General features: G+C 34.9%; 1 protein-coding gene across 1 annotated transcript; it reads right to left on the bottom strand.

The window, feature by feature from the left end:
- Positions 1 to 14,107: 14,107 nt before the first annotated feature.
- On the bottom strand, positions 14,108 to 48,871 carry LOC145252680 (ketimine reductase mu-crystallin-like). Its single transcript, XM_080112501.1, has 9 exons — positions 48,500 to 48,871; positions 43,871 to 44,015; positions 39,443 to 39,505; positions 38,831 to 38,932; positions 37,056 to 37,233; positions 33,439 to 33,560; positions 25,793 to 25,877; positions 20,672 to 20,761; positions 14,108 to 14,735 (listed from the first exon to the last, which is right to left on the bottom strand). Exons 1-8 carry the CDS (start codon positions 48,661 to 48,663, stop codon positions 20,703 to 20,705), a joined length of 918 nt encoding a protein of 305 aa, XP_079968627.1. The 5' UTR covers positions 48,664 to 48,871; the 3' UTR covers positions 14,108 to 14,735; positions 20,672 to 20,702.
- Positions 48,872 to 72,089: the final 23,218 nt, after the last annotated feature.

Here is a 72,089-nt window from a genome sequence, read left to right as displayed (position 1 = left end):
GCTTACACCAAACTTAAATAGCGCGGAATCAGTGCAACTTTCCATTTTTCCAGACAGTGGTGCCAATATTTGTCTTGCTGGGCCACGGCATATCTCTGCTCTAAAGATTCAACTATCACAGTTACGCCCATGCTACAAGAAGATCAGAGCAGTTGGTGGAGGCATGCTAGTCAGTCGGGGGTGGCTGCCGATCACTTTCACTCTCAGGAGTCGGTCTACAACACAGCCTCTCTACATTGCTGACAATATTGCAAAATTGTTCTTCAGCAAACAAGGTTGCATGGACTTGGGAATACTCCCACAGTGCTACCCGCAACCTATGAAAACTCCTGCACCTCCAGAGCCTGCCGTCCTTGTCACCTCAGCAAACACAGCACGAAGTCGACCACCAAAACGTCCAGAAAAACTACCGTACTCTCCCACTGAAGACAACATTCCGAAACTGGAAAACTATATCAAGGAAAAGTTTTCCCTAAGTACATTTAATACTTCTGCTCCATTTCAAGCCCTTTCAATGCCACTAGCCTCTATCCACCTTAAAGACAATGCTAAACCAAAGGCCAGACACATTCCAATCCCAGTTGCGCATCATTGGAAGAAAGAAGTGAAAGCGGGGCTGGATAGAGATATTGCACGCGGTATAATCAAACCAGTCCCTATTGGCACTCCTGTGACTTGGTGCAGCCCAATGGTCATAGTAACAAAACCAGATGGATCACCTCAACGCACTTCCGCCATCTCAATAGTCAAGCATTGCGGGAAACACACCACACGCCATCCCCATTTCACATTGCGTCTCAAGTGCCAGCAAACACGAGGAAAACTGTGATCGACGCCGTCGATGGCTACCATTCTGTGCTCCTCGATGACCAAAGTCAACCCTTGACCACATTCATTACAGAATGGGGCCAATATATGTACCGACGCATGCCTCAGGGTTTTTTTGCTGCTGGCGACGCATATACCCGTCGATATGATGAATTATTATCTGACATACCACGACAGTTCAAAACCATTGATGACGTTTTGCTTTATGATGCGTGTATCGAGGATCACTTTTATCATGTTTGGGATTTCCTCACATTCTTATACACGAACGGTATTGTCACTAATATCGAGAAGTTTCAGTTTGGACACCGCACTGTCGATTTTGCTGGCCTATCAATTACTCCAGATGGCGTTGCCCCGGCAGCAAAGACGTTATCTGCAATCAAAAATTTTCCGACCCCAACTGACATTACTGGGGCTTGATCTTGGTTTGGTTTTATTAACCAGGTAGCGTGGGCATTCTCCATCAGCAACGTTTTACAACCATTTCGGGATTTAATAAAACCACACCAAACATTCTATTGGGATGACAACCTTTCACAATTGTTTGAAAAGTCGAAGTACACCCGTGTGCCCGATACACCCAATCAATATGCAAGCATCTTAGACCTTTTTCTCTCAACTTCCCCTGAGCTATGTTCATGTACCATTCATTCTCCTCTAGGATCCTCCGACCACTCCGTCGTATCAGTTAAGATAAAAACGAAATGTAAGAAGCCCCCAGACGTACCCCTCCACCTTACTGTATACCGATACTCTATGGCTGACTAGGATAGCTTCCGTACATTCATATCTGATTTACCTCTGCATTCCATGTTTAAAAAGGAAGTGTCCTCTATAGTATCAGATCTGACCGAATGGTTAATTGTAGGCATAGACCAATTCATACCATCTAAAAAATTCCAACAAAAACCTAACAGCCAGCCATGGTTCTCCCCAGAATGTGCTGCTGCTATCGCGCACAGAAATCACTTTTTCCATAGCTACCAGCGTAATAGATGCACTGAGACTAAAGCTGCTTTCAGGTCTGCCAGCAACCACTGTAAAAGAGTAATAAAAATGCAAGAGAGCTATATGCCCAGTCTGTTAAATCTAAGGTAGCTGATCAGCGGCTTGGATCCCACCAGTTTTGGCAAATAACAAATAGGATCCTGAACAGAAGTGTGCGTTCTATCCCAACCATTATCAATGGACCAGAGGTCATCTCGTCAGCGTCAGACAAGGCCAAACTGTTTGCAAAGAACTTTGCATCTAATTCTACCCTATGCGACGAAGGCCATCAACTCCCCATATTTCCTCCTATAACACAGAACAAGCTAGGTAACATACAAATATCCGTGCATGAGGTCGCCAAGCTAATAAAAAACCTAGATTCCAGTAAAGCAACTGGCCCTGATGGCATCCCAATTATAGTGTTAAAAAAGCTTCAACCAGAACTTGCTCCCATACTTACGAAACTATTTAAGCGCTGCCTTAAGGAGAAGTGCTTTCCGCCCCCTGGAAGACCTCATCAGTTTGCCCTGTATTTAAGAATTCAGGTGATAAGTCCTCTCCCTCTCAGTACAGACCAATAAGTCTCCTGTGTGTTATGAGTAAGTTGCTGGAATCCATATTAAATAGAGAAATAGTCAACCACCTCAGCAGGAATAACCTTCTTAGTGACACACAATATGGTTTCCGTTCTGCAAGATCTACCGCAGATGTGGTGACGGTTATATCCCACAGGATTAGTGAATCTCTTGACAAAGGCTTCCTTTCTAGGGCAATTGCTCTTGACATATCAAAGGCCTTCGACAAGGTATGGCATAAGGGTCTACTTCACAAGATTTCCAGCTACGATATAACTGGAAATGTTTTCTCAATTATTAAATCATTTCTCTCCGATAGGCTCATAAGAGTAGTGGTAGATGGACAAAAATCGGAGGCCTGCAATATAAATGCTGGAGTCCCTCAGGGGTCAATCCTGGGCCCAACTCTCTTCCTGATCTACATCAATGACCTCCCTAAACACATACTTAAATCATTCGTTGACATCTATGCTGATGACACGACCATTACGGCAACACATCAAAGGCTGTAAATGACAATGTTCTCTCTGATTCTCTCTCCTCTGATCTCGAGCGCGTGGTTCAGTGGGGGAAGATGTGGCTGGTTACCTTTAATGCATCCAAAACCAAACTCCTATCCTTACATCATCAACGCTCTGATCCCCAGCTGGCATCAATTGTGATGGATGGCTCTCGTCTGGGTGAGGCCCCGTGTTTTGACAAGCTTCTGGGTTTGACCTTTACTCCTGATCTGAAATGGAACACGTACATTAAGTCTGTTGCCAAGGTCGCTGGAAAGATGGTGGGATCCTTCTACCGCTCCAGAAGATATCTCACTACTGATGCAATTCTCTATCTATATAAAAGCCAAGTACGTCGAAGGATGGAATACTGTTGCCATATCTGGGCAGGAGCTGCCAAAAACAGCCTATCATGCCTTGACAGAGTACAAAATAGACTTCGTGGTTTAGTCGGGGATGCCCTTTTCTCTACCCTGTAACCCCTCTCCCACAGAAGAGACGTTGCGAGCCTATCCTTGTTTTATCGTTATTTTCATGGCAGGTGCTCGTCTGAACACCATCCCTGGTCCCCCCTCGCCAATTTTTCACGAAAAACACCTGTCTAGCTGAATCCACTGTGAAAAATTTCCCCCACTCTATATCTGTGCCTAAATCAAAACGTGGATTCCATGAACAAAGCTTCTTTCTTAGAACTGCACGCCTGTGGAACTCTGTTCCGTCTGCCTGCTTCCCTCCGGACTACAACTTGGATGTCTTCAAGTCCAATGTTAACAAATTCCTAATGAACCGCCCCCTTAAGTAAACACTTCATCAAATCTCCACACTAACGTAATGTACTTGCAATAACCCTTATCCCCGAGTGGCTTCCGGGCCTTGATAAGTGGTGATCACTGTGTAAAAAAAAAAAAAAGTACAAAATTATTCAACTTGTTAAAGAAGGTGTACGTTCATTTGACGTTTCACAAAAACATCAGATTGGAGCAAGACTGGGATCGGATACATATTATTGCAGAAATACTGCACATGCGAGACAATGTCTCCTGTCTGCTGTAACGACGGCTGGAGGATAGCTTTTTGCTGGATCAAGCTTTACCACACCGGCAGAATCGCGTTATGCCCCAATAGAAGATGAAGCATTGGCCCTTTCCCGGAGCCTCTCACACTCCAGAATGTTTACGCTGGGATACAAGGAATTGACAGTAAGTGTTGACCACAAACCATTACTTGGAATCTTCAAGGACAGGGAACTTTCAAGCATCTTAAACCCACGACTTCAATCATTAAAAGAATTGACCCTCTCATCGAGATTCAATATGATACATTCTCCTGGCAAATGGAATCGCGCACTTTCTTGTTTTCCTTCCGAACATTCCACAGTGTCATCAATTTTCATGGGACAGCCTACCAATCGAGAAATCAGCGCATCATCACATTTGCAAAGCGTGGCAAAGTCTATGACAGTTATGGCTGTTGAGAACCTGCCACATGTCACCGTGGAACAAGTCAGCATTTTGGTACGAAATGACCCACAATACAAAGATCTCATCGACATTATTCAGCAGGGTTTTCCCAGGAAACGGACATTAGTTGAACCTTCTCACCTTCGTGAATATTGGGACATCCGTGATAAATTGTCTATCATAGATGACCTTGTTCTTTTTGAAGACTGTGTCGTTATTCCTTGCGCTCTTCGCAACAGAGTTTTGACGAATCTTCATTCTGCAAATCAGGGGGTCAGTGCCATGCAGAATCGTGCAAAAGCCTCTGTTTATTGGCCAGGAATCACCAAAAATATTCAGCACCACCGTGACTATTGCAAGAATTGCACAGAAAATGCGCCTACTCAACCGTCAGAACCACTGTCCCTCTATGATCGAAAAAATTTGCAGCGACTACTTTGAAATCGGGGATTTCAACTACCTCGTTGTTGTGGACAGATTCAGTTGCTGGCCGTGTATCTACCATTGCAGAAAATCAGAAATGAATTCGGCTCATCTCATCAAGATTTTCAGAGAACTTTTTATAGCCTATGGTGCAGCAAAAGAACTCAGTACTGATGGAGGACCTCAATTCCAATCTGCTACTTTTAATGATTTCTTGCTGCTATGGGGCGTTCAACACAAAATATCATCTGCTGCATACCCACAGTCAAATGGACGAGCTGAATTGGCAGTCAAGGCCGCAAAACGTATCATTCACAACAATATATCGATCAACGGCAGTCTTAATAATGACAAAGCGGCTCGTGCCATCCTTCAATACGGAAACACATCTATACCGGAGATAGGATTAAGTTCTGCACAGATTCTGTTTCATCGAAAATTGCGGGACAGTATCCCTTCAAACCCCCAACATTACCAGGTCCATCGCAATTGGATAATTTCTGCTGAACAACATGAGAAGAAATTCGCTGTCCGTGATCAGGCCTTGAGAAAGCAATACAATACTAATGTAAAAACTTTGCTGCCCTTGTGGGTTCAAGAGCGCAAGAAGAAGGCCAAGTGGCTCAAAGCAGGCACTATCGTCGAGGTTCTACCACATCGACAATACCGAATCCGAATACACCACTCCGGGAGAGTTTCTTTGCAGAATAGACGATTCTTGAAAAGATGCTTAATCCCTATACCAACTGCAATAACTCATGACAAAAGCCAGCATCCAATGAGGAACAACAATGTTTTGCCACAACACTTGCCTCTGACTGGTCTGACAAACACATCAATACCAAACTCACTCTCAGACAGCAATGCCCCCAACACGGCTGATGTACCTGGTGGCAGACCCAAGATGCCGAGGGCATTGAAAAATTTACAGCCGTACAATAAACCTGGCTTAAAGGAACTTTAGTGCCAGGGGGAGATGTAGGAATACATCATCTCCTTTCTATTTTCAGATTGACTGATTGGCTTTTGCGTGACTAACTTATTCTAGTCAATATCATATTAACAAAAATAAATAAATTTAATGGTTAAAATTTTGAGACGTGAAGGAATCAAAACAATTAAGCAAACCAATCTGTCATCATGACGACGATAGCAACAGCGAAAAAAAAAAAATGCTGATATATTTAAAATTCAGAAAAATGTAATCAGCGTTTCCTTCAAAGAAAGTTAACTGTCAAGAATTTGAAATGCGAGTTAGTTGCAGAAAAAATTTCAAGAAGGAAAGACTTCTATACAACTCTGCTGATAAAAAAACCACAACGAGAAATATGAAAAGAAAAACATTTGTTGTCAACGAACATAAACTAAAAGTCGGTCTATCTTTTACTCTTCTCATTTGTCAGTCATAAACCAATGTCAGAGAACTATTAAATATCAAAAACTCAGAAATCTCGCTAGAGTTTGATAAAAAAAAGAACATCGTCCGAAAGAAAAAAGAAAAATAATAAAAGGGAAAAAGGAGAAATATAAACAAAGAAATAAAACAAAAGAGAATATTGATGTAAGGGGCGCAACCCTGTAAATTATTTCTGTTATAAATTTGTCTTCCAAGCGACATAAAGGGGAGCAACTCTGCAAGTTATGTCTGTTGTGAATTTGTCTTGTTCTTTTCATTATTGGGAGCTCAAAAAAAAAAAAAAAAAAAAAAAGAGAAAGAAAAAGGAAAAAGAGAAGAAAGACTTATGAACTTTATATATATATTATCATCTTTTGAAATTTGTATATATTACCCATTCGTTCTTTTGATTCTGTTCATTAAAATAAAAAGGAATATATATATATATATATATATATATATATATATATATATATATATATATATATATATATATGTTGAATTGATTATCTTTTCATGTTAAAAATATGCTGAAACTTCTTTGACCTACCATTTCTTACAGAAATAGAACAGTCGATTGCTAAATAAATCTATCTATTCATCTGATATCTATTTTATACAACACACACACACTATAGTTCGTCTTTAAGTCAAGAAGAGCAGATAATTGTTACCCCCATTTAAAATGCTCTTTTTGATAGAGGAAGTCAATTAAATACTGGCTGGCATGTAGCTCTTCGCGTTTTTCCATGCAACCTGAGGAAATTCTTTCTTTTTTTTTTTTAATTAATTATTACAATTGGATAACAAAGCTAACCTCAGAAAGGGCACATCACACTTATCGCATGATTTTACCAATCTAGATTCTTTGCAATTTCCTAGATGTGTAATCAGCAAAGATGGCCTTGCTGATCTTTATATATTTTGTGATGTCTCAAAAGGGGCTTATGGGTTTGCAGTGTATAGCATACAGTATAGCAAGTTCCATCCGTTATTTTCAAAAGCATAAGTGGCTCTTATGAAGCCTAAAAGCTTACCCACACTTGAATTGTTGGCTGTGTCTTTAGCTATTAAGTGCTTACGGCCCTTGTCGAAAGCTTACTCCCGAATCAAGATTGGAGATGTAGTAATATCAATAGATGCACAAGTTGTGTTGTCATGGCTTTTGTCTGACAACATTAAAGCTAAGAATCAATTTGTGAGAAATAGATTAAAGGACACCCAACAAATGATAGAGGAACTGAAAGGAAAAAAATTGTATATTTGTAAAATTCAGATATGTTTCTACTGATCAGAACCCTGTCGACTTGCTCACAACCTTTGAAAAATTTCAACAGACTCTAAGCTGATGGACTTTGGGACCTGATTGACCCAGCAAAAATCCCGTAGAATGGCCATCAAGTGAACTTCAGTGCCTAAGTTAAAAAAATAAATCTATTGTACAATCTACATCACTAAATTACACTGTAGCTAATGTTGAACCTCAACCACTGATACCCTTTAACAAATACTCAGATTTCAATAAATTGATCAATGTTACTACTAACATATTTAAGGTCCGAAATAAAATAAAACATGTAGATCTAGATCCTAGTAGTTGTGCTAAAATGCAGCAACAAAGCTTTCCTACAGAACTTGCTTACCCGCAATCTCCTCAAGGTAAAGAATTACCTGAATTAGTAAAAATTTTTAATTTATTCATAGATGAAAGGGGAATAATCAGGGCTAGAATAGGTAAAATCACTACTTATAATTATGAAGTTATCAATCCTGTTTTATTAGCTAAGGATCATGATTTAACTGAACTTATTATCATAGAATATCATAAAAGATGTAAACATCTGGGAATTCAGTCAACCTTAAATAAAATCAGCCTTTCTAGATTTAGGATACCCAGGGCTAGACAAGCCATCAAAAAAGTGATATCCAGGTGCATTTTGTGTCAAAAATTTAATAGCCTTGAATTCAAATATCCTAAGGTTACCAATCTTCCAAAACACCGAGTGAATCTTGTTAAACCTATTTGACACACTGAGATTGACTATACTGGACATTACGTTTCTGAATTTTTTAGATGAGGATTGGTTGTATGTATTATTATTCATCAGTCTACTGTTCTCATCTTGAGTGTGAATTTCACAACGTTTCGGTCGATATAACCTCTGACCTTCTTCAGGTATATCTTGTCGAACTCGGGAATGTTTCTGTTGAACTCTGGAACTTGGACGAAATTTCGAACGGAACCCTTTATTTACTTCATGGGGGTAGCGTTTTCTTATTCCATCAGCCATTCCGACTGGATAGAGGTCCTAAGTAATTTGCAAATGTATATTTCAGTCGCCCACACTGATGATTGAACCTTCAATCTTCTGGAGAATATCACTTTTATAATTGATTTTTCCCAGTACTCTAACCACTGCGCCATGGGCCCTTGTGCAAGGACCCATGGCGCAGTGGTAAAAGTTATCGAAAGAGTGGCAGGCAGCATCAGTACAGAAAAAGTTTGCATCAATGAAATGCAATTTGGTATCATGCTTGGAAAAGGCATGACTGATATCATATTTATCTTTCATCAGATGCAGGATAAACATATTGGTGTGGATCTGGAGAAAGCTTATGACAGATTTTCCATGGATGCACTGTGGTGGGAAAAGTAGAAACTCAATGTAGAGTAATAGTTTATCCAACTAGTTCAATATATATCCACCAATGCTAGGAAGAGTGGACAAGTAGATAATGATTTTAGTGCAAAAGTCAGCATTCATTATGGCTCAGTCTTCAGCCTCCTCCTATTTCATCAATATTGTTGAGCCCCTTTCCAGACAGGATGCCCATTGTTGCATATAAATGACTTGGCAGATATATTGGATGAATGATTTGAAAGATTGTAAATGGGGAAAAGTGACATGGAAGCCAGAAGACTCTTTCAAAGTCAAAGTAATGGTCAATGGCCCATAACTAAAAAGGTTAAAAGAGTTCAGTGAAAATGTGATGTGTGTAGGAAAAGAGTGCAATCGAATGTCATACAATGCAGGCTATGCACATTATGAGCTCACAAAAAGTGTAATAGCTCATCTGGAAAACTGGCACCAAACCCCAGCTATAAAAGTATTAGGTTTCCATGGGCATACTTGCTCATTTAACTTCTGACTTTCTGTGCTAAAGTGGACATGGACCAATCTCTGACTACTCTCATGAGATACCACACAACCCACCTGGGCCTTTGGGCCCCGGGGTCTGACTAAGATGAGAAGACAAAGAATCCATTATGGCTATCACCAAACGATAACTTCAACCACACATATATGAACTCTCCTTCTTGTACCAGACTCTCTAATCTTTTGTCCCTCTCGGTGCATTGAGACACATTTCTATTAACTTCCACACATATCAATGAACTATCTCTTTCAACAGGTCTGTCTAATCTTTTATCAACGTCTCTACACAGGAACTCTTCCCAATACTAACTCTTTTCATAAAAGTCAAAGATAATCAATAAAGTTAGGAAGAGACACTTGTCATTCATTTTTACATTTTTGAGACTTCTGATGTGATACAAACATGCAACCTTCTGACGGACGTTTGTCGTCACTTATTCCACATTTAATGATTCCGGAATATGCAACCTTTGACAGCTTTGTGAATATCTTTATTTTTCTTCATGCCCTTAAAAAAAAGAAAACTTTTAGTACGGTTAACACTTCATATTGCCATAATATTTTTCCTTTCATAAAGTACAAAAAATAAAAACCAAAAAGCAGTACATTTTAAACAAATACTTGTCACTAAAAGAAAGAAACACTTTTCAACAGCCAAACACACTTTTTTTCAGAAAAGCAAAAACATTTTCAAATGGACATTTTTTACACACAAAAATAAGCCGAAAAACATTTTAAACTGAACACATTTTCACTGAAAATTATGAAACACGCTTAACCGGATACGTTTTGCTAAAATAAATGAAACAAAGAAAGTACATCTTTTCTTTCACCGGACGTTTTTTAACTGAAAAAACAACAGCTCCAAATATTGATAAGAATCAAAAATTAGCTTTAAAAAATGCATTTTCGTGTACGAAAATAGTTTAATATCTGGACTTTCACTGTTTTCAAGCTGCCTTTTTCTGTTACAACCTTCCCCCTAAGAATATTTAAAAATAATATGAAACGCATATAGCATGCATATTCCGTGACAAGAAGCATCTCCCTTGTCAACTGACCGACATTAAAAAAATTTTTTTTCCTGAAAAGCAACAATTATTTTTTTCCACAGAAAACATAAATAACTGTGACAAGCCATTCCATATAACTTTCATGGAAAGGTAACTAGAAACATTTATTTTTCACACAAAAACCTCACCAGAATTATTCCTGAAGTAACATTGTCAACAAACAATTTGTCACCGACACTCAACGAGGAACGGCAACTTAATGACTTCAAATTCCACTGGAAGAGTTCAAATTTAAAGAAATTGTATACAACAACTCTACAAAAGCAAATTTGAACACGATCATAGCAACAAGCCTCGTGTTGAAATTAAAGCAGATTTTTACAAAACTGCTCTCACAGACAGACAAATTGAAAATCCTTGCCGCTTCAAATTTTGGTCAACCAACAAAATACTAATTCTGATATACAAACTTACCGTCACCAAAGGACATACACTCACACAAAAGAATTGTTCTTTTATTTGGAAAAACTTTTTTTTATTTTCTACCAAAATCCAATCCAAACAGGGAGGTATCTGTAGCAGCAGCAGATATACTTGTAGCTTAAGATTTTGAATATGTTTGCTTTATAATATCATTACTGATTGGTTATAGCTGTCAACTTCCTTTCTGGCTTATCTAATCAAACACCATCACTCAAGTGAGTTGACCATATTACTGAGTTTATAAAAGGTTAAGCACACAGCAATTCTCTCTTTAATGTGGTGGGAACAACATTGAGATTGGTGCAGAGTCCTTGTCACTTTGTCTCCAGCCAATTTAAGAGTATCAGCTAATAAAACTATAATATGCACAAAGGAAAAGGCAGCATGCATACCGCAGATTTAACCGACATAAGTCCAGTTCAAACAGACAGAAGTATATAGAAGCTAGAAGTAACGTTAAGAAGGAAATAGCGACAGCTAAGAGAGAATTTACTGAAACCACTAAAAAACGCATCGAAGCACAAAAATTAGGAAATCGTGACTTCTGGAAAATCTACAGCAGTGTAGTAAATAATGGGCAATCAACAATTCCCCCACTAACCAACAATCACAAGGCTCAGCAACCGACAAGGCTAATATGCTTGCCAGCCGGTTTGCCTCCAACTCCACACTGGACCCTTCCAACCACCCCCTGCCTGACTTTCCTTTGCAGACAGACGCCACGTTAGACGATCTAAAAATCACCCCTGCTCAGGTGCATGCTATCATAAAAAACCTTGACAACTCAAAAGCATGTGGACCTGATCTCATCCCAGCTGAGCTATTAAAAAGTGCTCAGCTGAAGTAGCTCCAGTTCTCTCCAAACTCTACAACAAAGGCCTTAATGAATCATGCTTTCCTGGCTGTTGGAAAACTGCTTCTGTTGTACCAGTATTCAAGAATTCTGGCGAAAGAACTGATCCATGAAATTATCGCCCCATTAGCCTCCTCCCACTTTTCGCCAAAATATTTGAGACCATAATTAACCATGCTCTAGTCCGTCACCTTACAGATGCTAAACTTCTGACTGACAAGCAATATGGATTTAGACAAGCCCGTTCCACCGCAGATATCCTCACTGTAGTCTCTGAACGTATATACCATTCATTGGACAAAGCGGGGGAAGGCAGAGCGGTAGCTCTAGATATATCTAAGGCTTTTGACAGGGTATGGCATGAGGGTCTCCTCAGGAAAATTAAATCATACGGTATCACTGGTAGAATACTTAACATAATTAAATCCTTCTTAGATAAGAGAAAAATCCAGGTTGTCCTCGACGGTTGTACATCTAAACAATATGATATAAATGCGGGAGTGCCTCAGGAGTCTATCCTTGGACCTCTATTGTTCCTAATATTTATTAATGACCTCCCCGACAAAACTACCTCTGAGATGGGTATATAAGCTGATGACACCACACTCAAAACAGGCATGACAGGAAAACAAATGAACACATAACTAAAAAAATGGCAAAAACACTAGAGGATGACCTCCGATCTGTAGTAGAATGGGGACAAAAATGGATGGTCACATTCAATGCTGCCAAGACTAAACTGGTTTCCTTCAATAATTACAAGAAACCTTCTCTGCCACCAATAGCAATGGCCAGTGACTCCCTATCTGAGAGCACATCTTTCAAATTGCTTGGCCTAACGTTCACAGGAAACATGAGTTGGAACAATTACATTGAAAACATTGCCAGGGCCGCTGCGAAGAAGGTAGGTTCTCTCTACTGTGCTAGAAAACTACTAACACCTGAAAGTATCCTGTACCTCTATATGGCCACCATTCGCCCATGTATGGAGTATTGCTGTCACATTTGGGCTGGGGCATTTGCTGCTAGTCTCTCGCTCCTAGACAAGGTTCAAAAGAGAGTCGCCAATCTGATAGGCCCTGAACTGGCATCTAAGCTTCAGTCTCTGTCCCATCGACGAAATGTTGCATCCCTCTGCCTGTTCTACAAGTATTTTAATGGTGAATGCTCTGACGAACTACACACACTTGTGCTCCCATGACGTAAATACCCCCGACAAACCCGACAAGCAGCTAAATCCCACCCCTTCACAGTAGAGATCCCTAGATGCAAGAGAGCCTTTTACTCCAGTAGTTTCTTCCCCAGAACCGCTAAACTCTGGAATTCTATTCCAGGTTCCTGCTTCCCCAACTGTACTGACATGCAGAAGTTCAAGTGTAACGTGAACCGACATCTTGCTGCCCAAATCCCTACATAGTGCCCCAGTAGTTGCTGCCCCTGATAGTAGCCCCCTACACTAAAGTGGCAATGTGCCTTGTTTGGGGTGAAAATGAAAAAAAAAAGGAAACATCCATCCTTGAGTGGATATGATCTGACCATAAAAACAAACAAAAAAAGGTAATTTCAAATTTATGCAATTACTAGCTGTATGTACCCAGCATTGCCAGGTTAAATTATATTGGTGGTTAGTCACATACTATTTAAGATACACCGAATATCCTAACTTGTTATGATTTAGTGGACCATATGTTGGATTTATGGAAGCATAAACACATCCATTTTCGCCTATGAAGATTAAACAATAAATAGACTTACATTTTTAAAGGCAACTGGTGTCGGCTAATAATAATTGAAAATAGATTAAATATAATTAAATTGAAAGTAAATCAAATAAATCAACTTTAAATAATATTTCTAAATAGAACAACCAAAACAATTCTATTACAATAAACAATTAATAACATGGAGCTAATTATTAAAATAGATTTTCTTAAATGTAATATGCAAATAAGGTTACTTTTTGAATGTAGATTTCATTTGACAAAACAGTATATATAGAAATCATGATGGAATGAAAGTGTGTGAACGTCCATTTTTGGTATAAAAATTAATTTATGAAACAGTGTACCTATTGTACATATTAATCAAACTGAAAAAACTGACAGGAATATGACTTTATTATAATATATTATTTCTAGTAAAATCTAAGTTTCATATTTTATTTATGATTAACGGTTTATAATTCCAAACCTTATTATTAATATGATAATTATCTATTCATTTTTTACGATATTGATTCAAAAACATGACTTTACTTTCATATAACTGAGTAGAATGCAGAAGATTAAGATCAAGAGATAATACATGCATTTCATAAACTTTTATTCTTCATATTTTCATTTTCAGCACAAAAAATTCTTCATCAATTCGTTGTTGGCAAAACTAATGATGGAATTTTTAAATGATCATAACACATAAAACAAAATTAACCAACAAAATAAAAAAAGTTTATTTATGTTTTATGGCAGGGTATAAAATATATATTTATTATACATACAAAATACAGATTTACAAAGAACTGCAAGTTTATAAAAATAGTTCTATCAAATATCATATTTAGATAAAAGATGGTTAATTTCTTCTGTAAAAAAATAATTTTCAACTTTTCAATACTTATAGCTGGAGAAACAACAAGGAAAACATTTTTATATTGCAAAATATTCATCCAATGATTTTCAAAAATAGCTGTGATTAAATGCAGTTTGGACTAGAAAACACCAGTGGAACTCTCTAAAATCAGGAGAAATATTTTTGCAGCATGATTATAAAATGTTGACTTTATCATAAATTTTGTATTTCATTATATATGGGCTCTGTTAGTTTTTAAGTCCTAATCATTGAGCTAAATCTCACTTGCAGTATTCATTTGTATCCTAGAAATTTAGAATGTTTACACTTTTCAGGGTTTTACTGTTTATGCATGACTAAATTAGTCACGATTAATGTACCATTAATTTCTGCTGATGATGATAATAATGATGATTTGCTATTCAAGTAATTTCGTCTGAGAAAATCTCCTGAGTCCATCAGTGCAAAATATCATAGGTCCATACCTAAAAAGATATTTACAAAAAATAAACTCAATTAAAAAGAATTTTCTTAAAAAAAATACAATAATGGACAAGTGATCTTTGTCTTTACAATTTGAATTTTTTAACACCCTAACAAATGTACATAACAGTAGAAAATCTTTGTAAGTAAAGTAAATAGAAATACATGTATTTATATATATAGAAATCATTAAAAACCGAGGCAATTATTTTTTTTTCCAATCCAGTGTGCCACTTTCGTGAGAACTGGATTTTCCTCACATTTAGAACTGACCCTGTGTATAACTTTAACCTGGTGGGGAGGTAAGTAAATAACTATTCTCTTTCTAATTAATTTATGTTTGGCAAAATCTAAAAAATAAATTTTCAATTTTTTTTAAATCTGAAAAAATTAAAAAGAAAAGTACAATGAAATAAACTAAATACAATAATAAATCTACATAAAATAAAATTAGATTCAGTTTTCTTGGATTTTGTGTCAAAAACAAGAAGCAATCGATTTTAATTTAGTTGGACTGGCATGATGTTTTTTTTGTTAATCTTTGTAAAAAAATTAAACAGATTTTCTTTAGACTAAGGGAAAATATTAAAAAAATATGAGTCGAAAGTAAAAAGAAAGAACATTCTGGTCTACCAAAAATGCCTGGGCTACCCTGTCAGTATTTACTGATAGGGGCACCTCAGGTGATTAAGAGTTAGCTGTTCCCTTTTAAAGTTTTCTAAAAAATCTTGTGATTTAATCACGGTATTCAGCTATTAAAATTATAGGAAACTGAGAATCTAATTTTTTCAATATCTTAATACTTTTATAATAAAAAAATCTCAATCAGACTTAAAAATAAAAAAAAACTGCCCCTTAAAGTTTGAAGAAAAATATTTGTTTACTTTTACTTTTTTTAATAGAAATGACAATTACAATTAATTATTAGTACCCCACCCCCCCAAAAAACACAAGCAGTATGATCAACTCCTGCTAATTAAGTTGTCTGAATCAGCAAGAGTTGATCATACATTTTAATCAGCCTACATTTAGTCGTACATAAGGCATGACCACATCATGACTAATTTAGTCGTACATAAATATTAAAACTGTTCTTTTTATATTTATATAATCGAATCATTGTTTTTTTTTTATGAAATAAAGTTATAATCTTTAAACTTAGCTTTTTTTAATACTAATAAACATAAGAGCACAAACACAACATGAATATATTTTAATGAATTCATATAACCTTAAGAATTTGGTGTAAATAAATGTTACTGGCCCAACATTCCCTAATGAAAAAAATATACGAACAAAATAGGGCTATCAAGTTGAACTTGCTTGTTTCACAGGATTTCTAATAATGATTATTATAATATGCAAAATACCATTGCCACCATGATATGAAATTAAGATGTCTCATTGAATTCTGTCTTAGTGTTGTGAGTTGCATTTCAGTGAAAAGAGAAAAGGAACTGGAACAAGATTTGAAAGAGGACACAGACACTAGGGCAGGTCGATTTTGGAACCCCGGTGAGGCAATGGTGATGATAGTTGGGGTTTGACATAGAAAAGACCTACACAAAATATTTTTCTCAAAATCAAAAAGTTGAAAAATTGAAGCGATTAAAAGTTTTTCGTCCCGTCATCAAAACAATCCATACTGTTAAGAAAATGGAATCATTATTTAGAATATGTTTGAAACTAAATTTTTAAATAAAATGAGTGAGGATAATGAATTAATAAAATAAATATTAACTGTAAAGGCAAAATTATGTTTTTTAAATAATAGCGACCAAAGATTGCTTTTTCATTTCAGGAACTTTTTTGGGGTGGAAACATTTTAGATTTCACCGTCGCAAAACACGCTCGTTATTGATATTGAAAATTAACGTTTGTTTATTATTTGATTTGAAAACATTACGATTTAGGCTTAATTATTTCGAAAGGAAAAACGAAAAAGACTTGTTTAAAATATATATTATAATATTTCAAGTGTCTGCAGTGAATTTAAACATATTTGTTTTATCTTTTTCAATTTGTTTTTCTATTACGTTGGTGAAAAAATAATGGCATTTTTTGACGTTCAAATGAACGTCAAAAACATTTTTGCACCAACCTAATATTTCACATCAAATTCTATTTGAAATTTTTATTAAAATATGGTAATACTTCAGTTTTATATTAAAACAAACAAAAAATATATATTCCATACAATTTTATTCTACACATTCTTTACGAAACATAACCACGTAAATTTTCAAGTTTTTCTACTTATTAAAAAAATACTTTGCAGAAAATTTGTGTCAAATTTTAATTTCTTTTATTTTTAGGGAGTAATTATTTTTAAGCAGTGTTTTTCTTCTAAAATTATAGTTTTAAAATCAGATAACCCACAAAGATTAATACGAGTAAATAAGGAAACTCCTTTAAAGGTTTTTCGTTATTTGTGCATCTATGTTATTGTGCTAAAATAACTTTGCTATTTAGAAAGCCATTCTTAATATGTGAAGGAGGTTGTATTGTAACTATTCTGTACTTTTACCTAAAAATTTAATAAACAAAAATTTCATAAAAATTAAATTTAATTTGAAAATACTATTAAAAATAGCATATTAACAGATGCACAAGCACTGATTTTTCAAACTCTAAACACTCGTTTAAAATGGCACAGCTACAGCAAGAACGAATCTCATTATTGGTAAATTCATGTTATCGAAAGAGGAGCTAACATCTGCTAAAAATGTCTAAACTAAACACTACTATGCCTCTGATTTGGTTTGGTCCTCTCTCTTCAATACATTTAATGCAACTCTACAAAGTTTTTCATTATTTCTTAGCACTTACTTTTTTACGTATGAAACTGGAAAATAGCCTAATACAGTTTCCTTCAGTTATTATCCATTTATTTATTTTACTTTTCAGATTAGAATGTCAGTAAAAGCACAACATTCAGTTTTAACCCGTGGTTCACAAAATTTGCTGGTCCACTTTGTCATTTGGATGAAACAGCACCCCAACTTCACAACAAGTCATCCAGTTTAGTTATTTCCTCGAAAACAGTTATCCCCACTTAAAAAATAGTGAGATTTCTAAGTTAATTGCCAAGGAAATAATTATTATTCAGCAAGCAGTCAATCCACAATTGCACTTGTTAAGGTAACATTATATAGGAGAGAAGGTCAATATATTTTGCTATAAGAGGGCCAAACAGATTGACAGGAAATCTCTTGCAGCAATCAAAGTGAAAAGAATGAAGGAACAGCTAGACAGACTGTTTGATATATCTTCTTGTAGCTGTAAACTTTCTGTCTTGAGATATGATGACTTTGCAGTAAAGTGCAAGACAGAAAATTGTCAAACAAGGCACATAATCTGCACTTGTCCTCCTATTAAGGAGGTATAATTAATTCTATAGATTCACCTGCAATTATGTTCCTTTTTTTTTTTTTTTTGTGTGGAAAATAAAATAATATATTGGTATTTATTATGTAATCTGGCTCTATTATTAAACATGCAAATTTTCCAATTTTCAGGTTCCACTAGAAGAACTGCCATTTACAGCAATTTTTAAATTAATTGATGGAACAACAAAAAGCATAATAACATTTACTGGTCCTTTGGGGAAACTTTGTATCAATAATTGTGAAGATTTGCCTCAAGTAGAATTCTAAAAAATTAGTGTCCCTCCTGATCATCATTATCTGACAGCAGAAGAAACAAATAATTTAAGTGTGAAGACCAGAGGCTACTTTTTGAGTATGCTGTTGGCATTTCTTGTGGAGAAGTTAACTTAGAAAATTGGGCCCTTGAATCAAGGAAGATTGCTAACATAAGCCACAAGATTAATGCTTATGGATTAGAGTTGTCTATCCTCAAACACTGATAAATTAAACATTTTGGTCAAATTTATCATTCAAGTGTATGCAGTTAGTTGGTTTGAGATCAAAACCGATATTTTTTTTTAACCAACAACAGTATATTTTTAATGATTCAGAACAAAACAGTTAACTGAAATCCAAATTAATGTTTTAAACTGTTCAAAATATAGTGCTTTTGCACTACTTCTGGAAAATATAATATCGATGATAACTCAAATGAATTGGATGTGAGAGAAGAGGGCATTCAAACGATTTTGTCCATTAGGTAAATAAATATTTATCCATTAAATTTTATTAGTTTTCTTAATTTACCCAAATAATAGTTAGTTTTATTCATATTACATCGCAAAAATATAAAAAATAAGTGTTTTCAAATAATTGTTTTTTTTTTTTTTGTATGTGTGTGTTTTTTCCAGAAATACTGAACAACTAAAAAAAAAAAAAAAAAAAAAGAAAATGAAAAATATTACTGCTATCAATTTTGCAGCCACATACTGGTCAAATTTGATTGATTTTTCTCAAAAAGTTGTATATGGGTAGGAAGCAAGACATAGACACATAATACAAAGTCATTGTGCCAGCAAATTAGACTTTCATTTTCCTCAAAAGGAAATTATACAGAACAATTTAGTTCTATTATAAGTTTATATTATTGCCTCTAATAAAAAATTAAAATACATGGTTCTGTAACTTGTATCAAGTAGTTATATTTTGTAATACATCTCCACATATCTTTTTGAATTGTGAAATTTAAAAGACTTAGTTGCTAATCAGCTTTTTTACAATTTTTATTTAATCAATGCAGTAAAAGTTTAGATATTTTGCGAGTTGTGATTCATTATAATTCATGTATTTATTTTCTTTCAATGTATTTCATATAAATATATCAATTTTAATTGAATATTTTATAAAAATAGTGAAATTTCAAAGTCAGTGTTGTGAAAAATGCTATGAAAATGAAGGATTTTTCAGCATTTTTCTACATGATTTTTAAAATTAAATGCTCAATTTTCTGTTCAAGATGAGAATCTAATTTTTGGTATATGTTCTTATCACATCAAATCCTAACTATCATCACCAGTGCCATGTTGATTTTCTGAAAAAGTTGCAAATCGACCTACCCTAATGAACACGTGTGTGACGGGTATAAAGAGAAGTATATTTTATTTGAGACAGGAAGAGGAAGTGGTGAGTGAAAAAAGGCATTATGGGATTACAACGTAAAAGGGAGGTAATAATAAAAGGGTCTATGATAAAAGTTATCGTACTTACTTTCAACACTTACTTCATGATCCCACAATAATATACCTTAAAAACCTAAATTATTTTTAATATCTTTGACATCACAACTAAAAAAAATCCTTGTGGAACATAATTTTGTAAAATTTGATAATGGTTGAATTCAACTGTTGTCCAAATGTTTTTTATTTTTTTATCCTAACACTTTTTATTGCCTCCTCCTACTCTTCTTTAAATTATTTATTGTTTAGAGTGAGTCTTTCACCTAAGTTTGAGAAAGCGGATAGTCATCATTAATTATTTACTTTAAAATGACTTCTGTAAAAAGTTGCACATTCGATTTTATACATCACTAGCTGTATCTATCTAGGATGTTGTAAAGTCCTGGAAGCTTTTAATTTTTTGTTTGCACATGTGTTAAACTTATGCAGAAAAAGAAATAAAAAAATTATTTGTAAGAGAGACAAACTATTTTCATATTCTTCAATAAAAAAACGAGCTATGCACCTTGATGATTTTTATTTTTTCTGGTTGTAATTGAAAAATATTTCCATTTTTCCAGTTGTCTAGGTGGGACTACATATATTTTTAAAATAAACTTTAGTTTATTTTAGTACTATTAACATGGCACAACAACAAACATGAACATTGGCTAGTCAAAATCAAAGTTCGATTCATCAGCTTAAATGCCACTTAGGCCCAACTTCTAAAATATCTATATATAACTTTATATATTAAATATGTTAGAAGATAAAAAATAAAAATTGTGATTTAATTAAAAAATAGAAACCAACTTACAAAAATATGTTAAAAATACCAATTTAATAATTCTTTACCTTATATAAAACATTATTCAATTTGGATTATTTAATTGAAAATTTTCTGGTAGACTAATTTCGCAGAGACACTGTCTTCTATGGCCATTCCTGAAAAAAGAAGAAAAATAATCATATGTTAGAAGGTCATGTTCTTGCTATTTATTGAATTAGTCTTAGAGTTAACATTTTTAATTTCTTTTCCAATTGGATCATTATCAAAAATGAATGTGTTGAAGTTATCAATTTTAATAATAATGGATAAAGTTACTATTAATAAAACAATATTCATATGAAATGCTTTGTGGTAAATTCAATAAGTATGGCCTTATAGGTAAAACCTAAAATACAAAAATAGAAATATATGGTTATACTTTTCAGAATTTTTTTGACATACAAAAATGTACATTTTGTATCTAATGTCAGATTTTCAAAATTCAGATCAGCGCGAGTTTTTTCTTTTGTTATTTGTAAAATTTAAATATGGGAGAGTGTTATATAGAAGTCTTATAGGAGGGAAATGTTGTGCATTTCACTCCTAATAATTACTTAAATAAACACAAGGCCAAACGACATTGCTTTTAATAAAACAATAATAAAGGGTTTATTTAAAAAAGGCGAGATTATATCTCAGACTGGAGAGAAAGAAAGAAAGTGTAAATGTCTGTTTAAAGGTGTCGTCTGCCATCAGACTGCAGTCGTCAACAAGTAGCAGTGAGAGGGGTGAGTGAGAGAGGTCTGTATAGGTCGCTTACTGGCGTCTCTCTAGCGATTGCAGCTGAGATCCCAAGAAAAGACTGGAGCAATTATACTCCATTGGCCTTGGAGATAAGGTGTATACACAGGGTTAAAACACAAATAATACCGGTCGTAGTTGGTACACTAGGAGTAGTATCAAATCGTCTGGAAGGACAATTGAAAAAACTCCAAATCCCCGATGTTTTAGGTGGCCTTCAGACCTCTGCAATTGTAGGTACCACCAACATTCTTAGGAAAACCCTTGATCTTTGAAGCTCCTGGTTTGAAGCCGGGATTAAGGGAAATCCTCTGGAAATGAATCCCATCCCTTTCCAGAGAGATGTTGATAAACGAGATCAGAATTATTATAATTATTATTACTATTGCTATTATTATTATTAATAAAACTATCGGTGGTGGTGTAACCTTAAATTCACTAACCCCATTTATGGGAGAATGTCAAATCAAAATATTGAAAATAACGACGTAAATGAGGTTGGAACATCTTGTGATGGTCTCACGTCCGGTAGGTGTCCCACTGGTCAACAGGGTGGATCCTGCCGTCATCATACAACTGTTCGAAATTCTGAGGATGTGGCTGGATATAGGGGGAGTGAGAATTGCCAGAGAGGGTCCCAAGACATAAAGGGAGTTGGAACAGGAAATGTCAAAAAAACATGGACGGATGAGGAAAGAAGAGTACTGTGGGAATGCTTTGTAAGAAGTGGAAATACCAAATCTGGTGGATATATCTGAAAAGTGAAGGAAGAATGGGAATCGAGAGGAGGAGGAGCTAGAAGTGTCACGAGATTGATATCCTAGTTAAAAGAAATTAAAAATAACAACCTACTTTCAGTGATTGCAAGAGAAGTGATTGAATTGATGGTTAGAAATGAAATGAATAACGAAAGTAAAATTGATGAAACTAGCTCTGATGAAAGCACTGAGAGAGTGGAAGTGCAGAAGGGAAATGTAAACGATGATGGGTGGCGGACAACTGAGGACGTATGGAATCCTATGGTTAGGGGAAATAATGAGAAAGAGTTTGAAGGATCTAAGACAGATGAGATCATTGACTCTGAGACAATGGAACCAGTGGAAAGAGCAGATGTATGCAGAAGTGGTGATGAAGTTCGAACTTTGACTTCTGTAGAAAAAGAAGTACTTCAGAAGTTAAGAGAGGTTCTTCTTAGAGACGAGATAATAGTTATTCCAAGCATGAAGAGTAGTGATAGGTGGAAGGTGAAAAGCGAGGTAAAAATAATTCAAGGAGTAATTCACAACATAAGAAAGAACATATTGATTATGGAACTTAACAGATTTCTGTATGCAGCGTCATACGTTATTGCAAATTGTTTTAATTTAATACAGAAGAAAAAGAGAGAAATGAAGGATAGAAGGCCACACTGGCAGAGGCGGCTTGAAGAAAGTATTAAACAGTGGCAGAAAGACATTGGTAGAATTGAAGAAATAAGAAAAGGAGTTAAACTAGAACAGAAAGCCAAGGACGAGCTTGAAAGGAGGTAGAGATTGCTGGAAAAGGGAATGAAGAGCATTCTAACAAGGTTGAAAGAAAAGATTCACACTGGTGGTATGAAAATTCGGAACTTTGTTGGAAAAAGTGTTGTGTTTTGGAAGAACAACCTTTTTTGGAACAATCAGTCTCAGCTGTATAAAGAATTAAATGGTAGTAAAGAACACTTCAAATGCAAAAAATGCCAGGAAGTTCTAGAGTAGGATTTGGTCTGTCGAAGGGCGATATAATAAGAAAGCTAGCTGGTTGGGAGAGGTCAGAGCAAGGCTATCAGGAATGCAGCAGATGAAGAACATTGAGATAACCGTTGATGATGTGAAGGCTGGCATATGAAGGATGACAAACTGGAAGGCACCTGGTCCAGATGGAGTGATCGGCTTCTGGTTCAAACAGTTTGAATGCTTTTATCCACCTATAGCTGCTGCCATGCAAAGGGTCGTAGAGTCGGGAGATGTCCCTGATTGGCTTGTAAAGGGAAGAACAACACTGATTAGGAAAGATCCTGCAAAAGGAACAGATGCCAATAATTATAGACCAATGACATGTTTACCATTAATGTGGAAACTATTAACTAGAATATTTGCAGAAAACATTTATGAACATCTTGTGAGTAATGGTGTTTTTCCTGATGAACAGAAGCGGTGCCAGAAAGGCTTCAGAAGTACCAAATAGCAACTACTGATTGATAAAGCATTAATGCAGGATGCGAAGAAGAAGAAGAGGACTCTAAGTGTAACATGGATCGATTACAGAAAGGCTTATGACATAGTTCCTCATTCATGGATAGTGAAACACTATTGATGATGAAGGTTGCTGAGAATGTGGGAAGGCTTTTGGAGACAAGTATGGTTCAATGGAAAATGGTGTTGACAGCAAACAGAGAGGAGATGGGGCAGATTGGCATTAAACGTGGAATATTTCAAGGAGATTCATTATCTCCACTTTTTTTGTGATGATAATGATGCCACTGAGCATCCTCTTGAAGAGAGAAAAACTGGGGTATAACTTTGGATCTGGTGGAAGACGCCTCAACCATCTACTGTTTATGGATAATTTGAAAATATTCGGTAGAAATGAAAAGGAAATGGAGAGACTGGTACAACTTGTGGAGACATACTCAGAAGACATTGGGATGGAGTTTGAGATTAGTAAATGAGTGGTGCTGGTGATGAAAAGAAGAGTAAAAGTCCATTTGAATGGAATCGTGCTGCCAAATGGAGAAATCATGAAAGAAATAGAAGATATAGGATATAAGTATTTGGGAGTGTTGGAGGGTGTAGGCATCATGAACAGAGAAATGAAAGAGAAAGTCAGGAAGGAGTATCTTAGAAGAGTAAAACTAATTGCAAAGTTGAAACTGTATGGAGGAAACCTAAGGAAAGTAGTGAATGCATGGGCAGTCAGTGTTTTGAGATACAGTGCGGAAATTTTAGAATGTTCTGACAAGGATTTGCATGCCATGGATATCAAAACAAGAGAGTTTTAGCAATGTTTGGTATATTTCACATTCGAAGTAGTGTAGCAAGGCTGTATCAAAAGAGGAAAGACGGTGGGAGAGGATTGAAAAGTGTAAAAGCTTGTGTTAGAACTGAGGAGATGTTGTTGAAGGAGCATGTGGTTAGAAGTGAGGAGTGGATGCTTAAGGTTGTGGCCAATGAAATGGAGGTATGTGAGATCAAGTCTGGTTATGTGAAACACATGGGTAGAGAAAGGGCAGCAAGGTGTAGTGGACTGGCCCAGAGAGAGTACTGCAAAAGACATGATCGCATAGGACCCCGGATATATTGGGAAGTATGTAAGAAGGTTGGGGTGAAGTGTGCTGGAAAATGGTTTGAGGAGGTGCTTGATGAAGTGAGAACAAGTGAAGATGGCAAGGTAGAGGTATGGTGGGACAAAAGTGTCATAACGACCAAGCAATTGGAACATAATCGTCCAGATTTGACAAAGTCTCAAAAAACTGGCAGATTATAGACTTTTCAATACCCTGGGACAAGAATGTGTGAGAGAAAGAAAATGAGAACTGGAGCAATTATACTCCATTGGCCTTGGATGTAAGGTGTATGCACAGGGTTAAAACACAAATAATACTGATCGTAGTTGGTACACTAGGAGTAGTATCAAATCGTCTGGAAGGACAATTGAAAAAAACTACAAATCCCCGATGTTTTAGGTGGCCTTCAGACCTCTGCAATTGTAGGTACCACCAACATCCTTAGAAAAACCCTTGATCTTTGAAGCTCCTAGTTTGGAGCTGGGATTGAAGGAAATCCTCTGGAAATGAATCCCATCCCTTTCCAGAGAGACATTGATAAACGAAATCAGAATTATTGTTAATTTTATTGTTATTATTATTATTTACTTACTAGGAGTAGTCACACAGTCCACCATCAAAATTTTTCTTTGAGTACAATTTTTGGTGTTCTCTGGAGTTTGAGTGACAACAAATCTCCCTAAATTTCCAGTACTCTCCACCTCTTTTGATAACCTTTATAGATGAACTTGCGTTATCGCAACAGCCGCTTACCATTGATTTCTCGTTGGCAGTGACCATTCACTAGAATTTAGGTGGCAATAAACCTCTCCAAGGTCCCTGTCCTTTTTGCACTTATCTAGCAGGTGATCATCATTATTATTATCATTATTTTTATTTATGATTTTTTAGTTTACTTACACAAATTGACTGTATGACAGTTTCTGCAATCATTTACTTGATAACACTGGTCAACAACAAATTTGTTGTCTGCATTTTCTTATCTTGATAAGTTTTGCAAGGTTAAAGATTTACTCTTTGATAACATAATTATTTTATATCACATGTATAAATAAAATTCATATGCATAAGTTTTATTTAATTATTCATATCTACTTACCAAGACTTTTAAAAACAGTTGTTTGACACCTCAAACCATCTTTCGTTCCTTGAATGACTTCACCAATTTCTGCATAAATTTCAGCCTAGAAAATAAATAATTCTGAATTGATATTCAATTTGATTTGAGTAAGAATTTCATAACTTTTAATGATTTTTTTCTTGTAATGACAACAAAAGGTGTAAATAACAAGTTTTATAAAATTTACTGAATTCAAATCTTTTACAAATGAATACAATTGGAAAATCGTATTAATCTGTATGGTTGTTATGCTGTAAAACTATTGTAGATATAAATATAATGGCCTTAATATAAGAAAAGAGAATGTCAAAATATGAGTATTATCAAATAAATCCTATTTTGAAAGGGATGCTCAATATTCCAGATAAAGCATGAATAACTGTTGGTGGATAAAAAATTATATTATTTATTAAATCATCAAATGTTCATAGATAAAATACACAATAGAAGTTATTCCTTAGTCGATGGAGTTTCAAAGATGCATAGTTTTCTCATCAAAGGAAATAAAATACTTTAGTAGTGTAAAAGAAACATTTCTGGAAGAATAAAAAAATTAAAAACTTAGAAATTGAGGTTGTGGAATCTTATGGCAAGAATGGGAAAGAAGGTAGAATTCCTAATGAACAAATGACAATCCAATGGTAAATCTGTTCTAAAATTTTGTGAACAGTATAAAAATTGGAAACTTACAAACTGCAATCATTAAACCTGATTGCAGTTTGTACTGGAGTAGCAAAAGAAGTATAATCCGTAATAAACACATATACTCTAAAGGTAAATCCAGTTATATATATATATATATATATATATATATATATATATATATATATATATATATATATATATATATAGTAAGATGATTGATAATTTATAATTAAAATTAAAAATTAAAAATTGGTTTCACAAGGAAGAACAAACAAAATCAATAAATTGTACGATAATTTCAGAAACGATGTTCTTATTGAGATAGACAATAAGTCTTGGACAATAATTTTATCATATAGTTTTTTTAAAACAAAGTCTCCTCATTGGCAAAAATATTGGGTGGGGTTTACATTACAATGAGCACTGTTTTCTTTTATTTTAATTGTATTAATGAATTTACTAATACATTATAATATACTCTGCTCTTTAGACTGTTGTCCTAATCCTCTTAATATATATATATATATATATATATATATATATATATATATATATATATATATATATATTATTCCATGTTCACTACCTATTTAATTGTGAATAAAACAGTTTTGAAGACGTTGTTATTATTCCAAGTTTTATGCAAATATGTCTTTGCAGTATTCCTACTGTTATGACCCAAATATATTGGTAATGAACATAAAACAAATATATGTGCTATGGTTATGTATGGACAAATTGAAGCATTCTATCGTGGTGAGGAGTAAACACAATATATACAATGACTGGAATTTTCTTAATTACTGATGCCATCACAGGTATTAGAAAGCCGGTTTATAAGATGGCTGGAGTGTTCCATTATGCTCAGATGGGCAAATCAATTCTTTAAGTTCTGATTGGCTGCTAGTCAATGAGTAGATAATCTATTGAGAAAATTCTTGCTTGAATATGGATATTTATACCGGAAAATGTCGATTTGATTCTATAGCAGTAAAGAAGAATGCCAGTAGGTGGAAAACTGATTTACTTTAAGTGTAATTGGCAATAAAATATATAATAGCACCAGCAGGTTGTTTGTTTGTTAAAGAAACATTTTCACAAATAACATGTTCAATATGCACACTCAAAACAGCAATGATTTTAAATAGTTATCATATCATTATGATGAACCAAGCCCTGATAAATATGAACAAAGCATTAATAATATACTACAAGATCATTTAGTGGTGAGGATAAACCCTGATAAATATGTACTTAAAGTTGCTGTCAGAATCAAGATTGTTTTTAAAAAAGGTCTTTAAAATAGCACAAGCAATTGGGAAAACATGTGTCAAACCAAATGATGAAAGAGTGTTTATATATATATATAAAGTGTTTATATATATATATATATATATATATATATATATATATATATATATATATATATATATATATATATATATATATATATATATATACACCCAGGTATGTGAAGAAAAGCAGAGATAATGTTGAATAGTTTTTCATACCAATACCAATTGTTACCATTGTCATGCCAACTATAAAGCTGAGATACATGTATAAAAACAGCAAATGTGTAATAAAGTAGACCTCATTGTGACGTATGGCAGAAGTAAACTGGCAGCATTACAGATTTCTTAATAAAACAGAAACAATCACATTATGTGTCAATAAATCAGATAAAGTCAACATATCACATGACTGCAGACAGAAATAGATCAAGAAAAATCGGACGTATACTCCATATTTAAAGTCGCAGATAAAAGAAACATTAAAAAAAACCCATAAAAACTTAGTCTTATTTTTAACAACATGGTGCCAATGGAAATTGACATATGTGCCACTATATTGACTATCAGTGAGGAAATGAACAAAAACAAAAAAAACTAAATTACTTTTACATGTCCTATCTCAGAAAAATCATGAACATGAAATGGTAAGACAAGATCCCTGACACTAATGTTTTCTAAAGGGTCAAACTATCATCTATCTTCATATTACTTCAGAAGTCCCTTGGGCTAGACATGCTGTGCATATGTCAGATGAGTGCCTTTGAAAGCAGCTCTTGTATAGTGAACTTTGAGTGGAAAAAGGCATGTAGGTGGCCAGAAAAAAACGCTCCAAAGACAATATAAAGGTATTCTTCACAGACTTAAGTATGTGTACCAAATTGTGTGAGGTGCTAGCAAAGAACAGATGTAAGTAGCGTGGTTCAATCAACAGAGGCTCTATGGAGGCAAAGACAAACTATTTGGATGAAAAGAGGAGGAAACACACACTCTGCAAGTCAAGGGCAGCAAGCACCTCAACAACAGCTACTGACCATAGGTATACATATTCGTACGCTTTTATTCCATTTCTTTCATGTTCCCATTTTTCTGATTTCATTGTAATTGTTACAATCGTTACACTATAAGTCCTAGCAAAATGAATTTCATTACCGATGCTATTTTTAGCACAAACAAGGTGTTTTCTTTTTTGTAATATTTACTACATTACTTTAGGAATTTACTAATTATCTTTGAATTATACCAAGAAAACTTAGATTTATCTCTAACTGGATTTTTACATTGGATTTAGTGGACTTCTACATCAAACTGCATTGGTAAGCTCGCCGTAAATTGCCTAGACAAATTATAATTTTAAAACAAGAATTTTGTTATGCGAGCGACATCGGATTTTTATAAAATACCTTTTTCTTTCTTTTTATTGCAACTAATTTTTTGGATACGTTTTTTTTTTATTAAAGCAAATCGGAAAGGTCGACAGCAATTATATTTAACTGAGTGGGTTGTTTCTTCATTTATTTATTCTTTGTTTTAACTGCAATCGTTCTCCAGTTAATACTTAAAAAATTTTTTTTACTTCATTCTTCGGCCATAACTTTTTTCTTGGCCCCACGTGTACACACACTTTCTTCCACTTACGGGAAATTTGGTCCTTAATCTTTCAATTCCTATTTCAGTCACCTAAATTACTTAGTGTGACAGGAGTTTAGGAATTTAATGCCAAACTTAATTATTACTTATAATTAAATATTATGAACATTATTAAACTATATTAGGCAACATTTGCATAGAATGAAATGCTTTACATTTTTGGTAAAAATGTAACAGAAATCGACTTTTCCTTCCTTTTTAAATTCGGTACATTATTACATTACGTCAAACTCATCATTCACATTACACATGTGAACTTCATTAGGTTTTTGGGTACGCTGACAAGATTAGGGGTGTCTATTCTGAAACCCGTTCTTAACATGGGGAAGTTTGTAGTGTCTATTCCGAGACCCGTTTCATTGGAAAAAATGACATGACATATTCATATTGGTTTAAACTGGGCAAGCGCCATTTGACAACCAAATAAAAGCAACATTGGATTTTTATAAAATAGTTTTCTTTTTTTTTTTGTGTGTTTTTTTTTTTTTTTTTCGAACAATTAAATATTTGGAAATGTTAATTTGAATTAAAGCAACTTTGAAAGGTCAACAACAAATTAATTAAAATGATTGTTGTTTTCTTTTTTTAACGGGGAAGTGGGTTGTTTTTTTTTATTTATTTATTTTTTGTTTTAACGCCAATCGTTCTACAGTTTAAATTTAACCAGGATTTGCACAGAAGGTGTGTCAAATAAAATAGCGTCTCCAATTTCGGCAATAAAGTGTAGAAGCACCGTTATTCTTTGCATTGTATTCGTTGGGGGGGGGGCATAATTTAAAAAAAAACTTTCCTCTACTTTCACCTAACTATTTACAGTGTTCATATAAAGCATTCATCTTTTCTTTTTATAATAAAAATTCCGTTTGCAAGGAAACTGCCAATTTTCTTTTAAAAAAAGTGCAGCTTTTCCTGAAAAAGAAAACAAAAACGTTCCCCTAACAATTTATGGCAAAAAAGGAATCTTTTTTTGGAAGAAAAAAAATTGCAGAAAATATTAAAAGTAAGTAAACAATAAAAAATGCTATTTTTCTTGAGGAATGTGTTCCATTTTAACAAACTGAGCAACAGCAACGCATGGCTGGGTACAGCTAGTTAACAAATAAAAATACAAAACCATTTTTATGATGTACATATCCGATGTATGTAATGCAAATGTCATATTCCAAAACTATAAATTGATCAAGTAGATTTTTTTTAAACTGAAAAAAATAAATAAATCTTATGAGTAAGCAAAAGTTTGTATTTTGAAATAAAGGGAGACAACTCAATTCAAACTACTGGGAAAAATAAACCTTGAATGGATAGAATTTAGTATTAAAATTGCTAAAAAATTAAAAAAAAAAAATGATTTTGTATGTATATATAAAAAAAAAATACTTGATCAATTCATGTGATTTTTGGAATATGACATTTTCGTTCCATGACGGGTACGTATATTAAATTGTTTTTTTTTAATTTTTGTTTTTTAATCATGCTGAATTCTGAACAACATATGTATATGACATTACCCTATGGGATGTCCTCAAACCGAGAAATATTTCAACTTGGTGTTAAATTATACTTGCAATATATTCTGAGTTACCTCCCTTGAAGCACTGGAATTATCTTGGATTTTTGTAGTATGTTCATCACAGTTACCTCCCTTGAAACATTTTCTGGAAATTATCTTTTGCAAGTATGTTTAGAGTTACATCCCTTGAATCATCTTTAATTATACCGGAAATTATGCAGTATGCTTAGAGTTACTTCCCTTGAAATATTCTGAACTTATCTCGAATAATATTGAAAACCAAATTGAATTCCATCTCACATAGGAAATTTAGAAATCGGATTTAATCTCTTTCTTGTGTATACTTTGAGCTAAGTAGACATGTTCCACTTACTTTACAGTTTTATATAAATCTAATATTTACAGTCAGATGTCCTATTTATGGCTTGTTGTTCACAGGTAGATATTCAACTATGGTCCTTTTAGCCATTTCTACACGACCCTTTTTCTACTCGTCGCAGAATTTGCATTGAAAATAACTCCCAAGTTATACCAAAGTAAGCCATATTTATTTCATATATCCTATGTATTCTCTACAATGTGCATACCTTGGCAACACTTGTTTATTTTGATTATGTGTAGGGAATTTTGCCATGGACTCTTACATTGTTAATTATGTTTGTAACTTTTATCCCCGTTATATATCTTATGTTTGTCTTTGACACACCTTCTCTATGAGAAAATCAGGTATGTATATGTAAGCAAGTTCACCTGTCTCTTTAACACATTTAACACATTCTATTGAATGTATTTCTTTTCTGTTGTGTTGGCACCTACATATAGAGTATGAGCTCCAATAAGTGTGTCCTTTAGATAGGCTGTTGGTTTTCTGTATTTGGGAAGTTGGGACCATCGGTAAAAAGTTAAAGTTACTGTACAACTTATAATTAATGAAAGCTTATATAATATAATGCAATTTGGTATGCTAACTAGGAGAGGTTTTGCTTAAATCTGTCTTGGATGAGTTAATGACCATGAATGATATACCATATTTAAAATATTAATTTCTCCATAACTGGCCAGGTTTTAGGTTACTTCATAAGTTTTTATCATTTTCATTATTAGTATCTATCCAGTTGGACGAGGAAATCATCACATGCCCATCACATCTTGCCAACTATTATATCTGTTAAATATTTAGTCTGGGTTAAGGTTAGGGTTGAATGATCATTTGACATAAGTAGATCACTTGGCATTGAAAATAACAACATAACATGATTTATTGTGAAAAATTTAAATAATCAGTCATTAAAATCGTGCAGATGGTTGGGAAAAACAAATATGATGGATTGCCAAAAATAAAATAATTCTTGATTGTTAGTGAAAAAAAAAAAGTTAGTGGCAGAAGAAAACACCCTGTCATAAACCAAAAGTCCTTGGGCACGTGGCTACATTGACAGTGAAGTTTGACGGTGGGCATTTACAGGGATCAGAAATTGTAAACTTGGAGAATAAAGAAAGAAAAAGAAACAATGTTGAAGAAAGAAAATAAAGCAACAAACAAACAAACAAACAAAAATCTAAAGAAGTAGTAATCAAATCATGAAAACGGAAGAAGAAGACAACGAAAAAGAAAATGGAAATATTAAGAAAAAGAAACAAGATAATAAAAAATACAAAAGGATAATAAATGAGACAGAAATATGAAAGAAAAAATTAAAAAAGAAAATGAAAAGGGAACAAATAGAAAACATACAGACAATGAAAAAAACAGTAAAAAGCAAAAATGAAGAAGAAAAACAGATGAAACAATTAGGAATAAATGAAAATGTAAAGTAACATGAAAAAACTCCTAAAACGAAAATACAACAATCTATAAAGTAAGATGAAATAAAAAATGGACAAAAGAAAATGGAGAAAGAAAAAAAAGGAGTGTGTTTGAAGAAGAATGAGTAAAAAATGAAAGCTGAAAAAAATAAAAAATAAAAGAAAAATGGAAAATGAAGGCAAAAAGAGAAAAATAAACGAAAAAGAAAAAATAAATAAAATAAGACGTAAAATAAAGATTAAAATTTTTTAAAAAATCTAAAAATGGAAATGTTTAATTAAAGGATGAATGCATAATTAATTATTGATATCGGTAGTTGATTGGCATTTTGATACTAAGAAAATCCACTGTGTGTGCATCTTCCCTCCTCATTAAAACACACCCCTTCATTGCCACAAAGATTCTTTCAAGCACAGCAGAAATACAACATAACAGACTATTACTGACTCCCTCTCTCTATCTTATATATATTATGATATTATTGCACCAATCACAACTTTTTATCTCTCAGCTATGTATTAGCTATTTGATTAATTTCCAGCTTCTTTATCTGTGGACTAAAAAAAAAATTAATTTGTAATTTTTTTCATTAAATAACATGAAGCAATTTCTGATGGAAATCAGATGTTAATAATAATTTTTAATGTAAAGATGGAATTTCTAGATTTTATCAGAGAGAAGATATGAAATAAGATTCTGGAGGAATAAATTGCAAACAGACCTTGGAAAGGATGATATCACCACTTCCTTTTTTCGCCATATCAATGTCTTCAACATAAACTCTAGAAGATTGCATTAATACTGGGTCTAACTCTTGCCAGTTTGGTTTGCAGGCACCAACAGCTAAAAATGAAAAACGATTATACAATATATATTTACGAGTACATAAAAAATGATGAAAAATTAGAAAGATTAAAAAAGAAATTAAAAAAAAAACATGTCAATCAGCATGGAAAAAGAAAGATAATGTCTCCTTATGGAAATAGTGTGAAGGATTTTTTTCTGAATTCATTTTAGATTGCGGTGTCTGACTTGCTATTTCATTTCTCCCTTCCTCCTAAACACTAGGTATGGTTTCATCTGGCAGTTTTCACTTGCCAACTTTTGTTTGAAATGAAGATATATAAATACCAAATAAATACATATTGGTCTTTGTTATATAGTAGACAATACTAGATGATTATAATTCCAATCTTAAAAAACTTTTTTCCTTTTTAATGATCTTTACGAAACTTTTCTTTTCCTTCTTCTTTATCTTCTTCTTCATCCATCTAACATTTACTATCTATGAATTCAATTGTAGTAAAGACTAGACTTTCAAGCTAATACATATGATAAAGAAAACTTCCAAATAATGAGTCATTCTTTATTCTACAAATAGGTGAGCTTGGATGAGGTCGACACATCATACCTAAGGGTAACATTGTACCAATGCCTCCAAGATGGCTAACATTTTGTGCAACAATCCATTTTTACTGTTCGAGGACACCTTCCTACCATATCATTTCCAGGTGGCCTGTATATGCAGTATGGTTGCAATCAGGAATGTCATTTATTTATCAACTGTCTGAATTGTTAACTGCAGAAGGTTGTGTCATTATCAATCAAAACCTCAGCTCAAGGGGGGGGGGTCATGTTAAAAAAAACACTGACCAAATCACGTGTGGATCTTGCCACAGTTATGGCTACCAGATTTAATACTGTGCGTGGCTACAATCAGTAAATGTTAAAAAATGGCAACCATTTTTAGTTCCATACTTCATATTCACTGAAACATCTTTGTAATGACAGACATTTTTCATAGTTCCAGACAACCACTTTTTCTGGCACTTTCAACATGGATAAGTCGATTCTATGCACAAACCATAATGTTTGGCTGACTCTATTATTCCAACTATGTTGATGAACTTTAGTCAGCTGTATAATGCCCAAGTTTCTTGTGGCAAAAGCACACAATGATCACATGGAGTCAATCTTCCTCTGCATTTTATTGAATTTCTTTTGCCAGTCAGTCTATTCGGGTGTGGTCAGATCTATGTGCCAAAAAAACATGACTGACTTTGTGCTCACAGTCCATCTTGATGTTTGATGAAGCCTGGAGTCATCTATACATGGAAAAGTATCCGACATATTTGTCACATGTAGAAAAGTTGTATCTTTGTGTCATGATTATAGAACCAACTACAATACTGCTTCCTTACCGTTATCGCAGTCGACCATGCTCACCCAGACTTTTAGTCCCAGCACTCTTGCACCGTTTTGCAGCTTCTCCAAATCCCTGCCAGTTAGTTGGTACAAGTTAAGATGTTTTCTTGCAGATTTTGATCATACCACATCCTCAATATATATATCATAGTTCTTTGTTTAAATTTCATTCAGAAAAACATCAATTTTCAGAACAAAAAATTATTGTTTGAATAAACGATACAGTTCAGATTTTTTTCCTTAACCCATGGATTTTCGATGTATGCTCATCTCCTCAGAGAAAAAAGTCATTAGCAAATATTAGACCTAATTCGAAATAATATTGTTATTTTGCACATACAAAGAAAATATATTTAAAAGTTAATTACATCTTTTTAGGGGCATAGATAAAGAAAATAGATGAAATAAGATATGAATTTATGGTATCCGGATGTCGTGGTAATTCTTGTATAGAGTGGTATATTGTAGTCAGAGTCCATGTTTGTTGAATAAATCCACATTGTAGGTTAAATTTCAATTAATTATAAGGTATTTTTGATCCTTAGTGATAATCCTTTGTGTATGGAAAGTTTGGGGTATAATCCTCCTCATTTTTTGTTGGTGTAGTCCCTGTATGAAATGTCTGCTGAAAGCTATTTTACTTTTATAGATTAGAATTATATATTAAAGACCGCCGTAATGTTTTTGAGAAAAGCTCAGGATAGCTGGAAATTTTTCAGATTAGATATTTCAGGGGTGGACTTGAAGTATAATAAAATCCAAAATATAGTAAAGTACTCTGATAAAATCTATCATATGCAGAATATTTTGAGCAATTTTTTTACTTGTGTCTCTAGTTAACGCGAAAAGAAAAAAAAGTTGATGTTACCCAGTATAATTCAGGGGAGATGACTATGGCTAAAGGAAAAAAGCTCTTAAATTATGTAGCACTTTGTGTCAATGAAGCCAATATTAGTACTTGATACCACACGATTAATTAATCTGTGTTCCTATTCACCTAAAGGTCCTGGTAAAACTGGTAATTAGTAAAAACCTGAAGCGAGTGCTCAATACTATTGCAGAGCAAATATGTTTTATTTTTTTATTACCGTTTTATCTGTTTGGTTACATATGTTTCAGATGTTGGACCATGTTTACGATCTAACAGCCTCGTCAGACCTTACAGAAGTGGTTGTTAGTATTAGGAAAAAGTGTTTTAGAAGAAATACAGAAAAAAAGGGGGTGGGGTGAGGTAGGAGATAATAGGGGTAGGGAGACAGGTATTGACAATATTTCAGTTTTGAGGGTTAAGATACATTAGATTGTATTGTGTGTGTGGGGGTAGCAGATTCAGGTAGGCATGGGTGGAGATATATGGATATAGGGAAGGAGAGGCAGAGAGAGGATGGTAAAGAAAAGAAAAAGGAAGGGAGTAAGGAGAGGAGGGGGAGTTTCAATTTTTAGGTTTTAAATTTTAACTGTCTTTTGCTTGTTCAGTAAGGTATATTAAGTAGATGAGAGAGAGAGAGAGAGAGAGAGAGAGAGAGAGAGAGTGAGAGGGAAAGGGTTAGTGTAGATGTCATGTCTTTTGACAGTTACAGGGTTCATTTAAAATTTTCATAGTCGCTATACGTCGACTTATCCATTTCAGTTTACAGTGGGTTGTTTTTTTACAATACATATGTTAACGCATGCACAAATACGCATACATACATATACATATATATGTACATTTAATAAAAGGACATGTTTTTCGTTAACACGCACTCATTAGGGAGACTAGTCAAAAGTAGCTCCTTACATAAATTTAGTTTCCAGGAAGTTGTATTAGTTTACATAACTAACATATTCTGTATAAGTTGTTTGTCCTGACAATTCATGTACATTTCTATTGTGCTTAAGGACTTTTAATATAAACCTTTTTGTTAGTAACTACATCCATGACATTTATCTATCATGTATTATGTGCTTTTTCACGTTTGTCATTAACAAATCTTCCCTGTGAGAATAAATATATCTTTTCTTTATTAGTACCATTTCATCATCGTCTTTTTTCCTTTTTATATTATGCTTTTGTGTTATCTATGATACTACAACGTATTCAACATGGTGTTAAAATAAGAATATCAAACATTCTAAGTTTGTAGTACCAACCATTAATGTGAGCTCCTTTCTTTACCCATTCCGCCTTAAGAATTGGTTCCATAGCACTTGTTACAGTCACTATGACATCAGCATCAAGTACAGCTTCTTCAACAGTGTCACATGCTTCAGCATTAATCTCAGAGGATAGTTTTTCAGCACTGGATCTTTTTCGGCTCCACACCTTGACCTATAAATAAAACATGAAGATTATTTTTCAAAGTAAATCTTCATTTAAGTAAATACAAAATCCGTATAATTTTTATAAAATACTTTCATTTAAGTAAATAAAAAATCCATATAATTTTTATAAAATACTTCCATTTGAATTGCATGTATCAAAATTTGAGCCTAATCAAATTATTAGTTTACAAATTACAGTTATTAAGTAAAGTTACTGCTATAAATTAATTTTTAAAAATGCAAAAAATTAGAGGTTGTAGCCTACATGAATTGCACTTTTAATTGTTTCCACACTAATCCTATCCTCCACATTTGGCCCACTACAATTACTGGCTGTTTTCAGACCTCAAAAGAAGGCTCCAGGGAAAGAGATTTGACTCCAATGAAGAAGAGATATAAGAAACTGAGGTCTACTTTAAAGCCAAAGACAAATCGTTTATGTCCGTGACTTATTGAACAATCTCTCAACTTTTCAACATCACAGAAAAACGTGGCAAGAAAAAAAAACCCAAAGCATGACTATCCTACTTAAATCAGCCAAAATCCAATTTATCCCTTTGGAGAATAATAAACTTTAAATGGACTAATAGATTCTAGAATATTTTGGGTTCAACCCAACTGCACACATCTCAAAGGGAAAACATTACATTTACTTTGGGTAGAACACCTACATCAGTTCATTCTCTAATCGTAATTCTATATCACTGGAAAAAGTGGGTCAAATAAGACATCAACAGAGGAGTGGCACAAGGCATTATTGCATTACTGCTATAATGCCTACAACATGGTGTTCTAGGATGGTTGTTGCACTAAAACAGGATTACATACTGTAGATCTACAGAAGCTCCACAATACAATCAGGAGGAAGGCGTGTCATACATCATCTCCATTCTATCAGCCATCGTTAGTCCTAGAACACTAAAAACAAAAAACATCCAGAACACATGGAATAGTTACTATAATCTTACCCTATCCCCAGGCATATGGAATGCAACTACTTACATCACTGAATGGAGCAGATGTTGGTATTTTCAGACCCGACAAAGATTTGACGTGTCAGGAGATGCATGCACATGATTATTTGACTTTATAACTGTCGGGATATTTGATGTATTCATATACTCTAACCCGATAAAATAATTTACGAATAACTTGTCATGAAGGAGTGCATGCTATCCCATGAATTAAATAAAGGGATTTGTTTGAAATTTAATGAACATTCCTGAGTTCAACAAAAAGAGTCATAAGTTCAATAGAAAGATTCTCGAGTTTGACAGGATACACCTGAAGAAGGTTGGAGGTTACATCGACCGAAACATTGTGAAAATAACTCTGAAAATGAGAGCAGTTGTCCAAAGAATCCAAATAATATGAAAATCTTTTGAAAAAAATGTATACATGATTTACAGAGTATTTTTGTCAAAGAAATTCTTCAAAATACAAAGATCAAATCTAATAAAGCCCAACAAAAAACACCCAACAAAAAACATTCAATATTTTAATATTAAAATAAATATGTTACTTTATTAAATAAAAAAAAATTCTTAAGGAAAAATTGCAGAATCTTATGGTAAGGCAACGTTATTCTTTAAAATGGCACTCACCTTTTTGAAGCTAAACAAAGTTGTTAATGCTTTATAATGAGATTTGGCTTGGACTCCAGCACCCAAAATGGCCAATGTTTCTGGTTGCAATGGGCCAAGAAACTGAATAACACAAAAGCAGTTGATTAGAAATGATCATAAATTAAGAATAGTAAGGACAAAACATGGACACATGGGCGTTCTGAGGTAAATCGTTTTTGCACTCACTATAATTTTCTCAACACTTATATCAATATTTCTCCTATCAATACTCTAATGGTATTCTAATGAAACTTCAAAAAACCTTTATTTAAAGTTTTAGGCATTCTTTTTTTTTTTTTTTTTTTTCAATCTCACTGAAATCATGAAGTGGTGCCTTCATCAACTTTAAACCTTAAAATTAAAAATCAGTTCATTTTATATAGATTCTCTTGAATTTGTTAGTATTTCTGGAGAATTGGTGTTTCATTTTAAGGTGTTATAGAAGAAGATTTATTTTTTTTAATCCTTCACATTAATGATTGGAAAGGACCAATGATGATCCTTATAAGAATCTAAATTACTTATGCTTATTCTAGAAAAAGTTTAAAAAATGTTATTTCAAATGAAACATAGATTATAATTTAAACTTACTTTTGTAGCCACTGCAGAAACTGCTGCAGTTCTCATTGCAGTAATATAAACACCATCCATTATCTACAAAAAAAGTTAGAAAAAGTATTAAGGATTGTTTTATCCAAAAATAATAATCATTATATATTTATTTATTTATTTATTTCTCCCTTTTGTGTGCACACAAAGTTCACACTACATAGCCAGTTTCCTCCTTCATGCATTCGTCATACAATCAGCACTCACACTCTCTTTATTGGCCTACTTGTTGATTTGGAACATTTAATTTGCAGATTCTTATTATTTATAAACTAGCAGTACCTGCTAACCGGCATTGCCTGGTGGAAGCGTGCCCCCCTGCCCGTGAAAAAAGTAAAGTACGGTTGTTGTTGCTGTTGTTGCTGCTGCTGCCCAAAACACCCCAACTCCTATATGGATATTGAGCAAGCCCCAGCCATCAAAAAATAAAAAATATCAGTGAGGGTAAAAATAAAATATTAGACACAGCAGTCAACCTAGGTGGAGAGATGTGAAAAAGAAATGTAGTAGGCAGGCAGGCTCGAACCTGTATAGCAAATGATAAAAGGAATAAAAACAAAAAGGCATCCATTTAACTGGAGAGAGAAGAGAGAGAGAGAGAGAGAGAGAGAGAGAGAGAGAGAGAGAGAGAGAGAGAGAGAGAGAGAGTCTGTAATTTTTGATGGACAAAAAGCAGGAAATACTTTATCGGACAGTTTTAAATCAAAATAATTTATTTTATTTTAAAAGTAAAACTGTTTCACCAATAAACTGAAAACAAAACTTTTCATTTGTATTTCAGATTTTAATAAAACATGGTACTTATGAATATTGTGAAAGTCTGTGTCAAAATCAATAAAGAAATCCAAGTATCAAATAAAGAAATCAGTGCGAAAAAGAAAAAAATGAAAACTCCCAAGCAAAATTAAGGGTTAAAGGTCAAGATGGTTTATAAAAATGGCGTTTCAAGGATTCCAGAAAAAAAATTATATCCTAAAATTATGATAAAATAAAACCAGTAGAGATAAAGTTCTGTTTATTATTTGTTTATGAAAAAGTATTTTATCTGTGATTTATAAATGTTCTGTTTTTGCTGTATAGTTGTACAAGTAGCCTCCAACCTGTTATAAAAAAGGGACACGGGCCAACACCGGTATAAAGATTAGCGACATTGTTTAACAAATAATAGGATTTAATGTTTTATTTCATGATTTAAAATTTAAAACATTGAACAATACAAACAATACATTGTATAACAAATAAAAAAGAAATGAAAAATGAAGATTCAAAATGATTTAAATTTAAAACATTGAACAATACAAACTCCTAACATATATTATTCATTTGTTTACTTAAACTCACTCTGTCGCTTTTGCTCTGTGTCTGTCTTTCCCCCTCTGTCTGTCTGTTTCTCTCTCTTTCTTTCTCAGTAAACAGAGAGAGAGAGAGAGAGAGAGAGAGAGAGAGAGAGAGAGAGAGAGAGAGAGAAGCAATTAATTCCCAGCAGCTAAGTAAGCATGTGTCTGTAGATGCCATGTTGGATAGTATCTTGATCGTTATAGTGTATAATAAGATTGTATTCTGGAATAAGGGTTCGTTCGCCAATGAGAATAGCTGGAAGGTTTTCAGGGAGAATTTATTATTTTTCGAATCAGTGGCGGGAATTTAATGACTGTACTATGAGTTTATGAATCAGTTACGGGGGGGGGGAACTACATTATCCGTCCCCTGTGTATAACAATTTGCAGTGTTTACTGGTGGCGGTGGTAGAATTTTAGTGATGGGGTGTAAAAACAACAACTTTCCCTGTAGGTTAATGCGATAGTGATGCTGTAGCTCCTCGAATGTAATCTAGGTTTTTATTTAAACACCTGGATGTGTCAAAAAAGTCTTTATAAAGTTACTTATAGGCTATAGGCTAGATATAAGAAATTTGTATGTGGCATTTGTTGTTTGAAACCTACTGTATTTTGGTCCAGAGGGGAATAATTGCATTTCTTTTATTATATATAGGGATTTAAGAGTTAAAAAAGCAAAAACAGAAATGAAAATAGAAAGCTTCCGGGATAGATACAGCTAATTATACATATTATATAATAATAATAATAATAATAATAATAATAATAATAATAATAATAATAATAATAATAATTACATACAATTTTATTTTGTATGGATTATCTGCTTTAAATAAAATAGCTACTACTACTACTACTACTACTACTACTACTACGAATGTGTGGATGACATTGAAGCTATTGGAAAAAGAACTGGAAATGTTGATGAACATGACCAGAAGAATCTTCAGGCAATATATTCAAATAAAATTTGAAATGGAAAGATGAGTACTACTAGAGATGAGAAGGATAAAACTGAAAACAGCGGAGGGTATGGGACAGCCCCACCAAAAGAAGATATAGGTATTAGATGAACATGATGAACATGATACCTCTAAATATGTAGGAGTTCATGAAGCATACACTATCAACAGAAATGAAAGAAAATATTAGAAAAGAATGTCTGAAAAGAACATGAAAACTCCAAGGAAGTAAATTATATAGCAGGAATCTAGTAAAAAGACTCAATACCTAAGCAGTATCATAATTAAGATGTTCTGGCTTATTCATAGGACTGTGACATCTTCACCAGAAGAGTAGGAAACTAATGAGTATGCACAATGCACTACACCTGAACAATGATACTAAGAAATTCTACACAAAAAAGAGATAAAAGAGAAGAGAGCTGATAAGTATAGAAGACCATGTGGAGGACACACATGCATACACACAGAGAAATGGAAAATACATAACCCAGAACACAAAAAGGTTAATTACCACAATAAAAGACACTGTCAAAATAAACAATACAAGGCACATAGAAACAACAAAATAAAGTTGGAAGAGAAATAGATACATAAACAATTAATAAGAATGACAACAGAAGAGACTCATAAAAATACCTGTATATGGTTGCAAAAAGGACACCTAAACAGAGAAATGGTATAACACAAGACAATGCAGTTAGAACTAAGCATATTAAATATAAACAAAAAACAGTAAATATAAATTTTGTGGACACAGAGTAAAAACGGTAAATCACATCATTAGTGAATGCAGCAAACTAGTCCAAAAGAAATACAAAAACAGACACGACTGGGAACTATATAAACTACTGCATTTTGAACATGCAAACAAATGGAATAGACACACACTGGGGGCAGTACTCTAAAACAAAATTACAAAATCCTGAAACATGGAGGTACAAACAAATAAACGCAACCAAGCAAGAAGACCAGATTTCAACTCTTTTTTTTTATCCTCTTTGCATAAAACTAAATATAGTCTAAATTACCTCCCCTTTATACCATGCAGCTGTGTTCCAAAATTCATAATGAGCAGTTAATTAGTTTAGAAGTGAATGCTATACAAATATATAAATACATACACATACCTAATTTCATATAACCAGAGATATATCTATGTATTGTGATATTTAGTGTTGGCTGTTTTTACACAACAACATTTATGATCATGTTAATCATAGGTAATTTTCATGTTTAAAATGTGTAAGAATAAAGTTTTCATAAAGAAAATTAGTTTGAGACGTGGTCTCTGGCCTTGGTTTTTACTAAGAACCACACCCAACAATTAATATAAACTCTTTATAAAAGTTATGTTATATCAAAGGAAGAAAATGAAAGATATATATAGGTGTACATGCATATTAAAATGGAAGTAAATGAAACATTGAGGAATATTAGGGTCACCAGTTAGTAAATGCTAATGAAAACATCACCATAGTTTTGTAGATGAAAAATTGAGAAAAACGAAATTTTATAACAAAACATTTTTTGTATCTATATTTTATAAGAATATAAAAGTTATTTTTAATCAGATGCAGATTCATGTTTTGGTAAAGAGAGTTTGAAAGAGAGTAGTCAAAAAACTTAGAGATATGTATATCAATATGTTGTTTATAGTTTGAATATGTGTGTGTAAGTAATAGGTAGATTGGCATTGTGTATACATTTTGGTTTACCTTGTTCTTGTATTTTTATTAATTTACATAGCAGCTTGTTCAAGTTGAGGATAGGGGCATCTTACCGAATGCCAAACATTCATTAGCTAACTCAAATATTCTAACCGAGAGATCTTTTTAAGATTTTGATCGCCCCTTTAAGTGCAATTGTGTGAATCTCTCTTGCACTTGAATCACCGGGTATATTTGCCTGGTAGTTTTTAAAATTCTTTTTCATGAATCCAATTGCCCCATAATTACTGGAATGATCTTAATGTGTGTATAAATGTGCACAAGCTGATAGAATTTTTATGTGAGTCTTGAAGTGTTCCTTTTTACTTTCCTACCAAACTGGAGGAATCCTGACAAAGTCTTTCCAACATAAGCATCATCATCATACTATGGTTCACTCACGCTGATAAGTTTTCCATTTGTGCTGTCAAAAAGAACAATAGCAGCATCGTGACTTGGAATTTCAACGTTGTCTGGGAAAACAGTCACAAGTTTTGTTGCAATTATCTGGTTCGGTTGACTGTAGCATGGCATGACCAAACAGAAGCTGAAATGGCGGAATAATTAATGCATCAATTCATGTCTCATTTGAGAAATTACAACTTGTAAATAACATCACACACATGACAGCACCATAAATTTTAAATCATAGAAAACCGAAAAAATTTATATATAATTCAATGTTTTCTGTATATATTATAAATTATTTATGTCATGTGAACAACCCCGTTTTATTTGAATAAACTTTTTATTCAATCAAAATGTATTTATCAATGTCTTTTCTTTTTATTTTTCCTTCTTTTTAGTGGACAATTTTTATGATTCTTATATGGCAAGAATTACAGGCACCTACATAATGTTAACCTTTCTGATTTTAACTAAAATGTTAGCAATAAAGACACCAGACTTTTCATTTAGAATGGTGGCGGTGGTGGTGGTGGTAGTGATGACCGTCACCACCAACTCAAGATTGGAAAATATCACTAAAAGTGCTCAGCAAAAAGACCTAAATTGATCTGTCCCTCAAAGGAGCAGGATGTCAAGCTTATTGCAACCACAGAATATAGACCTTAACATATTATGAAATGAAGAGGGTACAACAAATGAATAACTATTTCCTTCAGACGTGAAACTAGTCAAGTTGGATAAGACCAGAAATGATGACCAGCCTTTTATCAATTTTGCCCTTTTTGGCCTTGAAAGGTTGACATTATGTAGGTGCCTGTAATTCTTGCCATATAAGAATCATAAAAATTGTCCACTAAAAAGAAGGAGAAATAAAAAGAAAAGACATTGATAAATACATTTTGATTGAATAAAAAGTTTATTCAAATAAAACGGGGTTGTTCACATGATATAAATAATCTATTATATACAGAAAACGTCGAATTATATATAAATGTCGTATTTTTATCTCGATAAATATCAAAAGATACATAGTTTTAATTGCTAATAAATATCAAGATTATAAGTATAACAATTAAGAAACTTATAATTTTTTGGGGGAAAAATGCTTTCATTTTTGTAGTGATATCATAGAACTACTTTCCTATGTGCAAGGATTGCAAACGCTTTGTTATAGGAACATATAAACACAGCCAATAGATTTCAATCTGAACAGCATGCCATAATAAACGTGTTTAATGTTATCTTGTGTATAAATGTTAATAAATATGACAACAATGCCTCCATTATAACTACCCACGTTTTCATTATATGGTGGAAGCGTGGGATACGGACAAGGAAAAAAAAAACGTTAGAAGATTCTCTTTAAAAAAAAAAAAAAAGAACGAATCTCTGCATAGAAACGAACAACAAAATTAACATACAATAGTTCCAGGAATAACGGCACAATCACTCTGACACACCGGTTCTCACCAGATCACCAAAGTTAAACAACATTGAGCCTGGCCAGTACCAAAATGGGTGACCATTTGGGAAGGCGAGGCACTGTATGTACTGCGAGGTAAAATATCAGGTTGAGAAACTGGTGCAGTCTATCTTTCTTTTGAGGGTAGATGGGACTCTCTTAAGCCGTGGTAGGCACCCGATCTAGTGATGGCATCACGATAAAAATACCCTTGATAGCTCTGGCGAAGCATCAAGTATTCAGCTACTGACAAGATATGAATTACACTACAAACTCGTGTAGTGAGTTCAATCTTGGCTACGGCTGCGCTGGATGGATGGACCAGGAATAACAGGTTACCAAGATGGCTTATAACAACAATATTTCATCATTTGATTGGAATTCTACAAATCTGGTTGAAGCATTTCAGTTGTTTTGAACAAAGACTGAAATTTTATTTCATAATTAATCAAATAAAAACAGAACACAAGCAAATTATATTTTATTACAAGTCGGTAACGAAGAACTAAAAAAAATTAACACTTAGTCATTAATGACAGAAAAAAAATGTTCTCCTCAAATTATTTTTAATAATTAATCGAATACTTTACAGAGAATTTTAGAGTAAATCGTATAAAAATTAATGTTATATAGACAGAACTCTGACGAGTCATTAGATATCTTTGTCAACAGATGAAGCTTATGCAGAAACGTATGTTGACAGAATCAGAGCAACAATAAAGAATAATAGAACATATTACTGCCAGCACACCAATTACAGTCTTCCAGAAAGAGTTATTAAAAAAGATGACACCTTAACTCTTGGCAAAATGTATGGAGCTTCTAATACCCATTTAGAACAACTTAAGGTCATGCTGGACAATAATCATTGTCAGTCTGCTTAACGTCCCTGCTATGATTTAGTGAAATAAGGCTTTTTTAAGCTTACTCTCTTTTATTACAGTGAGAAAACGAGAGAAAATGTTATATGATAAACACAAGCAAAATAACGAGTTTAAAAGCATACATTTACAAAAAAGATATTTTATACATTTTTAAAATGGAAGTTTACATAGATAGGAAAACAGAAAGTTTCTTCATATTTTTAGAATCCTTGTAGAACAAGGAGTATTAATTAACTGAAATATCAAAGTCTGAATCGATAATTTAATTGCTGTGAATTATCCACAAGTTTGAAAATCATAATCAAAACTTCCGAACTCATACAAATTATAATTTATTAAAATGTTTTTAATAAGAGTCAATGTTCATTTGTTTTCATAGTTGAAAGAATGTTCATTGAGAAAATTTATGAATATTTCAGTGAATAACTTTATATGTTTGTTTTGATGAGCATACAATGATGTGAAAGATTTAATGAGTTTGTGTGTCTGTGTGTTTGTTAATGTCTGTGTGAGTATGTACAGACATCTATTTTAACTAGTCATAACAGATACTAAACTTATCATAGCCTCGCTGTAATCACGCAGAGACTACTCAAATAGGATAATGGCATGCAGCCCCAACTGTAAAACCTAGTTGCACGCGCAGCTGTTTAAATTTGTTTCAGCTGTACGCACATTTCCCTTTCTACACCCACACAAATTCTGTGGAATTATAAACGAAACTCCACCTGTTCACGCGGACGTAGTCCAAATCATCTTATGTCACAAGGATGTTCTTTTCATTCAATTGGATTATGAAGAAAACAAATTTCAAAAATGTTTTTTTCTAACAACGTTCGTGGAGCCGGTTTGGATCTATAAAAAGGGCATTTTGCGCCCACACCAATCAGTCAACTTCGAGTCAGCATGCTGTAAACATCATCACTGACTCTGTCCATGTGGACGTTAAACACGCGTGCACTCGATAATTAATTTCCCATGGAAATGGACTTTTTACCTTTTTGTATCTCTTGCTAAAGTAAGCAACAGACTTTTATGTTGTTATTTCTTCCTAAAAAGAACTGGTTATTTCTAACCCAGAACTTTCATTTTTCTACTTCATTTCATTTTATTACCTCAGTCGCAGGAGGACTCAATTAAAAAGAAACTTTCTTATCTTCTGTTTTAATTTATTTACAATTTTAAAAAAATAAATTTTGTATTTAATTTATTCATCCACCTCAATCATCTTTGATTGTGCAACACCATTTTACACTCCATATTTTTATTATTTTGAGCTTGTGGGACTAACACTGACACTCGTAGCCCTGCAACAAACTATTCCCCAATCTAAAATATGACTGAGAGTATGATATCATGACACAGAACAGATACTACACCATCCTTCCCCTACAAATAGAAGGGTTAATGCCTGACAGGACGGTATGGTTACTATAGAACAGATACTACACTACCCTCCACCACCAAATTGAGTAGTATAGTTTTGGCTACATATATAGAAGTAATAGTATAGTTTTAGCTTCAGACACAAACAAATCTCTATTAATAATAGAAGGTGCGTGATATGTACAGCTTCAATGAAGGAAGAAATTATCTTCCTTCTGAACTCTCCTGTGTCTTGCAAAAACAAACATGATCGTGTTCTTCAAATTCTATTTTCTTTAACAAATAATTTTCTACCTTATCGATTTTCGTAATTTTGGGTTATAATCATCTTAAAAATACGAGGAATACGTAGATACCATTGTTTTTTATGTGAACAACTTCAGTATTACGATTTCCGAAATTTCGGCCTAATAGTATAGAAGTACCAAACTCTTTTATCAACATTGGAATATCCTCTATTTTTGTTTTGTTACTTAACAATGATGTTTTATTATATACACTTAAAGTATTTGTGATATAAGTACCGATTTAAGAAGAATTAAACTAATTGTGCAACGATACTCGTGGCAAGTTGGCAAAATTAAATTGCAAACACCTGCTTTTAAGTAGTTTGTTTGCGTCGTCGTACACGTGTTACAATGTTACATGCATATCGACCTCGACTTGATCTGTAGTCGCAAGAATTCGATTTGTGAAATAAAATTGGAGCTCAGCATATAAGAAAAAGAAATGACAATTCTTGCGAATTCAGACTGAAAAAGGAAAATTAAGAAAAAAATAATAACTTTTAAAATATTAAAAAAACAAAAAAGAGAATTTCTCTTCGTTTCGCCCTGTTGATGGCAATCCAATATGGAAAGAAACAAAACTTTTAAACAAAAACTGAATTACCCGTTATGTTCTTCAACATCGATCAAAGTTTTGTCTGGTTGTACCATTTTGCTTCCTTTCCCTTCGGAATAATCTTTTAATGCCATTTCAATGGTGGGGATAAGGTCATCATATTTCAAAACTCCCGATATTTCTTCAGCGCTAATAAATCGAAGACTAGACATGTTTTCTCCTAACAATGGGGGGAAAAAAGTAAACTTTTTAAAATTTAAAAATTATTCTGAAAAGATTAATTAAAGAAAAAGAAAAAGAAAAAACACCCCAAAATGTTAGCTGTTAATACACGTCCCCGTTTTGCAACACTTCTAACTGTTATCAGTTGATAAGCACAGCAGTTGAACACAAACGCCCAAGAGCGGTCTGCGCGGAATTAATTGAGTTGACGTTACGTTCGCTTGCTCGTTATCTGGTTTTGTTTTTCTTGATAAAATTAATTCGGAGGCCTCATTTCCTATTTATTTGCTTTTCTACGGTGGCAAAGTTAGACACAAGATCAATTTTAATGTGGGGACATTCAGCTCTCACAAAAGAGTGGGACAGAAATTAAAATTGCCTCAGTCTTGAAAGACTTTCAAATGACCCATTAGCGCGCGTGCAAACACGCACGCGCACACACACACACACACACACACACACACACACACACACACACACAAAACAAAAACAAGACAACAAACATTCCAAATATAAAAAGTTTTGATTTGATTATTTGTACTAAAATAAATTTGTAGCACCTGCTATATACGTTCGGAACAAATCTGCGGCAGAGACATTTCATAGCAATCACCGTTTTCAATGAAAAGTATGCGCAAGCTTATATGGGAGCCTTTCCTAGTCTCACACAAAAACATGCATTCACATCTCAAGCCATATTTCTTGTCATATACATACGCGCACACAAACATACGCGCACACGTCCACACACGTACATATATTCATGTTCGCGTATATACACTCACATTCACGTGTATACACACACACGCTAACGTACACACATGTACTCACACACGTGCACACGTACGCATACAAGGGCAACGTCACTTCCCCTTTCAAAGGAAACCCACACATGCGCAAAAGACCACCGGAAAGAATTTATAAAAGCAAGAGCAATAAGCAGCATCTTCCCTTTTCGGACCAGCTTCCGAGGTGAGTGGTCGGCGCACCAGACGCCGCCGTTTCGGCAGGCGCGCGCACGCGTATGCCTCACGCCACTTGCTACCATGTAGGGCAAAAAGCTAACAGACTGTATGTACACCTTACATGTTTTCTATCTCCATGGCCTGGATTGATTTTTTCTCATTCTCTCTCTATACTACAATAGACTTTCCTCCTCACCAGCTAACAGCGAGAGACGCACACCAAACTGGATTGACTTTCTCTCTTTCTCTCTCTACGATGATAGACTTTCCTTCTCACCAGTAAACAGCGAGAGACGCACACCAAACTAAACACGTGTAGTACCCTTTTCTTTCACTTGTTTCTTCACAAAATAAATCCTAGTTCGTTTAATTCAAGTAAACGCGTTGTTTGTTCCTTCCTCAAAGCAATACATTTTTCCTCTCCCAATTCAAATCATTTCTCCTATTTTGTACGACTGGGGGATATGTATAATATACCCACCAGTTCGCTACACTTACAATGTCATAATGTGTCCATCTGCACACATGTGATAAACAAACTATGTTATGTTTTGTGTGTAGTGATATAACAAATAGTCCGGAACATTCTAGAACATATGCATATAAGCTTTTGCTCGCGTAAATCAAATCAGTCAAGTATGCAGTTTAAGGAGTAAGTGACATCGCTGCCGAGTTTGTCCTTGTGTGTGACATTAAACCACCGACATGACTTTACACACGCCATACACCTAAATTCTCTGTGTGGAAAGTACCATATCAAACGAGAATTAATTCTTTTTAACAAGCGATACGACTTTAATGTGACAGAGGCACACGATCAACCTGCACTGATTGCGAGCTGGTTACCTCAGTGACGTGTCCGGTATCATATCTGCTGCATGGGTTTTTGACCCAAACGACATCTCCCTTCTTAAACTTCTCTCCAGTCACTTCCAGTTCAGTCAGCAGGTTGGCTTCAATGCCCTTCACCCTGACATGGTACCTATGCAATGCATCAACCGGTGCTGTGGAAGGTGAAACGTCATCTTTTGGGGTGGTGTTGTACCAGTAGAATACCTCAGACACTATCTAGTCCTTCCTGGCTGTTATGGTCTTGATGATTCTGTAGTTTTGTTTGATGATCCCATTCCCACTCGACAAGTAGGCACATCGATACCGCAGATGCACATCCCAACTATCCACAAATTTCTTGAACTCCTCACTAGTAAATGCAGCACTATTGTCGGTCAGTATCTCCATTGGTGGGCCTTGCTCATCCGACAATCTGTAACTGTTGGATGATGGCAGTCGCACCTTGTTGACGCAGCAGCCGCCATACTGCCAACCTAGATCGACCACAACCAATAAGTGTAAAAAAATTCTCACTGTTGTAGTGGGTTATATCCATCACCAATCTATTCCAGTTGTCTTTTGCACTCAATTACTCATTTATCCAGCAAACAGGTGCCAGATTGATTGACTGGCATATGTCACAGGATTTGTATAACAGATTTCACATTCTCTTTGAACACTTGTGAGTTGATTAATCTGACAAAGTACAGGGTTCGCTTCACACCCGAATGTCAGATTTGACAATGGACATTAGCTATATCCTAGTCTTGGTTTAGTCGTCTTCTCACCATTGCACAACTTTCAAGCCCTCTTTCCTTTAACAGATCCAGCCACCTGTGCGGTAGTCTGGCGAGGCAATCTGCATGGTTCTGACAAGACTGTACAAGCATCACATCCATAGTCAATTCATACTCTCTCACTAGTGACTAACAAGTTTCCCACACAGGAAAAACATGCGCCAACAGGTCAGTACATCGAGGATTTCAGGAATCTGATTTCCTCATTTCCATTGGAGGGTGCCGCTTTCTTCCTCAACCAGCAAGTCTAGAATTCTGGCTCCATCTTTTAGTCCCACCAGATCCTTACAGACTAAACTGAAATCCGAAAAATGCTGGTGGATATGCAATGCAGAGACCAAACTTCCATTGATGAAATGCTGAGACAGCACGCTGGATTGTGTGGCCTTGCCATGCAATGATGGCGTCTATAACAGATTTTATGAGAGGCACTACATTGAGCCCAAATCCTAGCCGCACAAGACAAAAGCACTGGCCCTTTAAAAGGACAGTTTGAAATGGTCAAAGTGCTTGGTTGATGTGGATCTGAAGATATGCCTTCCATAAATCTAGAAGTGATACATCAAGTCCTTACCACTGCCATTGTGATAGCTTTTGCTCCTGCACAACCGCTATTAAAAAAATAAAACCCAGGGGTGGGGGGAGTCCCTCCTGGAGATATGGAATTAACCAACCAGTTGTGATCCAAAGTTCCAGCTGCTTCTTGTACTTTTCTCTGATGTTATTAGGCAGCTTATACTCTGCAACCTTGTTGCTTTCATTTCAGGATTATCCTTGAGAAAATGGTACAATAGACAAGATTGTTACTGAGTGGAAGAACAACCCACACATTAGTATTGTCCTCGTGTAAAAGCACAGAACACAAACTGTTTTCTATTTCTTACTACATATGTTGCTTAATAAATGCTTTTGCTTGCGAGGACATAAGTAGCTAGGTCTTAAATTTCTACTGTTTTTCAATGTCTTACACTTTTATCTCGATTTTTCTTGTCATATATTGAATATTTTTTTCTTGTTATATATTGAATATTTTTTTCTTGTTATATATTGAATATTTTTTTCTTGTTATATATTGAATATTTTTTTCTTGTTATATATTGAATATTTGTTAATAAAAAACCTGTCACTTATTTCATTTGAAACACTTTTGATTTTTTAGAGAATTTAAAAATCTTTCCCCTCAAGACATTTGAAAGTTTCTGTTTGGAAATTCTAAGATTGTTTTATTTTTCAGATATTAAATGCATAGGTACGAGGGGCGTGCAATAAGTAATGCCCCTGACCCACTTCCCATAGCAGTAGAGCAACGAAACTTGGCACAGTTATTAGTCTTTCTCTACATAGGAACTACCCAGAGTTATGCATTTCTCCCATCGTTTGATGCAGCTCTGGAGACCGTTTTTGTAGAACACCCAAGGTTGGTCCGCCAACCATGACGTGACTTCAGAAATCAAGGCTGCATCATCTGGGAAACGCTTTCCTTTCAAAAACAACTTGATGGCTGGGAAGAGGTGAAAGTCAGAGAGTGCAAGATCAGGAGAGTAGGGAGGATGGGGGAAGGATTTCATAACCACACGCCTGTGCTTCTGATCTGGCGAAATGCAAGTTGTGGACCGGAGCGTTGTCCTGTAGGAGGAGGGTACCTTTGCTGATCTTGCCCCACCTCTTGATTTTGATAGCTTCCCTTAATTTCCTCAAAAGTGAAGCATAATAGGCTCCTGTAATTGTGGTACCCTTTGCCAGGAAATCTGTCATCACTACTCTGTCCTGGTTCCAGAAAACTGTGAGCATGACCTTGCCAGCCGAGGGCTGCACCCTTGCCTTCTTTGGAGGTGGTGAGTCCAAGTGCTTCCACTGCATTGACTGAGCTTTGGTTTCTGGATTATAGTGATGGACCCAGATTTCATCCCGTGTAATCAGTCTTTTGAAAAACTTTGACTCATCTTCTTGGCACATCTCCAAATTCATCCTTGAGTACTTGACACGTTCTCGCTTCTGGAATGGTGTAAGCAACCTGGGAATCCATCTGGCAGACACCTTATGCATATGCAGATGGTCATGAATGATAGTTTCCACAGACCCTGTACTAATCTTGACATCTTGGGCTATTTGGTGAATAGTAATACACCGATCTTCCAAAATAGCAGCCTCAACTTGATGGACAGATGCCTCATCAATGGCAGAAGGGGGAGGGCGACCAGGTGTGGGAGCTGTTTCCACAGACTTCCAGCCATGTTTGAATTCATGATGCCAGCGTTTTACAAGGTCATATGATGGGGCATTATCACCATAGGTTTCTTTCATTTCATCAAAAGTCTCCTGTGGTGTGTGTCCTTTCAAATACAAAAACCGGATCACTGCTCAACATTCAACAGGCTCCATTTCACACCTGGCTCAGTTCAAACATCTGTAAAACAGAAACCACAATTAGTTCAGAGCTGTAATTTGCCACATAACCTGTAGAGATATAAATCATTGCACATGCAAAATTTCAGCTAGATCAGACAACTGGAAGTGGGTCAGGGGCATTACTTATTGCACGCCCCTCGTACAAAATGGCAGGAGATGAAGAAATAAATATGGAGAGAGAGAAAGACGTAGAGAGAGGGATACGTATATACCAACAGAGAATAAAAAACAATTTATTCTACTATTAATTATACTAAATCTATGGCTGTTTGTTACACTGTTTGAGGACATATTTTAATACTAATAAAACAGATGTGAGAGCGAGTTAGAAACTTGGTTTTATTAGTGTTTTAGGGCCCTCCTTGTGTAGATTAGTGATATTTCACACCAATGCATTTCAGGTGAAAACATTATCACCATGCCGAAAATAAATTTAAAAAATGACTGAAAATGAACCAATAGAAAAATGATTACAAGAAAATATAGGGTGCTTGTGTAGATTTGTGATTTTTAAAACCAACGCATTTCAGGTGAAAACATTATTATATACTTATGTGTCATGTCGAAATTAGTATAAATTCCAAACATTATGGAAAATGAATTGATAGAAAAATAATACAAGAAAAAATAGGTGTTTATGTAGATTATGAATTATTTAAACCAATGCATTTCAGGTGAAAACATTATTATGTGCTTCCATGTCATGTGGAAATTAGTATAAATTCTTAAATTTGTGGAAAACGAATAAATAGATAATAATTACAATAAAATATAGGGTGCCTGTGTAGATGAGGGATCATTTAAACCAACGGATTTTAGGTGAACGCATTATTATGTATTTACTTGGCATCTCGAAATTAGTATAAATTCTAAAAATTATAGAGATAGACTAATAGAACATAATTACAAAAAATATAGGGTGCTTGTGTAGATCAATAGTCTTTTAAACTAACACATTTCAGGTGAAAACATTATTATGTACTTATGTGTTGCATCTAAATTAGTATCATCATCATCAAGTAGTGTCCTGCCTGGTTCAGACATTGATGGCTCTTCTCTCGAGGCATTAATGAATTCATTGTTGCTCATCACTTTTGATATTGCCCAGGTGTTTAGGGGAGAATGGTTGGTGGAATGGTGAATGGTATAAAAATCAAACAAGCACAAGAAAATGGACATGGATCAGTTCAAGCGCAACCAGATTGATTACATCTTGATCCAAGTCCGCTTCTGAAATGCAATGAAATCGGCAAAATCTATGCTAGGAGCAGACTGTGGTAGTGACCATATTCCTGTTGTGTGAATATTCAACTCGAAGTTGAAAACCCTTAAAAAACAAAATGTCATCAAATTATAATTTCAAACTGTTAAAGACGAATAGTGCACCTAAAAAGAATTTTTCAGTGGAAGTCACCAACAGATTTTCGGCCTTGGAGGTGGTCATTGGTGTAGAAAGTCAATTGGAAAAGCTGAAGAATAGCACCAAGGAAGTGATAGAAGAGAACATTCCTCTAAAAGCTAAGAAAGAGCATAAGAAATGGATAACACCAGAAATCCTTGACAAAATGAATAGTAGGCAAAAAGCAAAAAATGACTGCGCCAAGTATAAATTCTAAAAATTATGTTAAATGAACTGTAACATTAGCTTGGTTGTTAGTAGTAAGTGAGAACTAGACACGAGGTGTATTTTTACACGTCTTTATTCATCAGCAATCTATGAACTCTCCAGCATAGCGAATCTGTACATGAAGTGTGTAATAATGAAGTAAGCCATTTGAAATGTGGTAGCTGCTGAATTCAAATGTATTCAATACTTTAAATACATTTGGTATGTGTTATAATTTTACTTTTCAGTCTTATGTTGATCAGTGCTCAATAACCTAGGTAGATAGAATATATTTGAAAGTTGAGAGAGAGAGAGAGAGAGAGAGAGAGACTAAGAAAATATAGATACAAAGGAAAAATAGAACTAAATCAAAGAGGTTGAAAGACAGAAGAATAGATTTAATTTTTCTTTTTACATTTTTTATGATTTATATCAGATTTTCATCATTTTTTATTACAAAAAACTTTACTTTTCCCCAAGTAGAATAATGAAACAAAAAATAATTTCAAATAATTAAAATCAGATACAAGTTAGAAAAGCATTTCTTGCAAGACATGAAAATGATTAAACAAAATGTCTTTTAAAAACTTTAAAAATTAATATATAAGATTGAATTTGAAATTTTTCAATTTTCAAAATGCACTTTTATAAACTTAACAAAGTAAACTATTAAAATTTAATTGAAATTTTCACACTTTTATGACCTTTACAAAATATTAGAATTGAATTTAAATTGAATCTAAAAATTATCTTGGATTTATTTTATGTTGCAACAACAACAAAAAAATTAGTTAAAAATTATATATGCATATCATTACTAAATAATAGATAATTTTTTTAAAAGTGTAACAAATTGTACATAACATAAAAAAAATCCAATTAGATTCAATTTAAATTAAATTTTAATATCTTGTAATGTTCATTAAAGTTTATTTTGAAAATTGATCCATTAATTTTTCAAATTTATAAAAATGTTTAATTGTTTTTATGCATTGCAAAAAATGCTTTTCTAACTTGTAAGAAATAAATCAAGCTTTATTGCAAGAAAGAGTAGAATACTGGAGAGATAGATATTACTAGGCTCATTTTAGTTTTCTTTTTTCTTTTTTACTGTTGCATCTGTTCATTTTTGTTATGAGAACATCCTCCCAGACATTACCTCATCTTTTTGAGAGGATTGCATTCCACATGAAAACATCCTTCCATACATTACTTTTTTAGAGTTAAGAGAGTGTAGTATCTGGTCTGTTGTCAGGAAACCAAACTTTGCAGGCATTACCCGTTTCTTTGCAGATCAGGTATGGTATATTACCAAAACATTTCATAATCGGTTGTTCATGAATTGATGCAACACTTACCTTACATATACTCGCAAAAATATCACACCTAGACATTATTATATATTGTGATGTGTTGATGCAGTTCAAAAATTCAATAATTGTCTCAAATAAAGTTTATAATTTGAAGGCCATTGAAATTTAAACTCATGCAGATATATTCTTTTTGCGTATTTCTGAGCGTTAATTTAATAAATAACAGGTGTTAAATGATTTTAATTCATTGAATACATTATTTTTACATGATGAAATTTATGAATTTAGCTTACAACATACAGGATGGAATGATAAAATTGTCGCCCATGATTCCATTTCCATTTGATAAAAACTGGTTTTCTTTTTTGTTACAGACTATCTACTAGTTGACCAGTTGTGTACAAATTCCAAGAGTGATAGGATCCTTCTATCATGTCTGAAAGTGACACAATGTTCAACGAGTGAGATTGGAGATGCACCACTGTACAACTCATGCTCTCTAGCGATCCAAGTTATGACAACAAAGCTATTGCCAGCACCCTCAAAATGTATCACTGGATTGCCACGAATAACATGAACATACCCAGGGTGATGAAAACAAAATTTCCGGTCATGGTTATGGTCTTTAGTGTGGTTTCAAGTGAGAGCCACATCATGTCACCTCACATCTTTGAAGTTGGCTTTAAAGTCAACACCAAAGTGTACTTGGATGCACTGAAGAGTGTGGTGAGACCTCAATGCAATCAGGTGGCCGTTGGCAGACACTGGGTATGGTAGCAGGATTCGGTGCCGGCGCATAAGTCCAAAGAGACCCAGGCTTTGCTTCAGAAGGAGTGCTACAATTTTTACCTGAATAAATGTCAGCTCTACTACATAATCAAGTAATCTGATTTGATTTTTTTTAAAAATAAAGCCGTAGTGTTGTTTTGTTTAGGACAACCATTTTATCATTCTATCCTGTAAAGGGTCGTTTAGAGAAAACAGTTACACCTAGAGAGTTAATTAGCTGACAAGAGAAAGGAGCATCATAAAGATTCTCCTATGTATATCCATGTTGTCACTTTCTCTTTAAGCTTGCCTAAATTTAAAATTGCGATGGAGACCTGAACCGAGAAAATTAAAATAAAATGAATTACATTTTCCTTGTCAAAAACTAGCTGTTTTGTTTGTGATCGAAATATTTTACCATCGGCCGTCTCCCCTCTCCATATACCTTCCTATTAAGTTTCTTGCAGTAAAGGTTTGTGTCTGATCTGTGACAAGAAACTATCTATCTTTTCGAAGGGTTACATTTCAGGGTTTTGATTAAGGCGAAGTACTTTGGGATTTTGGGAGAAATATTTTTTGGTGAAGAAGGTTTTAGGTTTATATTTAACTGTAAGACAACGAGAGACAATAAAACAAAACAAAGTGAGTTCAGAGGCATACATTCACAAAAGATATTTTATATGTTTAGAAATAGAAGATCACAATAATAGAAGGAACAGAATTAAACTAACTACATTTAATTAACGTTGTTAATAAAAGTCAACGTTTACTGTTTTTTATATTAGAAGTAATGTTCAACGAAAATGCTGGGAATATTTCAAGGAAGAAGTTTATATAGATCGGCAGATGATAAAGAAGATGTTTAGTATGCCTGTGCATTTAAACACACCTAAAAACATGCATTCACTTCTTGTTCTAAAAATAAAAAGTAAATAAATAAAAACCAAATTACATGCAAAAACAAAAAAGATAAATTTCAGAGATTCAAAGACTTTAAAAAATACGCCCATGCAGATTCTGCGGGGGAACAAAACTTAAAATGCGTTTTGTTCAGCAGACATAGTTTGTTGCGGACCAGGATATAATACCCTAGCTCGCCACAAGAAGATAATGAAACGAATGGAAGTGAATCAAACAAACACTCAATTGATGGATAAGATAAACGTTGTTTATTTGCTGTTGAAAGAATGAACGTTTTAGTTATAACATGTGTTCATGTCCGCGCGTGTGTAACCAATGTTCGTTGCGGGACTGGTGTTGTAGCAAGAATAGGAAATGTGTTTTCATCTCAAGTTTGGGTCACTATCGTTTGTTCGTGCGTGGGAATTGAAGTGAGTGTTGTAGTGGAAATGAGAATGATAGTCCAGCGTGTAGACAAAGAAGAGGATATGAGAGTTGACATCAGTTAGTAGTCAGCTACGCGAAGGGGTTCTCAGGGACCAGTAGTAGATAGAGAGAGAAAGAGTGTGAATGTGTACATACGGTCTGTTAGCTCGTGCCCCATACATAGTAGTAAGTGGGCGTGAGGCACGGAAGCTGGGCCAGAAAAGGAAGAGCCGGTTGTTACTCTCTCTTTTATACTCGTTTCCGGTGGTCATTTGCGCATGTGTATAATTCCTTAGAAAGCGGAAGTGACGTCGTCCATGTGTGCGTTCGTGTGTGCGTGTGGGAGTACATATGTGTGCGTTAGCATTTGTGTCTATACACGTGAATGTGAGTGTATGTACGCGAACGTGAATATGTGTACATGTGTGGACGTGGGCGCGTATGTTTTTGTGCGCGCATGTATATGACATAGCTTGAAATGTGAATGTGTGTTTTTGCGTGAGGCTTGAAAAAGGCTCGTACAAGTTGAAAGCATACTATGTGACAAAAGAGTGCACTTCTCAGCCAATCAACGCCCAGAGAAAGATTTAATTTTCAAAACCTTTCTTCTCACATTGCCTCGGAGCCGATTAACAAATACTTAAACGAATTCACTCACTCACTCATTCTCACTTGGCGCTCCGCACTCTGTGTTCCTCACTCTTTGCTCACCGCTCTTCGCTCACTTCTTTATTCACGTTAACGACTCCATTGCTACATACAGCATGACAAAACATGATTATCCACATGCTTGCACAGAGAGAGAGAAGCACTTATCCACACGCATGCACGCACACAGCTAATAATGTAGATATTCAGCCGCACGCAAGGACACTTACCTTCTTATTTATTTCTCCTAGCACACACAAAAATTAAGCCTGTTTTCTTGCCAAGAAAACAAAGGACACTCTCTGCTTTTTCTTGTTAAAACAACGAACAGTTTCAATAACTTTCACATTTGCAAGAACTGTCTATGCAGACACACAAGTGATTCGTTTGTTACTTGTTATTTTGTGTAAATAAACATCGTTTATTTTACATGTTTAATTTTTTAAATTTTATTTTATTTGTGGTAGAAAAAGGGATCTTATGAGTATCACTACAAGTCTATGTGTACACTAATGTAGGTATTGAGGCATAGTATCAGATTGACAAGAAAGTTCTTGCGGTTTTTAACTTTTAAATTAAGATGAACATATCTCGGAATGAACAAATAGTTGTTGATCGAAATAACCACCATCAGAATCAACACATTTTTGCTAACGTAAAACAAGTGTATTTATGCCAGTAATGTAAAAATCTTGTGTTCTGGTGGCGATGAAGTTGCTAAAGGCGTTTTTGATATTGCTTAGGTTTTTGAAGCATTTCTCATGCAGAAAGTTGTTGAGATGCTTGAAAAAGTGGTAGTCGGTAGGTGAGAGGTTGGAAGAGAATGGCGGATGAGACAGAGTTTCATTGCCCAATTCGTTCAATATCTGCAAAGTCGGTTTAGCAACGTGTGTTCGGGCATTGTCGTGAAGGAAAATTGGGCCCTTTCTGTTGACTAATGTTGGGTGTTGTTGTCGAAGTTTCTGATGCATTTCATCCATTTGTTTACAGTAATTTTCCGCCGTGATGGTTTCATTTGCATTCAGAAAACTGTAATGGATGAGATCGGTTGCAGATCACCAAATATGACCTCCTTTTGGTGCAGCTCTTGCTTCAGGAAGTGTTGTGGAGCTTCATCGGCATCTAGCCACTGAGCTGAGCATTGCCAATTAGCATAAAGAACCCACTTTTTATCGTAAGTCACAGCCCAGTTGAGAAACGGGTTGTTCTTATTTTGTCAAAGAAGGAAATATGACACTTCATAATGGCGTTTCTTTTGGTTGTTATTCAACTCATGAGGCACCCATTTATCAAGTTTATTTGTCTTTCCAATGTCTCTCAAGTGGTTGGAAATCATTGTATACGTTACGTCTAATTCAGAAGTAAGTTCTCGAACAGTTGTGCGTGGATTGGCCTTGACTAAGGCTCTTAATTGATCGTTGTCAACATCCGATGGCCAACAACTATGCTCATCATCTTTGAGTCTTTCGTCACTGCCAGGAAATTTCTTAAACCACCATTGTGCTGTGCATTCTGTAGTAGTTCCTGGGTCAAACGCTTTGTTGATATTGCAAGCTGTTTCAGCAGCTTTTTAGCCTAGCTTAAATTTAAATATGAAGATTGTAAGAATCTGCTTTCTTTCTATATTGTATTCTGAAAAGAAGACATAATTGTTTTAAAACGATTGTAATTTGAAACGATTAGATAAAGCTAAAAATGCTCTTTAAAATGATATATAAAGTAAAAGTATTATAATGAAAACTTATTTGAAAATACATTATTTGAAATCAAAATTAAAAATTTCAGAAGAACCTTCTTGTCAACCTAATAGAAAAAAAAGATGGGGAAAGAAAATGAACCCACAAAACCTTGATGGGAAGTGAGGCTGGAAATCCAGGTCAACGAACTAAAAAAGAAGTTAAGGTGATAAACAAGATGAAACAACTAGAAGAGTCTGGAAAAGTAGAAATGTGACCAATAGGGAGAGGCTTAACAAGAAGCAGGAAGAATTGAAGCAACAAATAGCAGCAAAAAGAGGGAAGATTTAAACGATGCCAATACAAATCTGAACAGTGCAACCAAAACAGGACCATTGAAAACAATGAAAGCCAATTCTATCAGAATGTAAATGGAGTAAAAACATAGAACAACTGGACCCAACAGAAATAAAACACTACTGGAGTCAGATATGGGAGGAGCAACATCATAACAGGATGATAATAGATCATAATAGATCATAATAGATCATAATAGAGATACCAAATGACTGAAAGACATGAAGGAAAAGTCACAGCAAATCGAAGAAGAGACAGAGAAGGATATCAGCAAGGAAACCCTAAAAAAATACATGCTTACTGATTTAAAAAATTCACAGCACTACATGAAAGACTAATTTAGAACCTGAAAAAATGTATTTACGAAGCAGATGTGCCAAAATGGATGACCAAAAAATTTGGAAAAGGAAACTACAAGCCGATAATATGTTTACTTACAATGTGGAAAATGCTAACAACATAACAGAGGGAACAAATTTATCATTTTCATCATAATTGCGGACTACTCCCAGAAGAACAGAAAAGGTGCCAGAAAGGAAAACAGGTATATATAACCTATTATACATATACGAAAGGACCCTGAAGGAGGTAAAAAGTAGAAAAAAGAATATAGCCCTAACTTGGATAGATTACAAGAAAGCGTATGACAAAATCCCACAAGCATGGAATGCTTGAGAATGCTTGAGAATGCTTGAGAATATACAAAATACTAAGTAAGATAACCAATTTGATTGAAAACATGAAGAATTAAACTGATAACTGATGGACAATACATACTGGAATTAAATTACAAAGAGGGATCTTCTTATTTGATTCCTATCACAACTATTAATCATCATGGCTATGATGCCCCTAAATAATATACTAAAAAATGCCAAGCTAGGTACAAGTTCTCTAATGCAGATGAAAGAATGAACCATTTAATGTACATGGATGACCTAAAACTGTTTGCAAAAACAAAGACTGAACCAGAGACACTAATAAACACAACCAAAATCTTTGGTCAGGATATATATTGATCACGAGGAGGGGAAAACTGGAAGCTACAGTAGGTATGGTACTACCCAATTAAACAGAGATGAGGGCACTAAATGAACATGGTAGATATAAATACTTGAGAGTTCTGGAAGCAAACACTACCAAAGCAACAGAAATGAAAGAGAAAATTGGAAAGGAATACCTTAGACGAACAAGAAAACTCCTCAAAAGTAAACTATATAGTAGAAACCTAATTAAAGGAATGAACATATGGACAGTGTCACTAGTAAGATACTCTAAACCGGTTAGACCAAAGAAGAACTGAGGAATTTCGACTAGAAGACCAGGAAACTCATGATAATGCACACTGTACCCAAAGTATGATACTGCCCGACTCTATTTGAAAAGAAAAAACATAGGAAGAGGGCTTGTTTGTATAGAAGATGGTGCAAACACACACACAAAAAAAAAAAGAAAAAAGAATTAGAAAAATACATAATGCAGAACACCGAAAGAATAATTACTGCTACAAGAGAAACAGTTACACAGACGATTCATAAGGATGACAAAAGATGAGACTAATGAAAACACTTGGAAATGGCTACAAAAAGGAAACCTAAACAGAGAAACTGAATCCTAATAACAGCCATACAAGATAATGCAGTTAGAACCAACCATATCAAAGCAAGGATGACAAGACACAGGAAAATAGGAAATGCAGACTCTGCAGACAAAGAGACAAAACAATAAACCACATAATAAATGAATTCAGCAAACTAGCCCCCCAAAAATATATAAATAGACATGATTAAGTGGGGGAGGCAGTACACTGGCAATTATGCAGACCTTGGATCTTGAAAACCCAGACAAATGGTACAACACAAACTGGCAGCATAACTTGAAAATGAAAGTCACAAGATCCTATCTTACATGGATATACAAACGAATAAACCTTTTCAAGCAAGACGACCGAATGTCATAATAATTAACAATAAGGAAAAGTCTCGCCAGATTGCAGCTTTTGCCATTACGCCAGACCACAGAGTGAAGATCAAGAAAACGAAGAAGCAGAGCAAATACACTGAACTGGCCAAAGATCTCCAAGAGATCTGGAAAATGAAGAAAGTTAAGATAACACCACTAATAGTAGAACAATACTGAAAAACTTTGAAACAAGAATGGGAGAGATTAAAATCAGAGGAATGACTAAGAAGATAAAACGGATAATGAATAACAATAATGAAAACTGCAGAAATATTAAGGAAAACTCTTGAATGCGGAGACAAACACAAACTGGACATACAGGAACGGCTACAGACGTAAAACTCAAAGGAACATCATGAGGAATCATGAAAGCTAAAAACGTTATAATTGTAAGGTACCCCCCCCCATGCACACCTGCCTTCGGCATCCCCTCTTTTTTGTGTGTATGTCACCATAAACTGGCATCACACTAAATAAGTGAGGAAGGTCAAGGAGGATGGAAAGACCAAGGAGAGAAAGCACTAGCCAGACCTCTGCTGGATGAGTACAAAGAAGCATGGGACCTTAGAGGGGGGGGCTATTGCCACCTAAACTCCAGTGAAGACCAATTGTTGTTGCCAACGAGAAATCAATGGTAAGTGTCTGTTGCGACAATGCAACTACTTTAGCAAAGGTTATCGAAAGAGGTGGAGAGTACTGAAATTTTGGGAGACTTGTTGTCACTCAGCTCCAGAGAACACCACGAGTTGTTCTCATCAAGAAATCGTTGATGATGGCCTGTGTGACAAAAAAATAAAAATAAATAAATAAATAAAAAATTAATAATAATGTTATGTAGAACAACAAAATACACACCCAAGAGCAATACATATGACAATTCAGTATCATATCGGGTAAGTGGTATACGTTAGTCAATCCAAAGTGCTTAATCTCATGGATAGAGCAAGTAGGTTTCATAACTGTGTTGCTCAGAAAGAAAAACAAAATCACTATTTATAAAATTATACTATTTTATACAAGAAAATATACTTCATATTGCTCAGGAGTTATAATAGTAACAATACAATATCACATCTAGTAATTGGTACATAGTAATAAAAGTGTGCTCAATATTTTAGATAGAGCAAGAGTGTTTAAATGCAGCAATGTCCTAAGGAAGATTTTTCTTTGTTATTTTTATTATGTTGTATACTAGACACAATACATGGCGTTGCCTGCAAGCCAAAATAGGAATAACACAGTATCATATATAGTAAAGAAGTATTAGTCAATCCCAACTGCTTAATATCCTGAATAGAGAAGGTATGTTTAAAGGCTGCGTTGCCCAGGAAAAACAATGCCACTCTGTTTTGTTATACTATTTTATACAAGAAAATCTACTTTGCATTGCCATATCATAAGAGTAATAATATAATTTCATATCTAGTATGTCGTATATAGTAATAAAAGAGTGCTCAATATCCTATATAGATCAAGTATGTTTAAAAGCTCAGTTGCTCAGAAAAACCAACATCAATATATTTTATCATTTCATCCAAGAAAATCTACTGTTTTCCTGGAATAAAGAATGATTTCTAGCCATAAAATGTGCTTTATATTCAAAGAATAGCAAGTGTATTCAAACGCAACTTCATTTTTTTTTGTTTTTACAAAGAAGTCACCACTTATCAAGACAACTCGAGCACCAAAGTTGAAGGTTCATTACTTCTATTTATTTAATATTGTTGGTGCAGCTAGTTTTTTTCTATTTAATTCCGTTTTTTGGTTGCAAATACGAAAGCAAATAATAATTAAGTTGAAATGATGAAAATCAGAACGATTATGAAAGGTTACACTTTGTCTTCAGTTTTTTCATCAGTACAAAAACAAAAATGATTACCTGTTCTTCTTTTTTTCTGTTCATGTGTGTGATCTTACATCAACACCTAGGAAATACATGGAAAACATCTCGATATTTTAGACTTTAGAATGGGGGTTCACTTAACTTTAATAAGCCATATTTTTGACAGAATGAGTTACCAAATTTCTTTTGCCTTCTCACCAATCTATTAATGGAAAAATAAAAATGAAATTGTATTTTTTTTGTAGAACCCCTATTTCAAAACCCTAGAAATGTACAGAAATTTGTTTAGATATATATTTCTAATTTTACGATATAAACATAATGTAAAATGATCACCAACTTCCTAACCAAAAAAAGTTTGGATCACCCAGATCTTCACTACAGAATGTGAAACCAATTTTTTTTATCTTTCTAGAACGGCTGCTATTTTGTAAATACAAATAAACAGTTAGTCGTCTGTTCTATACTTTGTGGTCAAGAGGTGGGTGATCATTTTACATTAATTGCATGCAGTAAAATGAGCCTACTCTTACTTTAAGCGACTGAGGGGAAAGCTGATAATGAAATGAGCATGAAACCCTTGTACAAATATCTCTGTAAAACCGGCATTCACTCGGACCAAGCCTGTGATCATGTCAGGTGGAGACATCATTGCAGACTCTGCCATGGCTGAAGTTAATACTAAATTAAAAACTTTTGCAAACATCTTTTTCATATTTTTTGTGAGGTTATGGCCTCTTTTTTTTTATAAAAGGATTAGGGGTAGGAAAGGATGCCATAGAGGTCACAACCAAGAATACATGAAATGAACAACGTTGGAAGTATGTAGATTCTGACTCCATATAATTAAAGACAGACAAATATTGAAGGTTGAGAACCGATTTTATTTACTACTAACAACTTGTATTAGAAGAGGCAAAGTGTTCGTAAGATGGAATGTGATTTAAAGAAGAATGGATTGTCCGATGGAGATATTTGACAGTTTGTATTACGGTGAAATGTTCGTAGAATGTTTGCAGGTATGTACGATTTAACAAGGAATGAATGTTCGTAAAATGTTTGTAGGTATGTATGAATTGACAAGGAATGAATGTTCGTAAAATGTTTGTAGGTATGTATGAATTGACAAGGAATGAATGTTCGTAAAACGTTTGTAGGTATGTATGAATTGACAAGGAATGAATGTTCGTAAACGTAACTTATCTTTTGGACGATGGATGTGGTAGGGGTAGGCCGATCATCCTGCTGTCGGTGATGCGTGTCCTGACTTGTAACTGGAAAGCGGGTGATTCTTTCATCAGCAGCTAGCAGCCCGGTGTCTTTGTCTTCTTTTTCCTCCTCTCTCCCCTGGTTCCCTAAAATCCCTCGTTTTATAATGGCAAACCGGCTCCCAGTGACTGTGATATTTCAAGTGTTTATTTTAGTCGCGAAGCTCTGCTATTGGTCGATAACTATTTTGTGGTTATCTTATTTTTTTTTTCTTCCCAAACGGAAGCGATGCGTGGAGCCATGTGCAAAAGACGATTTTTCATTTTGTCTCTCATAGTGGATACGTTAACATCCAATTCGCTGCTAATTCTCATCATGTTCCCACAAGGTATAAAATTTATATATTACAATTATAAAGGGAAGACATGTTCTGATATTCATGACTAAAAGTATAGAAAAAAATATTGGAAGGCCAGCTGACTGGTTTCGCCCTTGCTCTTCTAGAGCTGGATCGAGAGATTTTTATTTATAAAAGTGAAACCCACGTGGGAAAATATACATTTAAAATAAAGTGTACTAACAGGAAGAAAAACGGCAGTGGAAGCACTATATATCTACAATAAAACTACATGTGATCTATGTACAATGACAGAATCTCTTAGAGGCTAATCATGTTCAAACCTAAGAGACATTCCTTCTGTTTATAATACAGCTCTAGAAGAGTAAGTCAGCTGGTCTCCCATTTTTTTTTCTATAAATATCCAAACGTCTTCCCTTCAAAACATCTTTTTACAGGTTAATAAAGAAGTTTAAAGGAATGCTAAGCCAAACATTAAAATATTTAAAAAATCTCGGGAAATGATTTTTAACCCTTTAAATTATTGATTAGAAATAATTTCTGGTTTGAATTAAAGTTTAAGGCTGACTAGAACGAAGTATAGCGATTCTACAAAGTACAGCTAATAAGTTTCTTTTGAGCATATTATTATCTGAAATTTTAAATTGGCTGAAGACAAAGTAATAAGGACTCTGTGTCAAACTACAGATAGGTTCTCAATGTTCAAACCACATTCAAGATCATCAGCAAATTTTACCATATATCCCTCTACTTTACTGAAGGAATTGATGTGCCGAGTTCTTGGCATCAATTTCTGCAAGTCTCTGAACCTGGCATGCCCATCACGTACCTGATGTACACATATACCTATGAAAGGGGCCACAACACAAAGGGTTTATTAATGTGGGGCATGCAAAACATAGACACGTTGAACCTGTCTTATGTTAGGTGGTGATGTAGTTGAACCATACATGATCCGGGTGTTGCCACTTGGATTTTTCAGGCCAAATTGATTGGTTATTCCTGTGCATGAATGGCCCACCATTATTTCAGTATTGTCTATTTGCCTAGTGGACTGAGAAATGTTCATGATCTTTGTAGTCAGATGTTTGGCCGTGGAATGTTGAATCAACTGATATGTATTAAGTCGAGTAGGTAATTTAGTTTATGGGCTATATGACGACTTGAATGCAGTTTTACCAGTATTCACCAGTCGGACTGAGTGTAAAGTCAAGAGACGCATCTGTAGTCTATCCATGATAATACTTTCAGGTGGTCGCCCAATTAGGTGGTGGGTAATATCCCACTCTGTTTCTTTCCTTTTTTAAAATCGATTATAAGTAGCTAAGTAAATAAACCATTGCCACCATTATAATAAACAAAGATGTATCACACGAAATCATTTGCAGGTACAAAGAGAAGCTTTATTGTCGAGCGTACAAAACATTATATATAATATGAATGAATTACATGCCAAACAACTCAGTCATATATAGATGTAGTTTAAAAATTTAATAATTGCCCGGAACAAAATTTATATTAGAAATGTCTTTGAAACATTAATAAAAAATGAAAAGTGTTAATCAATTATTAATTCATTGAATACATTATATTAAAGTGGTTGGAATTAACACTTCCTCTAAGCAAGTGACAGAATCTGCCTTTATAAATTCCCTTAGAGTTGCTTATTTAAATCTATATTCCAACTTTACACCTCTGACCTGTCAATTGGCCTGAAATTTGTTTCCTCTCAACGACATACAATGTTGTTCTGTTTTTTGGGAGTTGTCTGCTTGTCCTCATTGCGGAACAACGACTGTAGAAATGACTAATCATGTGTTCTTCAATTGCTGCAAACTCCGCCGGTACTGATCGTATGTCAGCGAGGTGACGGTTTGCAGCGATCCTGATCATCCTCACCCAATTATCGTATCCAACGTTGTTCACAATGAAAGACAAATGGTTTACATTATGATCATGGCTGTGGCGAGAATGGTGATTTGAACGTTTGATTGCAAGGTGGCTGGAGGATATTGTCTTTTTCTGATCAGGATCTGATCGCTTTCTTTAAACACCAACTAGGGGTGGAGATCAGCTCCTTTATAGCACGCAAGCCAAAATAAAAAAAAACAAACAACATCCATTATTTTTTTAGGCATGGTTGAGATGCGTGAGGCAGCTATAGTCTTTGGCTGGAACACACTGACAAGCAAGCTCTTTTCCTTAATTGGGCCAGCGTCTTGTCCGCAGTCCCCACTTTGTCTGTCTAGGGGAGAGCAGAGAATACTCTCCCCTGCTCTTGTGAAGATTCTTCCCACTAACTTCCTACCTCCCGTCTTGCCGGTTTTGGTGCCTAATTCGGCTCCCCACCTTGGATGTTTTCTCCACATCGCTTGTTATAGCGAAATCCAGAACTTTCCCCAATGGAACTGGAGATGAAATCCACCACCATCTGGAGAGAGAGCCCAATGGACATCCCCACCCTGAGACCCTCCGGGGGCCACCACTGAGGATACCGCCAGTCCGGGGATCACCACTGAAACATTCCCCCTCAATGGACGACTCCACACAAAGAGGAGCAAAAATAAAAGATGACATACCACCCGGATAACCAAACTGAAGGAACGGCAACCCCAAAGGGCAAGAATGCTCCCTAAGAGGACATCTTCCCAAAAGGGGAGCCAATCAGGAAAACGAGGGAGCATACTGCCCGGACCTCACAAACCTGAAAGGGGCAGCTGCCCCCCAAAACAATAAAGAGAACAATGCTTCCCAAAAGGACGGCTCTCCTAAAAGTGGAGCTGATCCCAGCAAAAGTAAAAACAAAGGAGAGCCAGCCCCAAAGGACGTTGAAAAAGGGATGCTCTCCCCCAAATGCAACTCCCCCACAAAAGGGGTGGCCTCCTCAAAAGAACAAAAAGCATGGTCCAACTCCACCAAAGACCCAGCGCCATTACAATAAAGAGGGTCTGCATGCTTTCAACAAAATTGAGAGGGCAGAGATAAAGCAAGTGCCGGGCAGCTGGGAGGCCATCGAGGGCAGAGTCCTGTCCCTCGTCACCTCGGACATACCGTAAAATCACTTCCTGAGGCTGAAAAAGGAGAATATGACTCTCAAAACCCTTTGTTAGCTACTGGTTGGTTCGTCAGGGATATCTTCTGTCCCCCTTGCTCTACATCCTTGCATTGGAGACACTACTTCACAAGCTGAGGAATGGGGAGGCAAATTCAGTCCTTCATGAAATAGCTCTGCCTGGTGGAATGCCGGCCAGAGTCTCCACATTTGTTAATGACGTCACCATCTTTGTGTGGTGCTTCTGAGACATTGAAAAAGTGACAGAGACGCTCAATCACTACAAAATGGTAACAGGAGCCAAAATAAATTGCAGCAAATTGGTCAGTTTGTGGTTGGGTGCATGGAGAGGTGTTCTGGCGCCTTTCAGCTGGATGGATGGCCTGGTTCGGATCCTTAGCATGTGGTTCAGACCGGGTCTCCAGATATGTCTTTCCCCTCATCCTCTACTAGCTGGCTGTACTTCCTCTGCCTGTGAAACACTTAAAGGCCCTTCAGTGTTGCCTGTCCAAGCTGCTTTGGATTGAGGGGAGACATTGTGTTCACAGGCAGGTCTGTATCCAACCTACTTGTGAGGAAGACTTAGGAATGCCCGACTTCGAGTGTCATCACAGCGCCTAAAGATGGGCTTTTCTGAGTCAAACCTTGACAAGTACTCTGTAATTGAGGCCGCTTTTCCCAACTTTATCCTCGACCCCACGGTCGAGGCACGTCGAAGACCTCGAGGTGACATGCAGTTCCTCAAGGAATGCCAAGTCGTGCTCAAGAAGCTACCTAGGTCCAGCAACCTTTTACAAGCTTCAAGAAAGCAGCTATGTAAGGAATTAGTTGGGGGGGGGGCTTCCAAAAACCCGTCGAGTGTCTGGACTTGTCAGAGAAGGAGATCCGCTCCTGATGGAGCTGGGTGCTAGGCATAAGAATAATGATCAACTCTGAATTCTCCCTGACCTGACGACTGCCCGAAATGCATTGCCCCTCAACACCATACAGCACAATGCCATACTAGTGAGATCGCCCAAGTGTTCCCACTGTGAGACCTCAGCAGAAGAAACACCGGAGCACAGTTTCTTAGATTGCAGTGAACTCCATCGATACTGCAAGTATATCAATAAGGTGACGGCTCACATCGATCCCGAGTATTCTCACCTGCTGAGTGTATCCCTGGTCATGCACAATGCCAAGCTGTCATGGAATGGGGAGAAACAAATAGTGTTTCTCGTGATCCTGGCCATAACCAGAATGATGGTGTGGACCTCGAGACTGAACGAGGTGTGAGGTTGAATCTGAGACAGATCAAGATCTGGTCATTTTCTTCAAACACCATTTGAATGTTAAAATCAGGACTGATAAAAAGAGATTAGCTTTCGACAGAAGATGGATTAAGGCAGCAAACTTGTGCGTACGAAGAGGAGCCAAGTTAGAGTATGTGTTCCCTGCCTAGGCATGGCATGCATGGCTCTTAGTCTTGCCAGACCCCAGTCCCAGTAATGTAAGCCTTATTTCCCTTAGTTACCCGAGTGAATGGTTCCCTTTCCTCTCCCGATAGAGAACTCCAAGTTGCCTGCCCCCTCATTCTTTTTCACCCCCAGCTTCTTCCCCAAACTTAGAGAGGCTCCCTAGCAACTCCTCCATCTTTTATTTTGTCTCAAACTTAGTTCTTCAAATCCCTTAGGGATTGACCTGCTTGGCTTGTTTTTGGCCTTCATCGAGCCAGAAAACAGTGGGCGGTCTGCCATCTAGTGACAACTTTTTTTCTTTTTTGATTGTCCCCCTCCCCCCAATGAATCAGCTTTAACTTTTGTTAAATATATGTAAATAAAAACGATTAAGCTTTTTTTTTTAGTTTAATAAAATAAGAAATAAAATAGATTTGATTTGGGAACAGTAAGTATGAGAGCCCCTGGAGTGATGGTTGCGGATGAGAACTTTAACTAGAGATACACCGCAGACAAGTAAAAAGGTACAATGATAAGGATGACTACAACCCCCCTCCTATTTTTTGAGTTGGCTTTGTGCCTAATTGTTTATTTTTTTTTTTACTAATATTTGTAATTTTTACATTTATAGAAAATAAATGATAAAAATCTCAAAACAAAACAGCTAGTTTTTGGCAAAGAAGAATGTAATTCATTTTATTTTTAATTTTCTCAGTTCAGGTCTCGATCGCAATTTCAAATTAAGGCAAATGAATAGAGAAAGTGATAGGAGAATCTTTATGATGCTTATTTCTCCTGTCAACTAATTAACTCTCTAGGTGCAACTGTTTTCTCTAACCTATGTAAGGTAAATTTGCTCA

The sequence above is a fragment of the Euprymna scolopes genome, chromosome 29, assembly GCF_053919585.1.
Source record: "Euprymna scolopes isolate OS-2025 chromosome 29, ASM5391958v1, whole genome shotgun sequence".
Lineage (NCBI taxonomy): Eukaryota > Metazoa > Mollusca > Cephalopoda > Sepiida > Sepiolidae > Euprymna > Euprymna scolopes.
Note: the sequence above shows the minus strand (reverse complement) of the source record. Positions and strands in the feature narration are given on the sequence as shown.

What these genes read in the sequence shown, in the direction of transcription:
- LOC145252680 (XM_080112501.1), bottom strand. Translation starts at nt 48,663, where the DNA reads ATGTCTAGTCTTCGATTTATTAGCGCTGAAGAAATATCGGGAGTTTTG. An exon ending in GATGTTGAAGAACATAACGG is followed by an intron (nt 44,016 to 48,499) that starts GTAATTCAGTTT and finishes CCGCCATTTCAG; the next exon opens with CTTCTGTTTGGTCATGCCAT. An exon ending in CTTTGTTTAGCTTCAAAAAG is followed by an intron (nt 37,234 to 38,830) that starts GTGAGTGCCATT and finishes TTTTATTTATAG; the next exon opens with GTCAAGGTGTGGAGCCGAAA.